The sequence below is a fragment of the Salmo salar genome, chromosome 01, assembly GCF_965601325.2.
Source record: "Salmo salar chromosome 01, fSalSal1, whole genome shotgun sequence".
Lineage (NCBI taxonomy): Eukaryota > Metazoa > Chordata > Actinopteri > Salmoniformes > Salmonidae > Salmo > Salmo salar.
In genome coordinates this window covers 50,558,538-50,630,626 of record NC_138291.1, presented here as the reverse complement: position 1 = coordinate 50,630,626, position 72,089 = coordinate 50,558,538, and the positions used below count along the sequence as shown (strand labels likewise).

At 43.5% G+C, this 72,089-nt stretch overlaps 1 protein-coding gene across 1 annotated transcript; it reads right to left on the bottom strand.

The window, feature by feature from the left end:
* Positions 1–46,353: 46,353 nt before the first annotated feature.
* Positions 46,354–56,491, bottom strand: LOC106605245 (dorsal root ganglia homeobox protein). Its single transcript, XM_082957196.1, has 6 exons — positions 56,371–56,491; positions 55,541–55,644; positions 55,013–55,114; positions 52,150–52,325; positions 51,522–51,634; positions 46,354–48,013 (listed from the first exon to the last, which is right to left on the bottom strand). Exons 1-6 carry the CDS (start codon positions 56,426–56,428, stop codon positions 47,607–47,609), a joined length of 960 nt encoding a protein of 319 aa, XP_082813322.1. The 5' UTR covers positions 56,429–56,491; the 3' UTR covers positions 46,354–47,606.
* Positions 56,492–72,089: the final 15,598 nt, after the last annotated feature.

The window sequence follows — 72,089 nt, the reverse complement described above, 5'->3', positions numbered from 1 at the left end:
TGCACGGTGGAGACTTGGTCTGGACTCTCCACCGTAGTCGCACCGATGGAAACTCCTATGCACCTGCCCGAGCACTCATTTGACCACCCCTTAAGAGCCCTCTGTCCCCACGAAATCTTAGGGTTGTGAGTGGCTAGCCAGGGAATCCCTAGAACCACTGGAAACGCTGGGGAATCAATGAGGAAAAGACTAATCCGCTCCTCATGACCCCCCCGCATTACCATGACCAGTGGAACAGTGACCTCCCTGACCAGCCCTGACCCTAGTGGTCGACTGTCTAGGGCGTGCACGGGGAAGGGTTGGTCCAACTGAACCATGGGAGTCCCTAACTTAGCCGCAACCCCACGGTCCATAAAACTCCCCGCCGCGCCTGAATCGACTAGCGCCTTAAGCCGGGAGTGAGGGGAGAAACAAGGAAAAGACACTGACACATACATGTGACGGACAGGGGGCTCTGAGTGAGGCTGGTGCTGACTCACCTGAGGTGTCAAAGGAGCGCTCTGCCTGCCTTCTGGACTCCCGGGTGAGTCTCTCCAGCACCGGTCCACAGTGTGCCCTCTGCGACCACATGAGGTGCAGGAGCACACTCCCCCTCCAGTCTTCCTGGCTGCTGCCCCCCCTATCTCCATAGGCGTGGGAGCAGGAGTGCTGGAGGGTGGAATGAGCAGGGCCCGGGTCGGACGTCCGCGGGCGGCCAGCAGATTGTCCAGTCGGATGGACAGGTCAACCAGTTGGTCCAGGGTGATGGTCGTGTCCCGACAGGCTAATTCCCGGCGGACGTCCTCCCTCAAACTACATCGGTAGTGATCTATAAGGGCCCTCTCATTCCACCCTGCTCCCGCGGCCAGGGTCCGGAACTCGAGAGCAAAGTCCTGCGCGCTCCTCGTCTCCTGTCTCAGGTGAAATAGCCGCTCACCCGCCGCTCTCCCCTCCGGGGGATGATCAAACACTGCCCGAAAACGGCGGCTGAACTCTGGGTAGTTGTCCCTGGCTGAGTCCGGACTGTCCCACACGGCGTTTGCCCATTCCAGGGCCCTACCCGTGAGACAGGAGACGAGGATGCTGACGCTCTCCCCCCCCCGAGGGAGAGGGACGAACGGTCGCCAGGTATAACTCCAACTGGAGTAAGAAGCCCTTACACCCAGCGGCCGTCCCATCGTACTCCCTGGGGGGAGCGAGTTTCACTCCACTGGTACTGGGTGTTGTGGGTGCTGGTTGGGGTGCAGGCCGTTGACCTGCCGCGTTCGTGGGGCCGAGAGCGCTTCGGTCCCAGCTCTCCATGCGCGCCAACACCTGATCCATGGCGGTACCCAGACGGTGGAGCAGGGTGGAGTGTTGGGCAACTCTTTCCTCAATGGACGGGGTTGGCGCTGAAGCTCCTGCTGACTCCATCAGTTGGTGTGTGATTCTGTCTTAATGCTCAAGGAAGCAGGAGGGTTGAAGTCAGGCGCAGGAGACACAAGTCCGTGAACACTCGTTTCTTTTTAATAAATAATCCACGCTTGCCAAAAACAGGTAGGGCAGGGCAAGGTAAAACAAATACCCATAAACAGCCCGAACACAGCGTAGGGACGCAGCCTAAAACACACTGCCACAAAACCTACAGGCAGAAGGGAAAAAACACCTGTTCCCCAGACGTACAACCTGACGAAAATAATCATGCACAAACACAGACATACCTTGCTAGATTAAATAACCCCCCCTACTAATAACTAAACCAAAACAGGTGCGTGCCTACCTAGACCTAACCAACTGAAAGTGAAACAAAAAGGATCGATGGCAGCTAGTAGGCCGGCGACGATGACCGCCGAGCGCCGCCCGTCGGTGTCGTGACAGTGGGCAAACGTACAAATCAACAGGAGATCAAATACTTTTTTCCCTCACTGTAGCTAATAACATAACATGGTGTCAGAAGTGAGATCCAAACCCACTTCTCCATGACAGAATGTTTATGTCCAAACAATTCTAAATTGTGATTCACTTACCGGGGTTCATATGAAGGACTAAATAATGTTATAATGTTTTTTGATTTTATTTATTTCACCTTTATTTAACCAGGTAGGCTAGTTGAGAACAAGTTCTCATTTACAACTGCGACCTGGCCAAGATAAAGCAAAGCCGTTCGACACATACCACAACACAGGGTTATACATGGAATAAACAAACATACAGTCAATAATACAGTGGTAAAAGGGAGGTAAGGCAATAAATAGGCCACAGTGGTGAAGTAATTACAATATAGCAATTAAACACTGGAATGGTAGATGTGCAGAAGATGAATGTGCAAGTAGAGATACTGGGGTGCAAAGGAGCAAGATAAATAAATAAATAAATACAGTATGGTGATGAGGTAGTTGGATGGGCTTTTTACAGATGGGCTATGTACAGGTGCAGTGATCTGTGAGCTTCTCTGCCAGCTGGTGCTTAAAGCTAGTGAGGGAGATATGAGTCTCCAGCTTCAGTGATTTTTGCAGTTCGTTCCAGTCATTGGCAGCAGAGAACTGGAAGGAAAGGCAGTCGAAGGAAGAATTGGCGTGACCAGTGAGATATACCTGCTGGAGCGTGTGCTACGGGTGGGTGCTGCTATGTTGACCAGTGAGCTGAGATAAGGCGGGGCTTTACCTAGCAGAGACTTGTAGATGACCTAGAGCCAGTGGGTTTGGCAACAAGTATGAAGCGAGGGCCAGCCAACGAGATCATACAGGTCGTAGTGGTGGCTAGTATATGGGGCTTTGGTGACAAAACGGATGGCACTGTGATAGAGTGCATCCAATTTGTTGAGTAGAGTGTTGGAGGCTATTTTGTAAATTACATCGCCGAAGTCGAGGATCGGTAGGATGGTCAGTTTTACGAGGGTATTGTAGCGGGGTGCGTAATTGGCGGCAGAGAAGTCAGGCGCAGGAGAGCAGAACTGGGTAATAACCAGAGATTTATTAAGCAAAACCAACGGCATCCAGAACAACAAGATAAATGGGCACAAAAATAACCCATTGTGTGCTCTCGGGGAACGTGCACAAGCACTACAATAAACAATCCCACACAAAGACATGGGGGGAATAGAGGGTAAAATACACAACAAGTAATTGAGAGAATTGAAACCAGGTGTGAGGAAAAACAAGACAAAACACATGGAAAATGAAAAATGGATAGATGATGGCTAGAAGACCGGCAACGCCGACCGCCGAAGCCGCCCGAACAAGGAGAGGACTCGACTTCGGCGGAAGTCGTGACAGGCAGGGGCGAAAATCTGATATCCACTTTGGAGGGGACAATTACATGAAATTTTCTCAAGAGCAATTCCTGAGGGGGACACCAAAAGTAGTGCTGTAACACATAGCCTACATTGTAATATGGTAAATGTATATTGAGGAACCAAAGAAATAAGGTGTTTGCCGTACTCCTAACTACCGGTACCCAAAACGACACAACTAATCACAACAGCAATACCATTGCCTTTAACAAATCTTAGTTCAGTCACCAGTTTAAGTTGAGAGTGGGGGTATCCATGGCATTTTCCAATTATGTTCCTATTTTACAAGTCAAAAAAATTGAGAACCTTTCATAATGTTGCCAAACAAAGATTCAACAAACTTACCTGAGACTCCCTGTCTCTGCCAGTCTATCCCTGCATATCTGTCCCCAACTCTGCTGTCTGTGTGCCATCTGCTGCCTGCTCTGCCTAATGACATCATTGTGAAACATTTCCATTATAATTTCATTTCTTTCTTATGAACATTTTATCAACTAGTCTTTGAGATATTAGGCTACTAGGGTTCTTACTATGCGTTTTGGTGTATTGAAAAATACTCTGATGTCCGTCTTATTTTTCTGCCATTTTTCTACCTGGCTGGCTGGCTGGCTACACACACAGTGTGTAGGTTATTTACAGTAGGAGATGGGCTTCTATCATCTTCAATCATTCTATATGGGCTTCGATCTAAAAGGTAGCTAGCAAATGTGAAACGGATTAAAATGACAAGAGTTGACAGCTGTATGAGTTCACCATTTACACAACATATGCTGCAACCTTTTGTAATTTTAATCGTTTGTTTCATATTGGCTGGCTTCCAACAATAGCTGAATTTGCAAAGCTAGCGAGCACCAATTCAGTTTCAGTGGTGTTTGCTATAATCTTTGCTACCCGGGTTAAATAAAGGTGAAATAAAATAAATAAATAAAAGTTCCCTTGCGACAATTTAGCTTTTGCAACGAGACCATTAAATATATTTAAGACAATGGTAGAAGAGAGTGTAGTTCTGTTCAGTTTGGACTTCAGTTTATCGCTAACCTTATCACAGGGACTTTGAAGCACTAACTTACATCATCTGCATGCTGATTCCATCTTTGACGACGCCACATAAATGGAATAGGTACTAGCTAGCTTAATAGTTAATATTTGCGTGCTAGCTCTGCATATTCAGCTAGTGTGTGTGTGCGCGATTGACTGGATGAACCTCACGGCAGTTACGTAACAAGCTAAGGAACTGGCAGTGGATCAAACCATTGTGAGGCAAAGGGCGGGGGGGTCGCAATCTTTTGAAACTTAAAAACGCGCTATTAAGTGTCTATAATCAGCACAATTGCTTTCATTGCGTATTATTAATATTATTTAAATTACATAGTTATGTTTCTGTGATATATTGGGGGGACAAATCATATTTTTCCCAGGATGGGGGGGTCGTGTCCCCCCCGTCCCCCCCGGGATTTCCGCCCCTGGTGACAGGTATGTTTGGCAGCATGAGTGAAAGAAGCTTTGTTGTGAAATAGGAAGCCAATTCTAGATTTAATTTTGGATTGGAGATTCTTTTTTTTTATATAACATGTTTATTATTTAAAAAAAAAAAAAATTCAAAAGACAGCAATACAAACATTGACATTCATTGTACTGTTGAATGGGATGGCCAATTTAGATGACAAAACAAAACTTAACTCACACATACACAAAATAAAACAAAATCCTATTAGGTGGTCATTGTATAAGAACACAGCATATAGTTATTACAAGCAAGTTAAGCCAAAAATAAATATTGAATGGAGTACAGCACAGAGTAGCAGCAGATCGTCAACCCAGTTATGATGCGGGACTAGACCATTTATCCAGTATCGGCTGCCGTATTTTGTAAAACAATGGACTTCTATTGGAGGTATTGTATCGTATCTTTTCCATGTATTACATTCCCTAAATCTCGTAACTACATTTCAAAGGTAGGTACAGTCTCCATATGAGCCTTTTGGCTAATAGAGTACAAAGAGCGACAGCCTTCCCCTCCTGGTTATTCCCATCAACTGTGCCAAACAGAGCTCTATCAAAGGCTTTAGATAAGTAATCAAAAATGAGAGCCCAGTAAGCATGTAACTTAGGACATGTTCAAAATAAGTAGGTCAACGTCCCCTCATCCTGCTTGCACCTCTCACACAGTGGTGAGGTGTCCGGGAATATTTTATGCAGTTTCACTTTTGAGTAATGTAACCTGTGTATCACCTTAAACTGTACAAGGTTGTGTCTGGCATTCACTGAACAGTGGTTTATATTCCTGAGAGCTTCTACCCAGTCCTCGTCTGAGATTTCTGAACTAAATTCTTGTTCCCAAGCCCTTTTAATAGTGTCTGTGGATACCTCTATGTGGGCCTGTAGCACATCATACAGTCTAGAGACTGACCCTTTTGAATGGGGTTTGACAAGGATCAGGCTATTTAATGTAGGATTATTTGGCTTAATGCCATATTGTGGGATATGTGTCCTTTAAGAAATTCCTGATTTGGAGGTATCTGAAAAAATGTGTTGTTGGCATGTTGAACTTTCCCTGTAATTGTTGTAATGAAGCTAACTGGCCATCCATGTATAAATGACAAATTGATGTGAGCCCCTTCTCCCTCCACTGTGAAAACACCATATCCTCCAATGCAGGGTGGAAAGCATGATTCAGGCAAATCAGGCTGTCAATGTATGCAGTGGGTGTGTTAAGAAAACACCTAATCTGTTTCCAGATCCTGAGTATGACAAATGACTTGATTAGAGTCATAAGTGGCTTTTTTCCACATATGATGGACTATTAACACGTGCAGGGAGTGAGGAATGTTGACAGGAGGCCTGCTCAATCAAAAGCCATGAAGGCATATCATTCTGTCGCATCCCAGGTAAACTTTCCCTCCAGAAAGACACAATGTTCAGATTAGCAGCCCAATAATACAGTTTAAAGTGAGGAAGGCCAAAGCCCCCCTCTATCTTGTACTTGCATAAATGCTTCTTTGAAATTCTGGCTGCCTTGTTATCCCATAAAAATGGAATTACTATTGAATCCAGTTTCTTAAAATAGCTTTGTGGTATGAAATTGGGTAGACATTGGAAGAGGTGAAGAAACCTGGGTAGGACAACCATTTTAATAGCGTTTATATGACCAACCAAGGAGATAGGCAGAGTTTTCCAAAAATCTATTTTTTGTTTAAGCTGATAAATTTTAATGTCCCAATTCGCTTTCAATAGCTGATCAAGGTCTCTTGTCACTACAATGCCAAGGCTTGTGAACTTGTCCATCACTGTTCTAAATGGGGTAGATTGCAGAAATTGCATATCCACAGGCCGTGATATCAGCATCAATTCGCTTTTTGCCAGTTGATCTTGTAGCCAGAGAATGAGCTAAATGTATTTATCAAGTTAAGTAAGGGGGAATAGAAGTTTTAGGCTTGTATAAAAAGAAAAGAACATCGTCTGCATATAGGGAAATTTTGTGTTGCGTGTCTTATTTTATCAGAAGCTATATCGGCACATGCCCGAACGCAAGTAGCAAGGGGTTCCATGGCTATAGCGAAGAGAACAGGTGAAATAGGGCACCCCTGTCGGCAGCCCTTGAACAGGCGGAATGACTGCGACATTTCCTGATTGGTTACCACGGACGCCATAAATAATTCTTATCCAATTAATAAATTCCTTTCCAAACCCGAAATGCTCCAGAACCGACATCATATACTTCCACTCAATCTGATCAAATGCCTTCTCTGCGTCAAGAGCTATTACCACTGCCTCAACTTTATGATCATGATACATTATGTTGAAAATGCGTCTCAAATTGTAGTATATAAGTCAGCCCGGGATAAAACCTGTCTGGTCCGGGTGTATGATGTCATAAATATATTTTTTCAATCGGTTTGCCAATATCTTTGTCAACACCTTATTTTCTATGGGGAGTAACGAAATGGGGCGATAAGATGACATATTCATGGGATCTCTATCTTTTTTCAAGATCAGTGCTATTGTAGCTTCATACAGTGTTTGCGGGAGTTTGGCATTTTCTTTGGATTGTTTAAACATTCGCAACATAAGTGGAGCTAAACTGGTGTAGTATTTCTTATAGAATTCTATTACATATCCATTTGGCCCAGGGGCCTTGCTGTTTGGAAATTGTGCTATTGCTGTGTTCATTTCCTCTAAAGTTATCCCAGCATCGAGTGCAGCAGCTGACCCTCTGTCTAGTTTAGGAAGTTCACAATCAGCGAGAAAGCATTCCATAGTTTGTGTAGCATCGCATTTTGATTGATATAGCTCCGAGTAAAACTGTGCAAAGCATTTATTAATATCCTGCGGATCTGTTACTATTTTACCCTTCTTGTCTTTTATTTTGTGAATAGCTCTAGATGCCTGTACATGCCTTAGCTGTCTTGCTAATAATTTATGCGGTTTGTCACCCAGTTCAAAATAACTTTGTTGCGTTCTTGCAAGTAAAGAGCCCATCCGTTTCGCCCTGAAAAGTTGCATATCACGGGGGCTATTCATTGCTAATGAAGAACGCCACAGGATGTTTTTGTGCTGGTCAAGGGCAGTCAGGTCTGGAGAGAACCAAGGGCTATATCTGTTCCTGGTTCTACATTTTCTGAATGGGGCATGCTTATTTAAGATGGTGAGGAAGGCACTTTTAAAGAATAACCAGGCATCCTCTACTGACGGGATGAGGTCAATATCCTTCCAGGATACCCGGGCCAGGTCAATTAGAAAGGCCTGCTCGCTGAAGTGTTTTAGGGAGCGTTTGACAGTGATGAGGGGTGGTCGTTTGACCGCAGACCCATTACGGATGCAGGCAATGAGGCAGTGATCGCTGAGATCTTGGTTGAAAACAGCAGAGGTGTATTTGGAGGGCAAGTTAGTTGGGATGATATCTATGAGGGTGCCCGTGTTTACGGATTTGGGGTTGTACCTGATGGGTTCATTGATAATTTGTGTGAGATTGAGGGTATCAAGTTTAGATTGTAGGATGGCCGGGGTGTTAAGCATGTCCCAGTTTAGGTCACCTAGCAGCACGAGCTCTGAAGATAGATGGGGGGCAATCAATTCACATATGGTGTCCAGGGCACAGCTGGGGGCAGAGGATGGTCTATAGCAAGCGGCAGCGGTGAGAGAATTGTTTCTGGAAAGGTGGATTATAAAAGTAGAAGCTCAAATTTTTTGGGTACTTACCTGGATAGTAAGACAGAACTCTGCAGGCTATCTCTGCAGTAGATTGCAACACCGCCCCCTTTGGCAGTTCTATCTTGTCGGAAAATGTTATCGTTTGGGGTGGAAATTTCAGGATTTTTGGTGGTCTTCCTAAGCCAGGATTCAGACACAGCTAGGACATCCGGGTTGGCAGAGTGTGCTAATGTTAACATGCATGAAACCAAGGCTTTTACGGTTACAGAAGTCAACAAATGAGAGCACCTGGGGAATAGGAGTGGAGCTAGGCACTGCAGGGCCTGGATTAACCTCTACATCACCAGAGGAACAGAGGAGGACTAGGATAAGGGTACGGCTAAAGGCTATAAGAACTGGTCGTCTAGTACGTTCGGAACAGAGAGTAAAAGGAGCAGGTTTCTGGGCGCAATAGAATAGATTCAAGGCATAATATACAGACAAAGGTATGGTAGGATGTGAGTCTGGTAGGATGTGAGTACATTGGAGGTAAACCTAGGCATTGAGTAATGATGAGAGTGATATTGTCTCTAGAGACTTTTAAACCAGGTGATGTCACCGCATATGTGGGAGGTAGAACTAAATGGTTGGTTAAGGCATATTGAGCAGGGCTAGAGGCTCTACAGAGAAGTAAGACAATAATCACTAACCAGGACAGTAATGAACAAGGCATATTGATATTAGGGAGAGGCATGCGTAGCCGAGTGATCATAGGGGTCCAGTGAGTGGTTGGGCTGGCTGGAGACACGTCGATTCAGACAGCTAGCAAGCCGGGTCTAGCAAGCTAGCAGAAGTGCCTTAGAGGGGCGTCGCGTTGACTAACTGTTGACTAACTGATGGACACTGCTACTTCAAAATCCTTCTGAACTATGGCTCACTTTCAGGTCAGCTAGTATACACACCCATTGACTTTTTCCAAAGTTTGTTGTGTTACAAAATCTAAATGTAATCAATGTTACATTCAGGCTCTAAAACAGCAAAATCTGGAAACAGTCAAGAGGTGTGAATAGTTTCAGAAGGCATTGTAAGTGTTGGGTAAAATTGCATAATAATTTCTAATGATTAACTGGAGATGGTTAGTGGGAGGTCCTAGTGGTAGTCATTTTAGATTTGGTATTGAACCACATTCTATTGGGGGGCCTGTGAGGGGGGAGGGGGGTTGGCTAGATGATCGTCATGGTTTGGAAGGGAAATTTCCTCCTTTCCTAAAATTACTCACGCGAGTCGATCTCTCACTGTCTTTAGTGTCTCTAGCAACTGCCTGTGTCAGGTCTTTATTGTGCCTAGCAACAGTTGGCTGTCTCAGTTCACCACTAGGACCTGAAGGTCACATAAACTCACTGGAAAATGTACAGGCTGTTTTCAGTCACACATGCAAAACATTGCTACTTAATTCACAGAAAATCGATTTAATTTAATATAGCTCTTGTTCAAATACTAAATGAGCACCAGAGGCGTCCTAATGCACTTTATAGTAGGTTGATATAAAGCTATATGGGACAACTTACTTGCATGTTCCCTTTCAGGACAACAAAGAAAAAGACTGATGGTCTTGAAGACACAGACTTTCATTCTATATATTTAGGCAAAAGTACAAAATAATTTTAGGCCTGCCACATTCCAGTGCTCCTTAATGGATGTGTCTCAGGAGGAGAAGACTATGAGGGAGGAGAGACTGTCCTTCCTGAGTAACGGGTCAGACACCAGCTGGCAGTAGTGCCGCAGTCACTCCCCGAGTCTCCTCTCTCATCAAATATTTTAGCTCAGATGGCTTTGGAAGTGGGGATGGGGGGATGGATGGAAAACTCAGGGACTGGAAAAATGAGTCTTCCTGAGACAAGTCAGCTCTGATTAGCATGCAGAAAGAGCTGTCTGAGTTCTCTACGGCATACCAAGATAACTTTAAACCTCTTGGGGCTAGGGGGCAGTATTGAGAATTTTGAAAAAAATATGTGCCCATTTGTAACTGCCTCCTACACCAACTCAGAAGCTAGAATATGCATATTATTGTGCAGGTTTGGATAGAAAACACTCCGAATTTTCTAAAACTGTTTGAATGGTGTCTGTAAGTATAACAGAACTCATATGGCAGTCAAAACCCTGAGACAAATTCTGACAGGAAGTGGATACCTGATGTGTTGAATTACCTTTAAGCCTATGCCATTGAAACACACAGGGGCTTATTAATTGTTGAGCACTTCCTATGGCTTCCACTAGATGTCACCAGTCTTTACAAAGTGTTTTGAGTCTTATAGTGTGAGATCTGACCGAACAAGAGCCTTGGAACGGTGGTGGCCGGATTAGACTCTGGCGCGCGAGTTCATGTTGGGTACTCTCGTTCCAATACGTTTTAAAAGAGAATGCAATCGTCCGCTTTGAATATTATTCATGTTCTGGTTAAAAAATGCACTAATGATTTATGCTATACAACGTTTGACATGTTTGAACGAACGTAAATATTTTTTTCCCCCTCGTTCATGAAGAGAAGTCCGGCGGGCATAGATCATGTGCTAACAACACGGAGCTTTTTGGACATAAATTATGAGCTTTTTCGAACAATACTACATTTGTTATGGACCTGGGCTTCCTGGAAGTGACATCTGATGAAGAGAATCAAAGGTAATGGATTATTTACATAGTATTTTCGATTTTAGATCTCTCCAACATGGCGGTTAGTCTGTATCGCAAAGCGTATTTTTCTGGGCGCAGTGCTCAGATTATTGCAAAGTGTGATTTCCCAGTAAGGTTATTTTTAAATCTGGCAATCCGGTTGCGTTCAAGAGATGTAAATCTATAATTCTTTGAATGACAATATAATATTTTACCAATGTTTTCAAATAGTAATTATTTAATTTGTTGTGCTGCTTGATTGGCGGTTATTGGAGGGAAACGATTTCCTCAACATCAACGCCATAGTAAAACGCTGTTTTTGGATATAAATATGAACTTGATAGAACAAGAAATGCATGTATTGTCTAACATAATGTCCTAGGAGTGTCATCAGATGGAGATTGTCAAAGGTTAGTGCATAATTTTAGCTGGTTTTCTGCTTTTGGTGATGCCTGTCTTTGAATTGACAAAACATTACACACAGCTATTGTCAATGTACTCTCCTAACATAATCTAACTTTATGCTTTCGCCGTAAAGCCTTTTTGAAATCGGACAACGTGGTTAGATTAAGGAGATGTTTATCTTTCAAAGGGTGTAAGATAGTTGTATGTTTGAGAAATTTGAATTATGACATTTAATTGTTTTCAAATTTGGCGCTCTTGATATTTCACCTGTTGTTGATAGGGTGTACCAGGGGTGGGACGCTTGCGTCCCACATAGCCCATAGAGGTTAACACTGTCCCTTTCCCTATGGCCAGCTCCTTCCCTCAGCAGACAGGCCCCTTCCCCCCCAGTAAAAAGAACCTCTACCCCTTTTAGGTATCTTCTGCTGTGTCTCAGATGGACACAACATCCTCCTTTATGACATCCACCCTCAGTAAACACAGTAATAAACACAGCATGTTTACGCAGCTCAATTCCGTCTCTAACTTCTTTCTCCATAGTGAGTTCAGCCCCATCCAGCCCCTGTGGAGAGACCATATCAGGTTCCCCTTCCAGCAGGGGGGTGTCTCCAGGGTATTGTCCATTGCAGACTTCCCTAAATGGTACGACTTGCCCAGCAGTTCCATGGCCCCCCTGGGTTCAAGAGGACAGTGTATGGACCCCAACGTAAGCCCCTGGAGGCAGTTGCCCCTACCACTCCACCCCAGTCCATCTCCACGATGCTGCAGAAGGCTTTGGCCCTGGAGAAACACTTGGAAACTGAGCTGGCCGGTCATTACCCACCGTGGAAACGCACCAAGAGCGTAGGGTCCAACAAATATCCCTCACTACGGCTAGCAACACCAGCACAACTCCCTTCAACATTACCCAGCTGCTGACGCCTGTTATCCACAACCCGCAAGACACTGACACCACCTCAGAGGTGCTACTGTACGCCCTTTCACCCCCCCTCGCCCTTGTATCAGACTCAGGAGGAGATGGTTTACTATCAGGAATACAGTGGAGTGCAGTGGTACAGTAGCAGAGATCAGCTCACTACCAGTCAGAACGTTCAAGGTGGTTATCACCATTTATTTAACCAGATTAAATAAACACCCTTGCCACAGTGAGATCACCCCTCCCTAACACTAACTCCAAACCTTACACTATCCCTAGTCATACTCCTAACCCACCCCCCACAGTAATAAACACTTACATGACAGATGGCATCACCACAAACAAAACCAACACTGTAAACAGAAACACTCCATGGAAAGGGGAGATCACAGCTCTAATAGAGAGGTACAGTCTCTACCCTTACACAGAGCAGTTACAATGAAACATGACCCAGAAATATGAGGGGAATATATGTGGACAACAAGAAAATAGAGAACAGGGGGAGCAGTATGTACAGTTGAAGTTGGAAGTTTACATACACCTTAGCCAAATACATTAAACCTCACTAGGGTAATGGGGCACTATTTTCACCTCCAGATGAAAAGCGTGCCCAAAGTCAACTGCCTGCTACTCAGGCCCAGAAGCTAGGATATGCATATAATTGAAAGATTTGGATAGAAAACGCTCTAAAGTTTCCCAAACTGTTAAAATAATGTCTGTGAGTATACCAGAACTGATATGGCAGGCAAGAACCTGAGAAAAATCCATCCAGGAAGTGGGATTTTTTTTATTTTTGTAGTTTTCTATTGAATGCCATTACAGTATCCATTGACTAAGGACTCAAATTGCACTTCCTATGGCTTCCACTAGATGCCAACAGTCTTTAGAAATGGTTTCAGGCTTGTATTCTGAAAAATGAGGGAGTAAGACCACTTTGAATGAGTGGACCATTCAGTGTCCCAGAGGTTTTTCATGCGCACGACCGAGTGCACCCCTTTCTTGTTTTCCTTTTATATTGACGAAGCTATTGTCCGGTTGAAATGTTATTGATTGTTATGACTAAAAACAACCTGAGGATTGATTATAAACATCGTTTGACATGTTTCTACAAACTTTACTGATACTTTTCGGATTTTTCGTCTGTCTGTTGTGACTGCCTTTGAGCCTGTGGATTACTGAACAAAACGTGCGAACAAAACTGAGGTTTTTGGATATAAAGAGGGAACAAACAAAAAATCGAACAAAACAAACATTTATTGAGTAAATGGGAGTCTTGTGAGTGCAACCATATGAAGATCATCAAAGGTAAGTGATTAATTTTATCACTATTTCTGACTTGTGTAACTCCTCTACGTGGCCTCTACTTGGTTTGTAATGATTTGTCTCTGTCATTTACATTTTTACATTTGTCTGCTGGGCGCTGTTCTCAGATAATCGCATGGTATGCTTTTGCCGTAAAGCCTTTTTGAAATCTGACACCGTGGTTGGATTAACAAGAAGTTAATCTTTAAACCGAAGTATAACACTTGTATGTTTTATGAATTTTTATAATGAGTATTTCTGTTTTTGAATTTGGTGCTCTGCAATTTCACTGGATGTTGGCCAGGTGGGACGGTAGCGTCTCACACCCCCTAGAGAGGTTAAACTCAGTTTTGCACAATTCCTGACATTTAATCCTAGTAAAATTCCATGTTTTAGGTCAGTTAGGATCACCACTTAATTTTAAGAATGTGAAATGTCAGAATAATAGTAGGAGACTGTTAAAAATGTATTTCTTTCATCACATTCCCAGTGCGTCAGATGTTTACATACACTCAATTAGTATTTGGTAACATTGCCCTTAAATTGTTTAACAAGCTTCCCACAATAAGTTGGGTGAATTTTGGCCCATTCCTCCTGAAAGAGCTGGTGGAACTGAGTCAGGTTTGTAGGCCTCCTTGCTCGCACATGCTTTTTCAGTTCTGCCCACACATTTTCTATGGGATTGAGGTCAAGGCTTTGTGATGGCCACTCCAATACCTTGACTTTGTTGTCCTTAAGCTTTTTTGCCACAACTTTGGATGTATCCTTGGGGTCATTGTCCATTTGGAAGACCCATTTGTGACCAAGCTTTAACTTCCTGACTGATGTCTTGACATGTTGCTTCAATATATCCACATAATTTTCCCTACCTCATGATGTGATCTATTTTGTGAAGTGCACCAGTCCCTCCTGCAGCAAATCACCCCGACAACATGATGCTGCCACCCCCGTGGTTCACGGTTGGGATGGTGTTCTTCGGCTTGCAAGCATCACCCCTTTTTCCTCCAAACATAACGATCGTCATTATGGCCAAACAGCTCTATTTTTGTTTCATCAGACCAGAGGACATTTCTCCAAAAAGTACAATCGTTGTCCCCATGTGCAGTTGCAAACCGTAGTCTGGCTTTTTTTATGGCGGTTTTGGAGCAGTGGCTTCTTCCTTGCTGAGCGGCCTTTCATGTTATGTCTATGATACTCGTTTTACTGTGGATATAGATACTTTTGTACCTGTTTCCTCCAGCATATTCACAAGGTTCTTTGCTGTTGTTCTCGGATTGATTTGCACTTTTCACACCAAAGTACGTTCATCTCTAGGAGACAGAACGCGTCTCCTTCTTGAGCGGTATGACGGCTGCGTGGTCCCATGGTGTTTATGCGTACTATTGCTTGTACAGATGAAAATGTTCCCAAGGAAATAGCTCCCAAGGATGAACCAGACTTGCGGAGGTCTACAATTCTTTGGGGGGGGGGGGGGGGGCTGATTTCTTTGGATTTTCCCATGATGTCAAGCAAAGAGGCCCTGAGTTTGAAGGTAGACCTTGAAATACATCCACAGGTACACCTCCAGTTGACTCAAATGATGTCAATTAGCCTAACAGAAGTTTCTAAAGCCATAATTTTCTGGAATTTTCCAAGCTGTTTAAAGGCACACTCAACTTAGTATATGTAAACTTCTGACACACTGGAATTGTGATACAGTGAATTATAAGTGAAATAATCTGTCTGTAAGAATTGTTTGAAAAATGACTTGTGTCATGCACAAAGTAGATGTCCCAACCGACTTTCCAAAACTATAGTTTGCTAACAAGAAATTGGTGGAGAGTTTGAAAAGCAAGTTTTAATGACTCCAACCTAAATGTATGTAAACTTCCGACTTCAACTGTATCTGATGGAAGGGAACATCCAGCAGGTGAAGTCTTAATAGATAAAAATAGCCTTCCATATAAGGAAGTGCTTCCGGTTCCTGAACACACACTAGCCAATCAGGAGGAACAGTCAAACAGATTTGCTTCAGTTTTTTAATTTTACTAGGCAAGCCAGTTAAGGACAAATTATTGTTTACAATGATGGCCTAGGAACAGTGTGTTAACTGCCTTGTTCAGGATTACTGGCCCAACGCTCTAGACACTAGGCTACCTACCGCCCCAAATACACACTACCTGCAGATCATCAGAGACCGTACAAAAGAGAAACACTATTCTGGGACTTTTATGGACGAGTATGGAACTGGAGATCAGTATTGAGTCAATGAGGAATCTCTCACCACCAAAGACAAGTATCTGAACTAGAATGATCATTTGTACAGGGGTACAAGACAATACCACAGAAAACAGAGTCTGAATTCGGAGTGTGATAAAACATATACAGTCCATAACTCCCTGACAGAAAGAGAGTCACCTGTTCAGAGTTAACCACATACACCATGGGTGGAAGAGAACACATTTTCCAGACACGAAGGATATGTAGATAAACAACAATATGGCCAGGATGTACAGTGGAATTCATCATACAAGAATGAGAACAGACAGTACATAGACAAGCAGCTACAACACCACAATCGACAAAAGACCACAACCAGTATACAGACAGTACTGCTACAATACTGCAACAGACCAAAGATGAATTTAGTGCCACGAAGAGCCACCAATATCCCAGAAGTGAGGTGTTTACTACAAATGACCCCAATAAGATGCATACAACAGTGCTAGCTAAAGCAGAGCTAGCTAAAGCAGAGCAAGCTAAAGCAGAACAAGCTAAAGCAGAGTTAGCTAAAGCAGAACCAGTGAAAGCAGAGCTAGGAAAAGCTGAATTAGCTAAAGCTAATGTAGCGGAAGCTAAAGCAGAACAAGCTAAAGCAGAACTAGCTAATGCAGAGTTAGTTAAAGCTCAAGCAGAACAAGCTAAAGCACAGTTAGCTCAATCTCAAGCAGAACAAGCTACAGCAGAGAAAGTGAAAGCAGAGCTAGCAAAGGCAGAGTTGGCTAAAGCAGAGAAAGCTAAAGCAGAGTTAGCTAAAGTGGAACAAGCTAAAGCAGAATTAGCTAAAGTAATGTTGACTAAAGCAGAACAAGTAAAGCAGAATCAGCTAAAGCAGAGCAAGCTAAGGCAAAGCTTTAAAAAGCAACAAAAAAATGAAACTGCTAAGTACAGTTCATGGTCAGCCAGTGAGGACAGATACGGTATACATTACAACCTCACTACCAGAGACTATGAACAGGTGAAGTGAGAGCGACTGAGAGAAAAAGTACAGTGTCAACTAAACAGTTCCAGCAACAGATGACAAACTCACCAATCAGACCACATCTGCAAAGGCAGAGAACAAAACACTCCAACCGAAAAATGTATCTCCCATCAGCAGGTATGAAAGAGCAGACAGGGGGAGATGACTACAACAGGGAGAGAGAGAAATACGGTTTCAGTCATACAGTTTCAGCCAAGGAAAACGAACAGCCCTCTAAGGATGTAGCTACAACAAATGAGAGTAAAAAGACTCAGAATGATGCACTTGCCACTAATAAACATGAAATGGCAATAAGAACTACCAGATATACAAAGGATGAAAGCATCTACAACATCAGACACGACAGAACTAGAGCAGAACAAGAGCAGGGAGATAAGAGAGAGAAACATGAGTGTGAGGGTCAATGAGTCATCCAAACAATTCAAACTAGCCAGTCAGATTGAGAGCAAGACTAATCCAGCTGAGCAGACTGTAACAATGAGTAAAGACGTCCATCCGTCCTCATTCAGAGCTCTGTCACTAAAAGAGAAAGGCCAGACCAAGAAAGAGATATTGACTTTAAAACTAAAGGCCCACGCTGAAAAGGAGATCTCAGCCATCAAAGAGAAAGGCTTTGGTAAACGAGACGGACTCTTATAGAGAAACCCCACCAAGACCCTGCCACACACAGACAGAGAGGTCAGAGTGGAAGAGCATTAAAAATGATCCATCCAAGGCTGAAAAAGAAAGAAACAAAGGCTAACTCAGCATCAGCAAGGAAACACCTCATTCAAACATAAAGAACCAGCTAAAACTGAAGCATTGGCTGTCAATGATGGTCAGCAGTCAACAGCATCACTGGAACAGACCAAAAACAGGTCAAAGGTCAGTGATTTCACTTAAAAGGAAGTGTTTCAGTCAAAGAAGGAGGAAAGTACAAATGAGACAATTTCAGACTATCAAAATGATCTTAACCTGTTTAGGATAGGGGGCAGTATTTTCACGGCCGGATAAAAAAGGTACCCGATTTAATCTGGTTACTACTCCTGCCCAGAAACTAAAATATGCATATAATTGTTTGATTGGGATAGAAAACACCCTAAAGTTTCTAAAACTGTTTGAATGGTGTCTGTGAGTATAACAGAACTCATTTGGCAGGCAAAACCCTGAGACATTTTCTGACAGGAAGTGGATACCTGATGTGTTGTATTGACTTTAAACCTATCCCATTGAAAAACACAGGGGTTTAGGAATATTTTGGCACTTCCTATTGCTTCCACTAGATGTCACCAGCCTTTACAAAGTGTTTTGAGTCTTCTGGAGGGAGATCTGACCGAACAAGAGCCATGGAACGGTGATGTCCCATTAGACACCTGGCGCGCTAGTTCATGTTGGGTACCCTCGTTCCAATACGTTATAAAAGAGTATGCATTCGTCCACCTTGAATATTATTCATGTTCTGGTTAAAAAAGGCCCTAATGATTTATGCTATACAACGTTTGACATGTTTGAACGAACGTAAATATATTTTTTCCCCTCGTTCATGAAGTGAAGTCCGGCGGGCTTAGATCATGTGCTAACAAGACGGAGATTTTTGGACATAAATGATGAGCTTTTTTGAACAAAACTACATTCGTTATGGACCTGTGATACCTGGAAGTGACATCTGATGAAGAGAATCAAAGGTAATGGATTATTTACATAGTATTTTCGATTTTAGATCTCCCCAACATGGCGGCTAGTCTGTATTGCAACGCGTATTTTTCTGGGCGCAGTGCTCAGATTATTGCAAAGTGTGATTTCCCAGTAAGGTTATTTTTAAATCTGGCAAGTTGATTGCGTTCAAGAGATGTAAATCTATAATTCTTTAAATGACAATATAATATTTTACCAATGTTTTCTAATTTTAATTATTTAATTTGTGGTGCTGACTTGACTGCCGGTTATTGGAGGGAAACGATTTCCTCAACATCAATGCCATAGTAAAACGCTGTTTTTGGATATAAATATGAACTTGATAGAACTAAAAATGCATGCATTGTCTAACATAATGTCCTAGGAGTGTCATCTGATGGAGATTGTAAAAGGTTAGTGCATCATTTTAGCTGGTTTTATGGTTTTGGTGACCCTGTCTTTGAATTGACAAAACATTACACACAGCTATTGTCAATGTACTCTCCTAACATAATCTAACTTTATGCTTTCGCCGTAAAACCTTTTTGAAATCGGACAACGTGGTTAGATTAAGGAGATGTTTATCTTTCAAAGGGTGTAAGATAGTTGTATGTTTGAAAAATTTGAATTTTGACATTTATTTGGTTTCAAATTTGCCGCTCTTGAAATGCACCTGCTGTTGATGGAGTGCACCACGGGGGGACGCTAGCGTCCCACCTAGCCCATAGAGGTTAACTGTAACAAGCAATAAGGAAAATATTACATTTGCTGACCCTGGTATTCTAGAAAACGCCAGAGTTAACCTGTTAGGGCTAGGGGGCAGTATTGACACGGCCGGATAAAAAATGTACCCGATTTAATCTGGTTACTACTCCTGCCCAGTAACTAGAATATGCATATAATTATTGGCTTTGGATAGAAAACACCCTAAAGTTTCTAAAACTGTTTGAATTGTGTCTGTGAGTATAACAGAACTCAAATGGCAGGCCAAAACCTGAGAAGATTCCATGCAGGAAGTGGCCTGTCTGACAAGTTGTGTTTCATCTTGGCTCTTTTTATTGAAGACTGAGGATCTTTGCTCTAACGTGACACTTCCTATGGCTCCCATAAGCTCTCAGAGCCTGGGAAAAAGCTGAACGATATCGAGGCAGCCTCTGGCTGAAACACTTTATCGCTTTGGGCAAGTGGCCGATCAGAGTACTATGGGCTTAGGCGTGTGCCCGAGTCGACCGAATGCTTTATTTTCTTTCGTCTGTTTACTTAAACGCAGATTCCCGGTCTGAATATTATCGCTTTTTTATGAGAAAAATGGCATAAAAATTGATTTTAAACAGCGGTTGACATGCTTCGAAGTACGGTAATGGAATATTTGTCATGAATTGCGCCATGCTCGTCACCCTTATTTACCCTTTCGGATAGTGTCTTGAACGCACGAACAAAACGCCGTTGTTTGGATATAACTATGGATAATTTTGGACCAAACCAACATTTGTTATTGAAGTAGAAGTCCTGGGAGTGCATTCTGACGAAGACAGCAAAGGTAATAAAATTTTTCTTATAGTAAATCTGACTTTGGTGAGTGCTAAACATGCTGGGTGTCTAAATAGCTAGCCCTGTGATGCCGGGCTATCTACTGAGAATATTGCAAAATGTGCTTTCACCGAAAAGCTATTTTAAAATCGGACATATCGAGTGCATAGAGGAGTTCTGTATCTATAATTCTTAAAATAATTGTTATGCTTTTTGTGATTGTTTATCGTGAGTAATTTAGTAAATTCACCGGCAGTGTTCGGTGGGAATGCTAGTCACATGCTAGTCACATGCTAATGTAAAAAGCTGGTTTTTGATATAAATATGAACTTCATTGAACAAAACATGCATGTATTGTATAACATAATGTCCTAGGGTTGTCATCTGATGAAGATCATTAAAGGTTAGTGCTGCATTTAGCTGTGGTTTGGGTTTATGTGACATTATATGCTAGCTTGAAAAATGGGTGTCTGATTATTTCTGGCTGGGTACTCTGCTGACATAATCTAATGTTTTGCTTTCGTTGTAAAGCCTTTTTGAAATCGGACAGTGTGGTTAGATTAACGAGAGTCTTGTCTTTAAAATTATGTAAAATAGCCATATGTTTGAAAAATTGAAGTTTTTGCATTTTTGAGGTTTTTGAATAACGCGCCACGGGATTACACTAGCTGTTACGTAGGTGGGACGATTTGGTGCCACCTACCCTAGAGAGGTTAAAAAATCTGTTAGGGATAGGGTCTAGTTTCCTGAATTTCCGCCTGACTGACGTGCCCAAAGTAAACTGCCTGTTACTCAGGACCAGAAGCCAGGATATGCATATAATTGGTAGCATTGGATAGAAAGTGTCTAAAAGTGGTAAAATAATGTTTCTAAAACTGGTAAAATAATGTCTGAGACTATAACAGAATTGATATGGCAGGCAAAAATCCTAAGGAAAACCAACAGGAATTTGTTTTTCTTTTAGGTCCCAGGCTATTACAATGGAAAGCTATGGGTCCTATGTAATTCCGTCTCCCAGATTGCAATTCCTATGGCTTCCATTAGATTTCAACAGTCTTTATGCAAGTTTTCAGGCTTGTTTTTTGAAAAACGAGCATGAATTTTGAGTTTTGGTAAAGAGAGCAGCGGAACAATATTAGTCTTTTGGCACGCGAGGGAGAGGGTGCGCCTTTAATAATTTTGCTTTCCTATTGAAAATACTACTTTCCGTATGAAATATTATAGTTTATTTACATTTTAGAGTACCTGAGGATGAAATACAAACGTCGTTTGACTTGTTTGGACGAAGTTTAGCGGTAGCTTTTTGGACTCCTTTGTCTGCATGTTGAACGAGTGGATTACTGAAATCGATGGCGCCAACTAAACAGACTTTTTAGGATATAAAGAAGGATTTTATCTAACAAAATTAGTTGTAGATGGGACCCTTGGGTTTGCAAACAGAGGAAGATCTTCAAAAGTAAGTGATGTATTTAATCGCTATTTGTGATTTTATGAAGCCTGTGCTGGTTGAAAAATATTTTGCTGTGGGGTGCCATCCTCAGACAATCGCATGGTATGCTGTCGTCGTAAAGCCTTTTGTAAATCGGACAGCACAGTTAGATTAACAAGAATGTAAGCTTTTAAATGATATACGATACTTGTATGTTCATGAATGTTTAATATTACGATTATTTATTTGAATTGCGCACCCTCCAATTTCACCGGATGTTGTCAGCTGGGGTCCCGCTAGCGCCTATCCCTAAGAAGTTCTGCAGAGGTGTCATGGAGTAGATTTCCCCTCCGAGACTGATCTCTCCCATACAATGGAGGAACCTTCTGTGAATAATTATTGATCCTCACAGGCTTTTCATAGTTTTCAGGATCTTTCTTCGTGTTTTCAGGTGCACCTCTAGCTTGCTTGCTCTCAACGTTTCCCTCTGGCAGCTGTGCTTGCTGTCTAAATGGACGCTCAGCAGAGGTCAAACTAGCTAAAATAAATAGTTAGCTGAAACTCAACATCTCCCTCTCCTCTTTAAACATGGTTTGACTGCAAGAAATCCCAACAACTACTCAAATAACAACCCTCCTACTAATGAAACCATCTGCAAAGCTGACCTTGCATCAGTGGACATGACAAAGAGCCGTGTCATTCAAGGTGGCAATGAAGTAAGTGTTCAAGATGGCCAAGTGGAGAATTTACACATAGACAGTATTGCAATCCATGTTGTATCAGGAACAAGTGAGATTGACAGCCGCAAACTACTGAAAGTCATTCCGTTACCAAACATGTTTCTTCAGGAGCAGAGAAACCCACTGGTGACAATAATGTTGACATCGATAGTACAGCTATCCACGTTGTGTCAGGGGTGAGTGAGAAAAACAATGTGGAAACAACAGAAAAAGAGAGAGACAATAACCCAGCAATTCCAACAAGAGAAAAAGTGTCTTCTAAACCAGAGGTGAAACCAAAAGAGAACATGCTGCCTTCTGTCCCTAATGCCATCACAGACTATGCAAGACTAAGGGTGATCTCTACAGAAGAAGATTCCCCTCCTAACAGGGACAGTCCAAGCAGAAAGGATGGATATTTTCACATAATACAGACTTACCACAATAGATGTCCAGTATTTACGACTGAATAGCAAGACCACCCAGTGACAGTGATGTCCGAGAAAGATGCAGTAGCTGTGAAAGAACCAGAGGTTCCCGGCAAACTAAACATGGAGGATAAGATAGTAGTGTTCTCTTCCATGGAGCAGGAACAGAGAAAGACAGGGATGTTCAGACTAAGTGAAAAAGACAAACAGGCAATCTCATTCAACAAGGCCAAAACTACTGAGGGATTCACAGAGACAACAGATACGCCACTGTGCCACAACCAGAAAATGCAACCATTTCAGAAACCAGACTAGAAACCCCTTGTTTTCTCACCAACGACCCAACCCATCCATGTTGACATGCCTGGAAAAGACCGGTTCTCCCTTTTTAGTAGAGGCAACTCAATATACAGTGAGGGAAAAAAGTATTTGATCCCCTGCTGATTTTGTATGTTTGCCCACTGACAAAGAAATGATCAGTCTATAATTTTAATGGTAGGTTTATTTGAACAGTGAGAGACAGAATAACAACAAAAAAATCGAGAAAAATGCATGTCAAAAATGTTATAAAATGATTTGCATTTTAATGAGGGAAATAAGTATTTGACCCCTCTGCAAAACATGACTTAGTACTTGGTGGCAAAACCCTTGTTGGCAATCACAGAGGTCAGACGTTTCTTGTAGTTGGCCACCAGGTTTGCACACATCTCAGGAGGGATTTTGTCCCACTCCTCTTTGCAGATCTTCTCCAAGTCATTAAGGTTTCGAGGCTGACGTTTGGCAACTCGAACCTTCAGCTCCCTCCACAGATTTTCTATGGGATTAAGGTCTGGAGACTGGCTAGGCCACTCCTGGACCTTGATGTGCTTTTTCTAGGCTGTGTGTTTTGGGTCATTGTCATGCTGGAATACCCATCCACGACCCATTTTCAATGCCCTGGCTGAGGGAAGGAGGTTCTCACCCAAGATTTGATAGCACATGGCCCCGTCCATTGTCCCTTTGATGCGGTGAAGTTGTCCTGTCCCCTTAGCAGAAAAACACCACCTAAGCATAATGTTTCCACCTCCATGTTTGACAGTGGGGATGGTATTCTTGGGGTCATAGTCAGCATTCCTCCTCCTCCAAACACGGTGAGTTGAGTTGATGCCAAAGTGCTCCATTTTGGTCTCATCTGACCACAACACTTTCACCCAGTTGTCCTCTGAATCATTCAGATGTTCATTGGCAAACTTCAGACGGACATGTATATGTGATTTCTTGAGCAGGGGGACCTTGCGGGCGCTGCAAGATTTCAGTCCTTCACGGCGTAGTGTGTTACCAATTGTTTTCTTGCTGACTATGGTCCCAGCTGCCTTGAGATCATTGACAAGATCCTCCCGTGTAGTTCTGGGCTGATTCCTCACCGTTATCATGATAATTGCAACTCCACAAGGTGAGATCTTGCATGGAGCCCCAGGCCGAGGGAGATTGACAGTTCTTTTGTGTTTCTTCCATTTGCGAATAATCGCACCAACTGTTGTCACCTTCTCACCAAGCTGCTTGGCGATGGTCTTGTAGCCCATTCCAGCCTTGTGTAGGTCTACAATCTTGTCCCTGACATCCTTGGAGAGCTCTTTGGTCTTGGCCATGGTGGAGAGTTTGGAATCTGATTGATTGATTGCTTCTGTGGACAGGTGTCTTTTATACAGGTAACAAGCTGAGATTAGGAGCACTCCCTTTAAGACTGTGCTCCTAATCTCAGCTCGTTACCTGTATAAAAGACACCTGGGAGCCAGAAATCTTTCTGATTGAGAGGGGGTCAAATACGTATTTCCCTCATTAACCTGTTATGGCTAGGGGGCAGTATTTTCACGGCTGGATAAAAAACGTACCCGATTTAATCTGATTATTACTCCTGCCCAGAAACTAGAATATCCTGTTAGGGCTAGGGGGCAGTATTTACACCGCCGGATAAAAAACGTACCCGATTTAATCTGGTTACCACTCCTACCCAGTAGCTAGAATATGCATATACTTATTACATATGGATAGAAAACACCCTAAAGTTTCTAAAACTGTTTGAATGGTGTCTGTGAGTATAACAGAACTCATTTGGCTGGAAAAATTTGTGAGAAGGTTTCATTCATTAAGTGGCCTGTCTGACAAGGTGTCGTTCTTCTTATCTCTGTTTATTGAAGAGTGAGGATCTTAGCTGTCCCGTGACACTTCCTACGGCTGCCATAGGGTCTCAGAACGCGGTAAAAAGCTGAATCGTGGCATGGCAGGCTCTGGCTGAAAAAAAGTAGCGCGTTTGGGTAGTGGCTGGTTACAGTACTGTGAGACTCAGGCTCGTGCCCGCGTCGACCGAAAGCTTTGTTTACTTTCCTCTGTTTAGCTAAATGGACATTCCCGGTCGGAATATTATCGCTTTTTTACGAGAAAAATCGCATAAAAATGGATTTTAAACAGCGGTTGACATGCTTCGAAGTACGGTAATGGAATATTTAGATTTTTTTTGCGCGCGACCCTGATTTACCATTTCAGATAGTGTCTGGGACGCACGAACAAAACGCCGCTATTCGGATATAACGATGGATTATTTTGGACCAAACCAACATTTGTTATTGAAGTAGCAGTCCTGGGAGTGCATTCTGACGAAGACAACAAAAGGTAATCAAACTTTTATAATAGTAAAGCTGATATTGGTGAGTGCTAAACTTGCCGGGTGTCTAAATAGCTAGCCCGTGATGCCTGGGCTATGTACTTAGAATATTGCAAAATGTGCTTTCACCAAAAAGCTATTTTAAAATCGGACATATCGAGTGCATAGAGGAGTTCTGTATCTATAATTCTTAAAATAATTGTTATGCTTTTTGTGAACATTTATCGTGAGTAATTTAGTAAAATGTTAGCGAATTCCCCGGAAGTTTGCGGGGGGTATGCTAGTTCTGAACGTCACATGCTAATGTAAAAAAGCTGGTTTTTGATATAAATATGAAGTTGATTGAACAAAACATGCATGCATTGTATAACATAATGTCCTAGGGTTGTCATCTGATGAAGATCATCAAAGGTTAGTGCTGCATTTAGCTGTGGTTTTGTTTTTTGTGACATTATATGCTAGCTTGAAAAATGGGTGTCTGATTATTTCTGGCTGGGTACTCTGCTGACATAATCTAATGTTTTGCTTTCGCTGTAAAGCCTTTTTGAAATCGGACAGTGTGGTTAGATTAACGAGAGTCTTTAAAATGCTGTAAAATAGTCATATGTTTAAAAAATTGACGTTTTCGGATTTTAGAGGAATTTGTATTTCGCGCCACGCCCATCATTGGATATTGGAGCAGGTGTTCCGCTAGCGGAACGTCTAGATGTAAGAGGTTAAAATGCAAATCAATTTATAACATTTTTGACATGCGTTTTTCTGGATATTTTTGTTGTTATTGTCTCTCACTGTTCAAATAAACCTACCATTAAAATTATAGACTGATCATTTCTTTGTCAGTGGGCAAACGTACAAAATCAGCAGGGGATAAAATACTTTTTTCCCTCACTGTATAGAGAAAACACATGCAACACAGACCTCTCTGGGAGAGATATAGATCATGGAGAAGAGAGAGGATGATAGGAGAGAGAGAGACAGGGAAAGGAAGAAAGGAAAAAAGAGGAGAGGAATATGAGACAGGAGGAGCAGAGGAAAGAGGAGCAGAGGAAGACCAGACAGAGGGAGGAGCAGAGGAAAGAGGAGGAGAGGAAGACGAGACAGAGGAAGGAGCAGAGGAAAAAGAGGAGAGGAAGGCTAAACAGAGAGAGGAGGAGAGGAGAGTGAGAAAGAAAGAGGAGGAGAGGAGAGAGCAACAGCAACAGAGAGAAGAGGAGAAGAAAGACGAGAAGAGGAAGGTGAGACAGATAAATGAGGAGGGTATGGTGATGGTGAGACAGAAAGAAGAGGAGAAGAAGGCAAGACAGAAAGAGGAGGAGAGGAGAAAAGATGAGAGGAGAGAGCAACAGCGACAGAAAGAGGAAAAGAAAGAGGTGGAGAGTAAGGTAAGACAGAAAGAGGAGAAGAAGGAGGAGCAGAGAAGAGCGAGACAATGTGAAGAGGAGAAGATGGTGAGACAGGAAGAGGAAGAGAGAAAAGAGGAGGAGAGGAAAGAGCTACACCACCAGAGAGAGGTGGAGAAGATAGAGGAGAAGAAGAGAGAGTGACAGAGAGAGGAGGAGAAAAAATAGGAGGAGATAAGGGAAGAAGAGAAAGAAGAGGAGAGTTTTGTGAGACCGAAAGAGGAAGAGAGAAAAAAGGAAGAGAGGAAAGAGAATGAGAGAATAGATAGACAACGACAGAAAGAAGAAAAGAAAGTGGAGGGGAGTAAGGTAAGACAGAAAGAGGAGGAGAGGAAAGAGAAGGAGAGGAGGGTGAGACAGAGAGAAGAGGAAAGGATTGTGAGATAAAAAGAGGAAGATCAAAAAGAGGAGAGGAGAGAGCAACATCTACAGAGAATGGAGAAGAAAGAGGAGGAGAGGAGGATGAGACAGAGAGAGGAGGAGAGGAGAGAGGGACAGCCGCAAGAAGAGAAGAAGAAGAAGAAAGAGGAGGAGAGGAGGGTGTGACAGAGCAAAGAGAAGAGGATGGTAAGACAGAAAGAAAAGGAGAAGAAAGAGGAGAAGAGAGAGCAGCAGCGACAAAGACAAGAGCAGAAGAAAGAGGAGAAGAAAGAGGAGGGGAGAAGGGTGAGACAAAGAGATGAGGTGTCACGTCCTGACCATAGTAAGCTGTTATTTTCTATGGTAGAGTAGGTCAGGGTGTGACAGGGGGGTTTTCTAGTTTAGTTTTTCTATGTTGTTATGTTCTAGTTTTGTATTTCTACGTTGGGTTGTTCTAGTTTTGTATTTCTATGTTGGGCTTTGTTTGGGATGATCTCCAATTAGAGGCAGCTGGTCATTGTTGTCTCTAATTGGAGGTCATATTTAAGTTGGTGTTTGTTCCACCTGGGTTTGTGGGAGATTATCTTTGAGTCAGTGTATGTTTCACCTCTGCGTCACGGTTTGTTGTTTTTGTCATTCAGTTTATTTATGTATTGCATAGTTTCACAGTGTAAATAAAATGTGGAATGACACACACACTGCACTTTGGTCCGCTTCTCCTTACGACACCCGTGACAGAATCTCCCACCACCAAAGGACCAAGCAGCGTGATATGGACCAGTGGACTATTGAGGAGATAAGGAGGAGTATATCCAGGGCTTTGGAGGATTTAGGGGCAGGAGAAAAGCACCTCCCATGGGAACAGGTGGAGGCAGCGTGAACGCGGCAACAAGGGAAGCACGAGCGGCAGCCCCCCAAAACATTTGCTCCCAACGTTTCCCTCTGGCAGCTGTGTTTGCTGTCTAAGTCCGGTGTGTCCTGTTCCTGCTCCTCGCACTTGCCCTGAGGTGCGTGTTACCAGTCTGGCGCCACCTCTGCCAGCTCCATGCATCAGGCCTTCAGTGTGTCTTCCCAGTCCAGAGCTTCCGGCGACAGTTCCCAGTCCGGAGCCTCCAGCGACGATCCCCAGTCCAGTGAGACCTTTTCCGGCTCCATGTAAGAAGCCTCCAGTGATGATCCATGGTCCGAAGCCTCCAGAGCCTCCGGCGATGATCTACAGTCCGGTTCCGACGACGACGATCTACGGTAGGGTGGTACGGAAGCAGAGGGATCAGCGGGCGGAGCAGGGGTTACACCCCGAACCAGAGCCGCCTCCTCTGCTGGAGGATCCGCTGGATGATAGGGTTCTGTGTACTGCACTGCACTGCATTACTGTACTGTGTACTGCATAGACACTTGTCACTAACCCTACCCCCTTTTTTTTTTTTTTTTAGATGCATTCGGAGTCTGCACCTTGTAAATAAGATGTGGAACGACACACACGCTGCACTTTGGTCCGCTTCTCCTTACGACACCCGTGACATGAGGAGAAGATGACGAGTCAGGAAGAGGAAGAGAGAAAAGAGGAGGAGATGAAAGAGCTACATCGCTGGAGAAAGGTGGAGAAGAAAGAGGAAAAGAAGAGAGAGTGACAGAGAGAGGAGAAAAAAGAGGAGGAGAGAAAGAAGAGGAGAGTTTGGTAAGACAGAGAGAGGAAGAGAGAAAAGAGGAAGAGAGGAAAGAGAATGAGAGAATAAATAGACAGAGAGAGGAAGAGAGAAAAGAGGAGGAGAGAGCTACAGCAACGGAGAGAGGAGGAGAAGAAAGAGGAGAAGCGGAGGGCAAGACAGAGAGAGGAGGACAAGACGGACGCTCTCCAGAATTACTCCATCAGCAGCCATGAGGGTCAGACCAGACCCAGAGACAGAACCCTCTTCTCCCCCCAGCCCTCCCCATGCAGGGGGGACCCTGAGGACTGGGAGTCCTACGGTAGACCCCACCTCCCTACCTCCTCTGCCCTCCCTTCCACCCACTTCAACACCTCCTCCCCTGGCCTGGGGGCAATCCCACCATATTTAGAGTCAAAGGCAATATCTTCAGAGACTCCTCTTTCACCTAGTCAGTCAAACCATGGTTTCACAAGAGCTTCGGAGAACAATTCTGGGTGGGCTCACCGCTCTGGAGCAGGTCAGACAGGGGAGATGAGGAGAGTCATACATGAATGGCAGAGAGAGAGCCCTGACTCCCACCCATCCGAGAGACTCAGCCTTACTCCAGGAGGAGTGTGGCTCTGGACGACGATGACTCTCGTTCAATGATCAGCAACATGTCTGGGGATGTTAAAAGTTATGCCACCAGTGTAGCCAACCTGTCTGACTTTATGTTTGACAGGTACTCAGGTTTGTACAACTCTGAGTTTGCCAGCGGGGGGCGGGGGGTGGGTTATGACAGGCCAGATTCAGCTTGTAGTTTTCCCCATGACGTAGGACGTCCACTGTTCCTCCTAAGAGTGAGAAGGCCCTACTGAGAGCTAAGAGGCTCACACCCTGCAGGATAAAGAAAGAGTCTACGACTGAGACCAACAGCGCAGCTGACCCAGTGGAGAAACCGGTCTGTGTGGTCACTAGTGTCCCCTCCTCACCGTCGGAACTACGATCCTCCAACCGTCACACGCGTTCCTCCCCCCTTTTCTCTGCCCCTATCTCCCTGCCCCTCTTCTCCAACTGATTTACCATCTTTCCATCGCCCATCTTTCCACGCCTTCCTCCATGCCAAAGCCCTCGTCTCTTTTCCCCTCACCTCACCACATGCCTCACCCCCTGTCTCCTGCCCCCGAGTCCCAACGGAAGTAGCCAGTGTGCCCTCCTCCCCCACCCACCACCACCTTGCTCACCCCCAGACACCTGGTCTCACCCCTGGCTTCCCCACTCACCTCCCCCCTGAATGTCCCTCAGTGCCATGTAGACCCCAACTACCCTTCCCCCTCCTCCCTCAGCCTCCCCCAGCCCTTCACCCAGAGTTTAACCCAGAAGAAGATCCTACAGGACCCGGGGTCTGAACAGTACTTTGTGGTGGACATGCCTGTCCAGGTGAAGCCCAAGAACTTCTTTGACATGGAGACGGGGATGTACATCCAGCTGAATGTCCATCAGCCAGGCAAGTTAGGCTCCCTGTCTCAGGCCCAGCCACAGAGTTATCCCCAGTCCCTTCCCGAAGCCTCATAGACCCAGCCCCAACCCCAAATGTATCCCTCATACACTCAGGCCCTAGATCCTCCGGCCTGCCGGCTCTATGTGCTCTACCAAGGGTACCCCCTGAGCTACAGAACCATCTCATGCATGTCTCCTCCCTGCCAACTCACAGGTCTCTCTCTGGGATGTCTGCCTCGGGGGCTCCTTCCCAGGATAAACAGCCCACAGGGAAAAGTCAGGGTTGGGCAGGGGAGGGAGAGAGGCAGGGAGAGAGCTGTAGCAGCCAGGGCTATGGAGGATAGGAGGACAGAATGGAGAGAGAGACAAGGACAGAGCATATGGACAGAGCTACACCCAAGCACAGACACCTTACATGGACATGGCTCATAACACACACACTGCCCATGATACACACACAGCGTACGACACACACACTGCGTACGACACATACAGCCAGCTAGACGAGGGTGCCGTGTACGGTGATGATACTAACTCCGCCCCCCACCGAGACATCATCACCATGAGCAAGCTGGAGGACTTTGCATGGATTTTGGTGGAGGGTGACGACACTGATTGACAGCTTTTAAAATAAATTAAGCTGTCTTGTCAGTGTCATGTTCATTAGGCACCAAACAAAAGAAAATTGACTAAAATTGACTTTTTCCATTACATGCCCTAATAATGAACACAACCCTAATCTCTCTAGAGCAGAGTTCAAGTATCAAAGACATTGATAAAAGTTGAATAACATTTTTTATAATTAATTTTTTTACTGTGAATAAATGCAGGCCGCAATATTTTTGTGGAGAAATATGTCATGGTCACCTACAACTTTTACAAATATTAGTGAATAGTGAATAAGTATACAATACAAGGGATTTTTATAGTATTTAACAGTTTTAGTGCTGCTAGTAATTTTAGGGATGAAGTTCAACAGATTGTAGAAACTCAAGTTCTCATTAGCTACATCTGTTGGATTACATTATTTTTTATTCCACAATTCAGTGACTATTCTGCAACATGGTGTCATTAGAATATGTTATAATATGGTGATTTTAATCAACTGTAGTTACGTCACACAAGCTGAAATGTCTATCAAAGTGAACACAAAACTATTTATGCACATATGCAACCACATTGTGTGGATGTGAAAAAAGCTGATTTGAATCTTGCCGTTTGGTAGATTTGATTTCACTAAATAGATCCACATTTCTGCAGTGAGAAAGGTGTACAGGGTTTCTCTCTTACTGTGAGTTATATAGTGTGAGACGGACTTTTGCAGACAAAATAAAACTTACTTCACTTCACTTTCTTTGTCAGTATTTTGGATGTCTTTCAGAAGCACTTTGTAAAGAAGCAAATATTAAAGACAAAATCTAAACAAAATATGTGTTGTTGGTTGGTATTGCTCTTGTTGACATAATTGGTTGTCTATTCTCTGTTGATGGACTCAGCAGCTGACTAAGATACCACCTAGTGGACGTGATCAGTTTATAACCATGATCCTCCTCTCTACTCCCCTCCTTCAGGAAGGAACGGAGCCTTTTTTTCAATTTTCGCCTAAAATTACATACCCAAATCTAACTGCCTGTAGCTCAGGACCTGAAGCAAGGATATGTATATTCTTGATACCATTTCAAAGGAAACACTTTGAAGCTTGTGGAAATGTGAAATTAATGTAGGAGAATATAACACATTAGATCTGGTAAAAGATCATACAAAGAAAAAAACATCAATTTTTAAAAATGTTTTTTGTTCCATCATCTTTGAAATGCAAGAGAATGGCCACAATGTATTATTCTAGTTTAGGCGCAATTTAGATTTTGGCCACTAGATGGCAACAGTGCATGTGCAATGTTTTAGACTGTTCCAACGAGCCATTGCATTTATGTTCAAAATGTTGTATAAAGTCTGCCCAAATTGTGCCTATTTGGTTTAATAATACATTTTCAAGTTCATAACTGTGCACTCTCCTCAAACAATAGCATGGTGTACTTTCACTGTAATAGCTACTCTAAATTGGACAGTGGAGTTAGATTAACAAGAATTTAAGCTGCCTGCCCATATCAGATATGTCTATGTCCTGGGAAATGTTCTTGTTACTTACAACCTCATCCTAATCACATTAGCGCACATGAGCTCAACCGTCCCGCGGGGGGACACCGATCCTATAGAGCAGGTATTCCCAAACTGGGGTACCATCGGGGGTACGCCAAATAAAAATAAATCTTCACATTTTCAAACAGTTTCCCAACGGGGCTATACATTTGGGTGAGGTTTTTTTCTCGCCTGAGTAGCCTCATTTCACTGCCAAAAATAAAAACAAACCATCCAGTGTTCAGTGAAATAACAACACAATGTCAAATACAGGTAGCCTAGTCAAATAATTAACATCCAATCACATTAACCATGGGAAACCTTCACTCTTGCACAGACATTTAGAAACGAAACATGACAATTTGAAAAATAAGCCACAGGAGTTTTTTGAGCGAGAATAAAGACGACTTTCGAGTGGTAAGACATTTATAAAAGCAACAGATACCATTAATAAGAAGGGGCGAGAAGCATCTTATATGGTGAGCTACCGAGTGGCTAGGACAGGCAAGCCCCATAATATTGTGGAGGACTTAATTCTTCCTGCTGCCGCAGATATGGCTAGAACAATGTTGGGGGAATAGGCCAAAAAAACTATACAGACAATTACTTCATCAAACAACACGACTTTTCAGGACGCATCACTGACATGGCAGGAGATGTTTTGAGACAATTACTGCTTCACATACAAGCCAGTGAATTCTATGCGTTACAGCTGGATGAGTCAACAGACGTGACCGGCCTGGCACAGCTCCTGGTATATGTCCGTTACGTTTATGGGGGGTCAATTAAGGAAGACATCCTCTTCTGCAAACCATTGAAAACCAGGACAACATGAGAGGATATTTTTTAAGTACTGGACAACTTTGTGACATCAAATAGACTTTGTTGGTCAAGATGTAATGGTATCTGTACTGATGTCACAAAAGCCATGACAGGGAGACATAGTGGAGTGGTAATGCGCGTGCAAGCAGTTGTTCCCGACGCCACTTGGGTACACTGCAGCATCCACCGAGAGGCTCTTGCTTCCAAGGGAATGCCTGACAGCTTGAAAGATGTTTTGGACACTACAGTGAAAATGGTTAACTTTGTTAATTACATCTAGACGTTCCGCTAGCGGAACACCTGCTCCAATATCCAATGATAGGCGTGGCGCGAATTACAAATTCCTCAAAAATACAAAAACTTAAATTTTTCAAACATATGACTATTTCACAGCATTTTATAGACAAGACTCTCCTTTATCTAACCACACTGTCCGATTTCAAAAAGGCTTTACAGCGAAAGCAAAACATTAGATGATGTCAGCAGAGTACCAAGCCAGAAATAATCAGACACCCATTTTTCAAGCTAGCATATAATGTCACAAAAACCCAGAAGACAGCTAAATGCAGCACTAACCTTTGATGATCTTCATCAGATGACACACCTAGGACATTATGTTATACAATACATGCATGTTTTGTTCAATCAAGTTCATATTTATATAAAAAAACAGCTTTTTACATTAGCATGTGACGTTCAGAACTAGCATACCCCCCGCAAACTTCCGGGGAATTTGCTAACAATTTACTAAATTACTCACGATAAACGTTCACAAAAAGCATAACAATTATTTTAAGAATTATAGATACAGAACTCCTCTATGCACTCGATATGTCCGATTTTAAAATAGCTTTTTGGTGAAAGCACATTTTGCAATATTCTAAGTACATAGCCCAGCCATCACGGGCTAGCTATTTTGACACCCGGCAAGTTTAGCACTCACCAATATCAGATTTACTATTATAAAAGTTTGATTACCTTTTGTTGTCTTCGTCAGAATGCACTCCCAGGACTGCTACTTCAATAACAAATGTTGGTTTGGTCCAAAATAATCCATCGTTATATCCGAATAGCGGCGTTTTGTTCGTGCGTCCCAGACACTATCCGAATGGTAAATCAGGGTCGTGCGCATGGCGCAATTCGTGACAAATAAAATCTAAATATTCCATTACCGTACTTCGAAGCATGTCAACCGCTGTTTAAAATCCATTTTTATGCCATTTTTCTCGTAAAAAAGCGATAATATTCCGACCGGGAATGTCCATTTAGCTAAACAGAGGAAAGAAAACAAAGCTTTCGGTCGACGCGGGCACGAGCCTGAGTCTCACAGTACTGTAACCAGCCACTACCCAAACGCGCTACTTTTTTTCAGCCAGAGCCTGCAAAGCCACGATTCAGCATTTTGCCGCCTTCTGAGAGCCTATGGCAGCCGTAGGAAGTGTCACGGGACAGCTAAGATCTTCACTCTTCAATAAACAGAGACAAGAAGAACGACACCTTGTCAGACAGGCCACTTCCTGCATGAAATCTTCTCAGGTGTTTGCCTGCCATATGAGTTCTGTTATACTCACAGACACCATTCAAACAGTTTTAGAAACTTTAGGGTGTTTTCTATCCAAAGCCAATAATTATATGCATATTCTAGTTACTGGGCAGGAGTAGTAACCAGATTAAATCGGGTATGTTTTTTTATCCAGCCGTGAAAATACTGCCCCCTAGCCATAACAGGTTAAAGCAAGGCCCCTGAACTCTCGTGTATTTTCCGCATTATGCAATGATATGGGCAGCGGCCATGTAACACTTTTACAACATACAGATGTGTTCTGGTTATCAAGGGGCAAAGTATTGACACTTTTTTTTAAATTGAGAGACGAGCTTGAAGTTTTCTTTACTGACCATCATTTTCACTTCTTTAACTGCTTGCATGATGACGAGTTTCTCACATGACTGGCCTATCTGGGTGATGTTTTTTCTTGCCTGAATGAACTGAATCTAGGATTATAGGGACTCTCTGCAACTATATTTAATGTGCGGGACAAAATTGTGGCTATGATTAAGAAGTTGGAGCACTTTTCTGTCTGTATTAACAAGAACAACACACAGGTCTTTCCATCATTGTATGATTTTTTTGTGTGCAAATGAACTCAAGCTTAAGGACAATGTCAAATGTGATATAGCGAAGCTCCTGAGTGAGCTGGGTGCGCAATTACACAGGTACTTTCCTGAAACGGATGACACAAACATCTTGATTCGTTATTGTCACGTCCTGACCAATATAAGTTGTTATTTTCTATGGTAGAGTGGTCAGGGCGTGACAGGGGTGTTTTTGTGTTTGTTCTATGTTTTCTCTTTCTATGTTGTAGTTCTAGTTTGTCTATTTCTAGGTTGGGGTTTATTGGGTTGACCTTCAATTGGAGGCAGCTGGTCCTCGTTGCCTCTAATTGGAGGTCATATTTAGTAGGGGTGTTTCTGCATGTTGTTTGTGGGTGATTATCCTTTGAGTAGTGTGTTTTTTCCCTCTCTGCGTCATGGTTTGTTGTTTTGGTATTTCAAGTTTTCTGTATTTGCGTTACGTTTCACGAATATAATAAATATGTGGAATACAAACGCTGCATCTTGGTCCGCTCCTTATCACAACCGTGACAGTTATCCCTTTCATGCCCTGCCTCCAGTCCACTTACCGATATTTGAACAAGAGAGCCTCATCGAAATTGCAACAAGCGGTTCTGTGAAAATGTAATTTAATCAGAAGCCACTGCCAGATTTCAAGAGAGGGCTGCGCTCAGAGTTTCTTGCCTTGGCATATCGCGCTGTTAAGACACTGATGCCCTTAGCAACCACGTACCTATGTGAGAGTGGAAAGTAATACAGGCACAGACTGTGTGTGGAAAATGATTTAAGACTGAGACTCTGTCCAATACAACCCACCATTGCAGAGTTATGTGCATCCTTTCAAGCACACCATTCTCATTAACCTGTGGTGAGTTATTCACAATTTTTGATAAACAAATAAGGTTTAATTTATGGCTAAATAGAGCGCAAAGTTATTGATTATATTATTATTTGTGCCCTGGTCCTATAAGAGCTCTTTGTCATTTCCCACGAGCCGGGTTGTGACAAAAACTCACACTCATTCTTATGTTTAATAAATGTATCGTAGAGTGTGTGTGTGGCAGGCTTACAATGATGGCAAAAACCAACATTTCAGAGTGCGCTGACCCTGGTGCTAGAAGGTGTACGCAGCTGGAGGTGAATGTGTGAAGGGGTACGGGACTATAAAAGGTTTGGGAACCACTGCTGTAGAGGATTCGGTGTCCAGACCCTTCATAATCACACTTTGTGGTCTGTTTTAATACACTGTCCTCCTATACGGCCTGCAAAACGCTTCAGTCATTTCTTATAGTGCATTTATGTATGCATCCCTAAATCTGTGAGGAAGCTGGAATTCACTCCATTAGTTGTCACTGATTAAATTAACCCTACTGAGATGCACCCTAAAAGGCTTTAAGTTCTCAGACTTTGGTCAATTCTATAGTGGGTGAAAACAAATCTGAAGCCTAAACTAGAAATTACAAGTCCTTGCAATAAATGTGAAATATTTATTTTTATTTAGTATTGAACCTTTATTTAGGTTAAATAAAGTCCCATTGAGGTCAGGAGACCTATTTTACAAGCCAACAACATGACCCTCTTTGCCAGGTCTCCCTTGTAAGAGGTCTCCTGACATCAATGGGACTTTATTTAACCTAAATAAAGGTTAAATGCAAAATAAAAAACATTCCTTCACATTTTTCTCCCTTGCAAAATATATGTATTTTTCAATGGGATACACCAGATTAAATAAAGGATAAATAAATCAAGTATTATTTGGGTCTGATATATGAGGCAGGAGTCTGGTCCAGAGCAGAGAGCAGGTCCTGGTCCTCTCCATGCTGAGTCAGATGCCTTCCTGTGGTTGTGTTGCTGTCAGGAGCCTATTGTTACAGCTGACAGACATCTGACTGACAAATGCAGTATTCTCTGCTGAGTTAAAATATGCTGCTGGAATACCTTCATCAGAGAGAAGTATAACTGATTGTAATTGATTGGCTTATCTATCATCTTTGATGCAGGAATTAAAAGCAGTAATAATGACGGTGGAATTTCAGTCTCTTCTCTGACCTGAACGGGTTGCATCAAATCAAATCAAATCAAATTTATTTATATAGCCCTTCGTACATCAGCTGATATCTCAAAGTGCTGTACAGAAAGCCAGCCTAAAACCCCAAACAGCAAGCAATGCATGTGAAAGAAGCACAGTGGCTAGGAAAAACTCCCTAGGAAAAACTCCCTAGAAAGGCCAAAAACCTAGGAAGAAACCTAAAGAGGAACCAGGCTATGAGGGTGGCCAGTCCTCTTCTGGCTGTGCCGGGTGGATATTATAACAGAACATGGTCAAGATGTTAAAATGTTCATAAATGACCAGCATGGTCAAATAATAATAATCATAGTAGTTTTCGAGGGTGCAAAAAGCACGTCCGGTGAACAGGTCAGGGTTCCATTGCCGCAGGCAAAACAGTTGAAACTGGAGCAGCAGCATGGCCAGGTGGACGGGGGACAGCAAGGAGTCATCATGCCAGGTAGTCCTGAGGCATGGTCCTAGGGCTCAGGTCCTCCGAGAGAAAGAAAGAGAGATAGAGAGAATTAGAGAGAGCATATTTAAATTCACACAGGACACTGGATAAGACAAGAGAAATACTCCAGATGTAACAGACTGAGCCTAGCCCCCCGACACATAAACTACTGCAGCATAAATACTGGAGGCTGAGACAGGAGGGATCAGAAGACATTGTGGCCCCATCCGATGATACCCCCGGACAGGGCCAAACAGGCAGGATATAACCCCACCCACTTTGCCAAAGCACAGCCCCCACACCACTAGAGGGATATCTCCAACCACCAACTTACCGTCCTAAGACAAGGCCGAGTATAGCCCACAAAGATCTCCGCCACGGCATAACACAAGGGGGGGGGGCAACCCAGACAGGAAGACCACGTCAGTGACTCAACCCACTCAAGTGACGCAACCCTCCCATGGACGGCATGGAAGAACACCAGTAAGCCAGTGACTCAGCCCTGTAATAGGGTTAACCTCTTACATCTAGACGTTCCGCTAGCGGAACACCTGCTCCAATATCCAATGATAGGCGTGGCGCGAATTACAAATTCCTCAAAAATACAAAAACTTAAATTTTTCAAACATATGACTATTTCACAGCATTTTAAAGACAAGACTCTCCTTTATCTAACCACACTGTCCAATTTCAAAAAGGCTTTACAGCGAAAGCAAAACATTAGATTATGTCAGCAGAGTACCCAGCCACAAATAATCAGACACCCATTTTTCAAGCTAGGATATAATGTCACAAAAACCAAGAAGACAGCTAAATGCAGCACTAACCTTTGATGATCTTCATCAGATGACACACCTAGAACATTATGTTATACAATACATGCATGTTTTGTTCAATCAAGTTCATATTTATATAAAAAAAAAAGCTTTCTACATTAGCATGTGACGTTCAGAACTAGCATACCCCCCGCAAACTTCCGGGGAATTTACTAACAATTTACTAAATTACTCACGATAAACGTTCACAAAAAGCATAACAATTATTTTAAGAATTATAGATACAGAACTCCTCTATGCACTCGATATGTCCGATTTTAAAATAGCTTTTTGGTGAAAGCACATTTTGAAATATTCTAAGTACATAGCCCAGCCATCACGGGCTAGCTATTTAGACACCCGGCAAGTTTAGCCTTCACCAAAATCAGATTTACTATTACAAAAGTTTGATTACCTTTTGTTGTCTTCGTCAGAATGCACTCCCAGGACTGCTACTTCAATAACAAATGTTGGTTTGGTCCAAAATAATCCATCGTTATATCCGAATAGCGGTGTTTTGTTAGTGCGTTCCAGAAACTATCCGAAATGGTAAATCAGGGTCGCGCGCATGGCGCAATTCGTGACAAAAAAATTCTAAATATTCCATTACCGTACTTCGAAGCATGTCAACCGCTGTTTAAAATAAATTTTTACGCCATTTATCTCGTAAAAAAGCGATAATATTCCGACCGGCAATCTCCTTTTCGGTAAACAGAGGAAAAATCACAAAGACGGGGGCGACCAGTGCACGCGCCTAAGCCCACAGTCCCTTGATCGGCCACTTGAGAAAGGCGATAATGTGTTTCAGCCTGGGGCTGGAATGACGACATTCAGGTTTTTCCCGGGCTCTGAGAGCCTATGGAAGACGTGGGAAGTGTCACGTTAGAGCAGAGATCCTTTGTAATGAATAGAGATGGCAAAGAAGTTCAAGAAATGGTCAGACAGGGTACTTCCTGTACAGAATCTTCTCACGTTTTGGCCTGCCAAATGAGTTCTGTTATACTCACAGACACCATTTTTTATCCAGCCGTGAAAATACTGCCCCCTAGCCATAACAGGTTAAAGGCAGAGAATCCCAGTGGAGAGAGGGGACCTGGCAAAACAGAGACAGCAAGGGCGGTTCGTTGCTCCAGCCTTTCCGTTCACCTTCACACTCCTGGGCCAGACTATACTTAATCATAGGACCTACTGAAGAGATAAGTCTTCAGTAAAGACTTAAAGGTTGAGACTGAGTCTGCGTCTCTCACATGGGTAGGCAGACCATTCCATAAAAATGGAGCTCTATAGGAGAATGCCCTACCTCCAGCCGTTTGCTTAGAAATTCTAGGGACAATTAGGAGGCCTGCGTCTTGTGACCGTAGCGTACGTGTAGGTATGTACGGCAGGACCAAATCGGAAAGATAGGTAGGAGCAAGCCCATGTAATGCTTTATAGGTTAGCAGTAAAACCTTGAAATCAGCCCTTGCCTTAACCTGTTAGGGCTAGGGGGCAGTATTGACACAGCCGGATAAAAAACGTACCCGATTTAATCTGGTTACTACTCCTGCCCAGTAACTAGAATATGCCAATAATTATTGGCTTTGGATAGAAAATACCCTAAAGTTTCTAAAACTGTTTGAATAATGTCTGTGAGTATAACAGAACTCAAATGGCAGGCCAAAACCTGAGAAGATTCCATGCAGGAAGTGGCCTGTCTGACAAGTTGTGTTTTATCTTGGCTCTTTTTATTGAAGACTGAGGATCTTTGCAATAACGTGACACTTCCTACGGCTCCCATAGGCTCTCAGAGCCCGGGAAAAAGCTGAAGGATATCGAGGCAGGCTCTGGCTGAAACACTTTATCGCTTTTGGCAAGTGGCCGCTCAGAGTACTATGGGCTTAGGCGCGTGCCCGAGTCGACCGAATGCTTTCTTTTCTTTTGTCTGTTTACCTAAACACAGATTCCCGGTCGGAATATTATCGCTTTTTTATGAGAAAAATGGCATAACATTTGATTTTAAACAGCGGTTGACATGCTTCGAAGTACGGTAATGGAATATTTAGAAATCTTTTGTCACGAATTGCGCCATGCTCGTAACCCTTATTTACCCTTTCGGATAGTGTCTTGAACGCACGAACAAAACGCCGCTGTTTGGATATAACGATGGATTATTTTGGACCAAACCAACATTTGTTATTGAAGTAGAAGTCCTGTGAGTGCATTCTGACGAAGACAGTAAAGGTATTAACATTTTTCTTATAGTAAATCTGACTTCGATGAGTGCTAAACTTGCTGGGTGTCTAAATAGCTAGCCCTGTGATGCCGGGCTATCTACTGAGAATATTGCAAAATGTGCTTTCACCGAAAAGCTATTTTAAAATCGGACATATCGAGTGCATAGAGGAGTTCTGTATCTATAATTCTTAAAATACTTGTTATGCTTTTTGTGAACGTTTATCGTGAGTAATTTAGTAAATTCACCGGCAGTGTTCTGTCGGAATGCTAGTCACATGCTAGTCACATGCTAATGTAAAAAGCTGTTTTTTGATATAAATATGAACTTGATTGAACAAAACATGCATGTATTGTATAACATAATGTCCTAGGGTTGTCATCTGATGAAGATCATCAAAGGTTAGTGCTACATTTAGCTGTGGTTTGGGTTTATGTGACATTATATGCCAGCTTGAAAAATGGGTGTCTAATTATTTCTGGCTGGGTACTCTGCTGACATAATCTAATGTTTTGCTTCCGTTGTAAAGCCTTTTTGAAATCGGACAGTGTGGTTAGATTAACGAGAGTCTTATCTTTAAAATGGTGTAAAATAGTCATATGTTTGAAAAATTGAAGGTTTTGCATTTCTAAGGTATTTGAATAACGCGCCACGGGATTACACTGGCTGTTGAGTAGGTGGGACGCAAGTGTCCCTCTGATAGAGCACTTGCCAAACGCGCTAATGTGTTTCAGCCTGGGGATGGAATTACATCGTTCAGCTTTTTCCCGCCTTCTGAGAGCCCATGGGAGCCGTAGGAAGTGTCACGTCATGCCAGAGATCCCCTGTATTTGTTAGAGTTGATCAAGGAGGGCAAGAAATGGTCAGACAGGCCACTTCCTGTAAGGAATCTTCTCAGGTTTTGGCCTGCCAAATGAGTTCTGTTATTCTCACAGACACCATTCAAACAGTTTTAGAAACTTTAGGGTGTTTTCTATCCAAAGCCAATAATTACATGCATATTCTAGTTACTGGGCAGGAGTAGTAACCAGATTAAATCAGGTACGTTTTTTATCCGGCCGTGCAAATACTGCCCCCTAGCCCCAACAGGTTAAAAGGTCATTTACCACCTTCACAAGTGCAGTCTCAGTGCTATGATAGGGTCTAAAACCAGACTGAAGCGTTTCGTATATATTGTTTGTCTCCAGGAAGGCAGTGAGTTGCTGCGCAACAGCTTTTCCTAAAATTTTTGAGAGGAATGGAAGATTCGATATAGGCCGATAGTTTTTTATTATTTCTGGGTCAAGATTCAGCTTTTTCAAGAGAGGCTTTATTACTGCCACTTTTAGTGAGCTTGGTACACATCCGGTGGATAGAGAGCCGTTTATTATGTTCAACATAGGAGGGCCGAGCACAGGAAGCAGCTCTTTCAGTAGTTTAGTTGGAATAGGGTCCAGTATGCAGCTTGAGGGTTTAGGGGCCATGATTATTTTCATCATTGAATCAAGAGATATAGTACTAAAACACTTTAGTATCTCCCTTGATCCTAGGTCCTGGCAGAGTTGTGCAGACTCAGGACAATGGAGCTTTGGAGGAATACGCAGATTTAAAGAGGAGTCCGTAATTTGCTTTCTAATGATCATGATCTTTTCCTCAAAGAAGTTCATACATTTATTACTGCTGAAGTGAAAGCCATCCTCCATTTGCGAATGCTGCTTTTTAGTTAGCTTTGCGACAGTATCAAAAAGATATTTCGGATTGTTCTTATTTTCCTCAATTAAGTTGGAAAAATAGGATGATCGAGCAGCAGTGAGGGCTCTTCGATACTGCACGGTACTGTCTTTCCAAGCTAGTCGGAAGACTTCCAGTTTGGTGTGGCGCCATTTCCGTTCCAATTTTCTGGAAGCTTGCTTCAGAGCTCGTGTATTTTCTGTATACCAGGGAGCTAGTTTCTTATGACAGATGTTTTTAGTTTTTAGTGCAACTGCATCTAGGGTATTGCGCAAGGTTAAATTGAGTTCCTCGGTTAGGTGGTTAACTGATTTTTGTCCTCTGACGTCCTTGGGTAGGCAGAGGGAGTCTGGAAGGGCATCAAGGAATCTTTGGGTTGTCTGAGAATTTATAGCACGACTTTTAATGCTTCTTGGTTGGGGAGATTATTTGTTGCGATTGAGAACGTAATAAAATGGTGGTCCGATAGTCCAGGATTATGAGGAAAAACATTAAGATCCACAACATTTATTCCATGGGACAAAACTAGGTCCAGAGTATGACTGTGGCAGTGAGTAGGTCCAGAGACATGTTGGACAAAACCCACTGAGTTGATGATGGCTCCGAAAGCCTTTTGGAGTGGGTCTGTGGACTTTTCCATGTGAATATTAAAGTCACCAAAAATGTGAATATTATCTGCGATGACTACAAGGTCCGATAGGAATTCAGGGAACTCAGTGAGGAACGCTGCATATGGCCAAGGAGGCCTGTAAACAGTAGCTATAAAAAGTGATTGAGTAGGCTGCATAGATTTCATGACTAGAAGCTCAAAAGACGAAAAGGTCATTGGTTTTTTTTTTGTAAATTGAAATTTGCTATCATAAATGTTAGCAACACCTCCGCCTTTGCCGGATGCACGGGGGGTATGGTCACTAGTGTAACCAGGGGGTGAGGCCTCATTTAACACAGTAAATTCATCAGGCTTAAGCCATGTTTCAGTCAGGCCAATCACATCAAGATTATGATCAGTGATTAGTTCATTGACTATAACTGCCTTGGAAGTGAGGGATCTAACATTAAGTAACCCAATTTTGAGATGTGAGGTATCACAATCTCTTTTAATAATGGCAGGAATGGAGGAGGTCTTTATACTAGTGAGATTGCTAAAGCGAACACCGCCATCTTTAATTTTGCCCAACCTAGATCGAGGCACAGACACGGTCTCAATGGGGAAAGCTGAGCTGACTACACTGACTGTGCTAGTGGCAGACTCCACTAAGCTGGCAGGCTGGCTAACAGCCTGCTGCCTGGCATGCACCCTATTTCATTGTGGAGCTAGAGGAGTTCGAGCCCTGTCTATGTTCGTAGATAAGATGAGAGCATCCCTCCAGCTAGGATGGAGTCCGTCACTCCTCAACAGGCCAGGCTTGGTCCTGTTTGTGGGTGAGTCCCAGAAAGAGGGCCAATTATCTACAAATTCTATCTTTTGGGAGGGGCAGAACACAGTTTTCAACCAGCGATTGAGTTGTGAGACTCTGCTGTAGAGCTCATCACTACCCCTAACTACCACTACCCCTAACATCACTGCCTGGTATGGCAACTGTTCGGCCTCCGACCGCAAGGCACTACAGATGGTAGTGCGTACGGCCCAATACATCACCGGGGCCAAGCTTCCAGCCACCCAGGACCTCTATACCAGGTGGTGTCAGAGGAAGGCCCTAACAATTGTCAAAGACTCCAGCCATCCTAGTCATAGACTGTCCTCTCTGCTACCGCACGGCAACCGGTACACCCCCCCCCCCCCCCCCACGCTGCTGCTACTCTCTATTATTATATATGCATAATCAGTTTCACTTTACCTACATGTACATACTACCTCAATTACCTCGACACAGGTGCCCCTGCACATTGACTCTGTACCGGTACCCCCTGTATATAGCCCCGCTATTGTTATTTACTGCTGCTCTTTAATAATTTGTTATTCTTATCTCTTACCTCTTTTTCGTATTTTTGTTAAAACTACATTCTTGTTTAAGGGCATGTAAGTATGCATTTCACTGTAAGGTCTACACCTGTTGTATTCGGAGCATGTGACAAATAACATTTGATTTGATTTGTTTTGAACACTGTCTCCACTGTTTCTCTCTGCCGCTGGGTAGAAGTTAGCTCTTAGGCACAGACCTAGGACCATCTTTAATATCCTTCCCCAAATCCCTAAACATTAGGGATGGAAAACATAAAACTGACCTCTGATGAGTGTCCAGGTTTGACTTCATCCTGCTGGTTGTCTCTTAGTGTGAAGTGCCCCTGGTCCAGGACATCTCTCTCTCTTTCTGTATCTCAGCATAATGTTTTCATTACTGCAACAATAGAAGCCCATTAACATGGCTGTGTAGAACAGAGTAGAATGCCTGGCCTCTGTATTCATTCTGTCAGTTTGTGTTTCCGGCTGCGCTCCAGTTAATTTAATATAACAATGCTCCACAAACTGCTGCAGGACTTATTTTAGGTGGCAGAATTATCACAGATGCCATATGCACAGCGGGGATGTCAACAGCAACTTGACTTGTTTATGGCATATTAAAGCAGTGAATTATGAGTGCTATACAGAACTTATGATGATCCGAACCGTTATAAGACCGGAATCCTTTTTTTTTATGATTCAATTCCAAAACCACTGTATTCAATTTGGAGAGATTTAAATGGTTTGTCTGAATCTTTTGTGAGTTTTAGACCGTATGTCAATGTCAGCCACATGATATAATAAATGTTCCATTTTCGGAAGCAGTGTACATTTGTTATAATAAGTATTGTTATAATAAGTACACACAATATAACCATTGTTATAATAAGTTTACACAACATTATAATTTGCTGCCATGTCATTGCATTTTTCAAACGCATACATTTACGTATTACCATTGTATGATTTGATTAATCAAGTCATTCTTGATTGGGCTTGATTGCATAATAGATATTCTGAACAATATGTGCTACAATGACTGGAGTAATGCAAAAACACAAATAAACTTGCCTTTCCTTACTGTATAAATCTGGCCAGCATTTCAGTGTTACATGAGTTACATTGCTACTTATATTAGATTGGAAAACACAATCACTGGTCAAAAGTTTTGAATAGAAGCATCACAATTGTATCCACATTTTAGAGTATAATCATGTACACTCAACAAAATACATGCATGGCTCTTTGTTTCGTATGAGGTTTCACTTGTTTTGTTTACAAAGTGTAAAACAAAATAAGCTAGAGATAATTCTTGCTCATACAAATACATTAACAATATAACTCAATTACTGAAAGATTCAATTAAATCGTCACTTTATTAATATATATGAACTATGCACAGCATGCAGTCAATTTCAGTGTGAAAGGCAAGAGAGAAAGAGATCGAGGGAGAGATGAAAGAAAGATACAGGGGGAAATAGAGAGAGGGATAGAAAGGGAGATACAGAATGAGAGGAGAGAGAGGAATAGAGAGAGAGAATAAAAGTGTGAGTGCTCCATCCTGGCCTTCTGACATTATCTCCCTCCTCCATGTTACCAGGGTGTCTCCCTCATTATTAATTATTAACCCAGTACTTTGTGGTAATACACAACTCACCATCAATTATTAATGCTATTTTGTGTGTAGTTTGCTTAATTGTGTTATTGACTAACAAAAGTGATTTCCTGAAAAGGACGCAAATTGAATCAGACTAAGTTCTGGTCTCTGTGTGCTCTCTCTCGCTACGGTTAATATTCTCAATCTGATCTGGGGAAAAAAATAAAATAAATAAATAAAATGATTAGTAAATTAATTAATCAACAATTGCTGATGAACCATGAAGGAGGCTCTGGGTGTTTAAAAAAGTGTTTTGTAAATATACATTTAGGCATTAATAATTAGCATGTATCATGTTCAATGGGTTATTGAAACCTGGCGATGCATCTCATGAGAGAGAGAGAGAGAGAGAGCGAGAGAGAGGGGGAGGCATGTGAGAGAGAGGGAGAGGTGGAGAAGGCTAGAGAGAGGCAGTAAGAGACAGAGAGTGAGAGAGGGAGAGAGAGAGAGAGAGAAAAGAAAAGCAGTGAGTGGCGTTGGCGTTCCTAAAAGTAAATAAATAATAAGAACAATGATCGCTCTCGTCTCTCTAGCTTTAAGGGAAGCTGATGAATAATGGATAGGAGCAGATGGCTGTGGCGGGAGGCAACAGAAGACAATACATCTTTAATTGTTTTAGACAACAGGACTAAAGTGATCTGGGTTCGGCTAACGCTAGTAACACCACAGAAGTGCTAACAGACTGAATAAATATTAGCAACAGCCCTGATATCAACACAACTGTTGTATCATATCTATTAGCCAAGGGACAGCGAAGCAACATCAGCTTCAACTGATGTGAAATGTATATGTTGATTCATGTGCACTGTCCCTGTCAGTTAAACAAGATAAATAAATAATTAGTTGGAGTTCTCTCTGGTCACTAGCCTGAAAACCTGAACAATAATGACAATAGCTCCAGTGAAAACAATGGAATCGTCAATATTTCACATTGTGTTTTACATGTGGTCATAAGAATACAAACACAACATGTTACATTGTCTGGTGACGTTCTGTAACACAATACTCTAATAATACACAAGGAAGAGTGTGTAGCCAAGATGAGAGAGAAAGAGAAATGCCTCAGATTCACATCAGCCAGGTTCTCTGTTCACACACGCATACACACAAGCACACACACACAAACACACGCAAACACACACACAATGTATTCAAGTTATCCCTTACAAAGAGCCCATATAGAGTCCATTATAATGGTTCAGCAACAGCCCCACGGCATTCAGCAATATTCACCCACCAGAAATAAATCACAATCAAATAAATATCTTGATAGTTAAATCCATATAGTATGATATCTGGGTACCCACTCCTCACCCTGTTCCAGTAGAAATAGGTCCATAGTTGTGCTTTAGGAGGAGTAGGGAGAGGGAAAGTGGTCATAACAACAGGCACAGTCACACTACAGGAGTTATAGTCCCAGTCCGTCAGTCTGTCTGTACATCCTCACTGTCCGTACGTCTGTTTCCTCTGGGCAGCGAACACAGACACACACACTCACTTTTTCTCCAGTGGTTCCTTGGGGCAGAGGGGGTGCATGTCAGACCCGCTACCCTGAGTTGGTGCCTTGGAGCCTGGGCTGAGAGTAAGTCCGCCCCCTGCTCCTCTCCGCACGGCTCCAGAAACACACGACACTGATCCAGATATGACTCCCAGGGCAGGTTCCATCCTGGGCCTTTTCAACCCATCCCCGGACACACCGACCCTGGACAGGCCTCCTACTCCAGCGCCATGCCCATGGCCATTCCCCAGCAGGTTTGCTGACTGCAGGACGGCCTCAGAGTGCTCACGGGCCTTCATCCGCAGGGCTGCCACGCTGGCTGTACGGTTGCCCTGACAACCGTAGGGGGGCAAGAAGGACAGGCCCATGGGGTCAGGAACACAGCAAGAGCAAAGACCACCTCCTGGTTACACACACACACACACACACACACACACACACACACACACACACACACACACACACACACACACACACACTAAATAAATAAATAAACACAAAGGTCAGGGTCAGGAAATTGTTTTAGGGTTTCTTACAAATACAGTAGGGTATGTCTATCATTGCCACCACCATCATCATCATCACCATCACTTGCCTACTCCTCTCCTCTTACCATTAGTTGTGTTAACTGTTAAGGTTACTACAAGCTTCTCTCCGTCAATCTGGGGGAAAAAAGTATTTGATCCCCTGCTGATTTTGTACGTTTGCCCACTGACAAAGAAATGATCAGTCTATAATTTTAATGGTAGGTTTATTTGAACAGTGAGAGACAGAATAACAACAAAAAAATCCAGAAAAACACATGTCAAAAATGTTATTAAATGATTTACATTTTAATGGGGGAAATAAGTATTTGACCCCTCTGCAAAACATGACTTAGTACTTGGTGGCAAAACCCTTGTTGGCAATCACAGAGGTCAGACGTTTCTTGTAGTTGGCCACCAGGTTTGCACACATCTCAGGAGGGATTTTGTCCCACTCCTCTTTGCAGTTCTTCTCCAAGTCATTAAGGTTTCGAGGCTGACGTTTGGCAACTCGAACCTTCAGCTCCCTCCACAGATTTTCGATGGGATAAAGGTCTGGAGACTGGCTAGGCCACTCCAGGACCTTAATGTGCTTCTTCTTGAGCCACTCCTTTGTTGCCTTGGCCGTGTGTTTTGGTTCATTGTCATGCTGGAATACCCATCCACGACCCATTTTCAATGCCCTGGCTGAGGGAAGGATGTTCTCACCCAAGATTTGACGGTACATGACGGTACACGGGGGTCCATCGTCCCTTTGATGCGGTGAAGTTGTCCTGTCCCCTTAGCAGAAAAACACCCCCAAACCATAATGTTTCCAACTCCATGTTTGACGGTGGATATGGTGTTCTTGGGGTCATAGGCAGCATTCCTCCTCCTCCAAACACGGCGAGTTGAGTTGATGCCAAAGAGCTCCATTTTGGTCTCATCTGACCACAACACTTTCACCAGTTGTCCTCTGAATCATTCAGATGTTCATTGGCAAACTTCAGACAGGCATGTATATATATTCTTGAGCAGGGGGACCTTGCGGGTGCTGCAGGATTTCAGTCCTTCACGGCGTAGTGTGTTACCTATTGTTTGCTTGGTGACTATGGTCCCAGCTGCCTTGAAATTATTGACAAGATCCTCCCATGTAGTTCTGGGCTGATTCCTCACCGTTATCATGATCATTGCAACCCCATGAGGTGAGATCTTGCATGGAGCCCCAGGCCGAGGGATATTGACAGTTCTTTTGTGTTTCTTCCATTTGCGAATAATCGCACCAAATGTTGTCACCTTCTCACCAAGCTTCTTGGCGATGGTCTTGTAGCCCATTCCAGCCTTGTGTAGGTCTACAATCTTGTCCCTGACATCCTTGGAGAGCTCTTTGGTCTTGGCCATGGTGGAGAGTTTGTAATCTGATTGATTGATTGCTTCTGTGGACAGGTGTCTTTTTTACAGGTAACAAGCTGTGGTTAGGAGCACTCCCTTTAAGAGTGTGCTCCTAATGTATAAAAGACACCTGGGAGCCAGAAATCTTTCTGATTGAGAGGGGGTCAAATACTTATTTCCCTCATTAAAATGCAAATCAATTTATAAAATTTTTGACATGCGTTTTTCTGGATATTTTTGTTGCTATTCTGTCTCTTACTGTTCAAATAAACCTACCATTAAAATTATAGACTGATCCTATCTTTATCAGTGGGAAACGTACAAAATCAGCAGGGGATCAAATACTTTTTCCCCCCACTGTATACACTATACATACAAAAATGTGGACACCCCTTCAGATTGGTGGATTCAGCTATTTCAACCACACCCGTTGCTGACAGGTGTATAAAATCTAGCACACAGCCATGTAATCTCCATAGACAAACATTGGCAGGAGAATGGTCTTACTTAATAGCTCAGTGACTTTCAACGTGGCATTGTCATAGGATACCACCTTTCCAACAAGTCAGTGCGTCAAATTTCTGCCTAGCTAGAACTGCGCCGGTCAACTGTAAGTGCTGTTATTCTGAAGCAGAAACGTCTAGGAGCAACAATGGCTCAGGCGCGAAGTGGTAGGCCACACAAGCTCAGAGAACGGGACCGCCGAGTGCTGAAGCGCATAACGCGTAAAAATCGCCTGTCCTCAGTTGCAACACTCACTACCGTGTTCCAAACTGCCTCTGGAAGCAATGTCAGCACAATAACTGTTCGTCGGGAGCTTCATGAAATGGGTTTCTATGGCCGAGCAGCCTCACACAACCCCAAGATCACCATGCGCAATGACAAGCGTCAGCTTGATTGGTGTAAAGCTCGCCGCCATTGGACTCACGCTTCACCATCTGGCAGTCCGACGGATGAATCTGGGTTTGGTGGATGCCAGGATAACGCTACCTGCCAAATGCATAGTGCCAACTGTAAAGTTTGGTGGAGGAGGAATAATGGTCTGGAGCTGTTTTTCATGGTTCGGGCTAGGCCCCTTAGTTCTGGTAAAGGGAAATCTTAACGCTTCATCATACAATGACATTCTAGATGATTCTGTACTTCCAACTTCGTGGTCACAGTTTTGGGAAGGCCCTTTCCTGTTCCAGCATGACAATTCCCCCGTGCACAAAGCGAAGACCATACAGCAATGGTTTGTCAAGATTGATGTGGAAGAATTTGACTGGGCTGCACAGAGCCCTGACCTCAACACCATCAAACACCTTTGGGATGAATTGGAACTCTGACTGTGAGCCAGGCCTGATCGCCCAACATCAGTGCCCGACCTCACTAATGCTCTTGTGGCTGAATGGAAGCAAGTCCCTACAGCAATGTTCCAGCATCTAGTGAAAGCCTTCCCAGAAGAATGGAGGCTGTTATAGCAGCAAAGGGGGGACCAACTCCATATTAATGCCCATGATATTGGAATGAGATGTTCAACGAGCAGGTGTCCACATACCTTTGGTCATATATTGTATATTATATTGACGGTTTAGCGTAAAACATTATCCCAGTTTGATATGCTGCTTGTGTATTCATTCCAGTATCGGCTCAAAATAGAGCGTCATCATGTTTAGTTCACAGAGAAAAAAACACGTCTAGCTAGTTTCACAATAGCCTGGAATGACCAGTTATTACTTCTAAACAAAATAGCTGTGGATTCTTGTTGTTTGGTTTACTGTTTGAACAGTTGCTGAGATTACATTTGGTTATCAATGCAAAATACACTACTTTGATGAATAGCCTATATAGCCTATAGATCAGATCAAGGAATCAAGTGACAACACTGCACCCACAGCTGCGGAAGGAATGATATGGCACATCTCAAATTTCAGGTAGTACAAAAGTATGTTGAATGCCGCAGCATATATAAAAGCCACCCCTTTTGTGATGAAAAACAACATTGCAACACTGCGCCACGTTGTGAATCTTGCGTACCCTTCATTGTGGCAACATGCGACAGAGCCTGGGCATAGGTGGCTGAGTTCAGGAGGGTCCCTGGTAGACAGGATGGAAAGAACGGCCCACCAGGACCTACGGCTCGGTTTATACTGGGGGGAGAGAGAGGATTGAGGTTAGTTTAAAATGACTCAGAGCAGAGATAAGAGATTATGGTTATCCTGCAACTGAAGGAAAGTGAAGAGGAGTGAGGAGGAGAGAGGAGGGGAAGATGAGTGGGTTACTATTTGTGGTGAATTAATCACGTGTGGAAGGTCCGATGTAAACAACAAGCAAATAAATGTGATCTGCAATTTCAGCACCACGGACAGCTGCACACTCAGACACCTGTGATCTGTTGTTCAGCATCAAGTAACAGTGGACAGCTGCCATGAGGTACAGCTGCAACATTACTGGCCACAGGGAGAGCGAGATTTCAGCACCATGGACAGTGGCAAGATCAGAATCCCCAAATTCAGGCATTCAATACCCCATGACAGTGTACAGTGTCAAGGTCACCGACCACTGGTAAAAACTTGTAATGGGAGAAGAGGCCTAACTCTGAAGGGGAACACTCCCCAGAAACTCATCTCTGTCCCCATCTGTGTCCCCATCCCTGTTCTCTCACCTCTGCTGCATCTCCAGAGGTTCCTTCTGTTTCCTGCTCTGGTCCACAGGAGACTGGGAGTTCAGACTCCTGGACGGAGGAGTGCCTCCCTCGTTAATCTGCTCCTTACCTCCGTCGGGGTCTGAATTTCCTCTCTGCGTCTTCCTCCACTTGGCCCTACGATTCTGGAACCACACCTAGACAGGAGGAGAGGAGTAAAAAATGAAATGTTGCTCTCTCCTTTGTGCAATTTAAAGTAGTCTAATGAATACCTGCTTTTGTATGTTGACGTGTTGTTTAGTCTCATCGAGATAAAATCTATTTTCAAAAGAGACACTGACCAACATCTTTATATTTATGCACCCAGGAGTGGAAGGTATGATACAGTCGGTCAGAAAATTGACAGATTTCATGAATCATGTCTCTGCACCGAAATATGGTGATTTAACTATCTTATTATCCAATGTATAAAAAAATGAATGTCATTTTTGGTTCATGATAATATAAAGGTATAGAAGTCCCTGTGTTTGTGTGCATGTGTGTGCATGTGTGTGTGTGTGTGTGTTGGACTAAAGCTCTCTGCCTGAATGACTTTGCACTGCAACTTCTCCCAAACTTCTCCCACCCATAGTCTCTAGCCCGCTACATACTGCCAACTACTATATCCTAATTGAATGAAGGTCATTTCCTATAACAACATTTAATTGAGCAATTTTTCATTATCATATTTTAATGACTTCCCAATAACAGTCGGGCGCCTGAGTGAGAGAACTGTGATTAAGTCATTTATTCCCCTATTTAGTGATTGTTTGACAACATCAGATTTGATTAAGACTGCGCTCGCGCACGCATTAATCATGATGTGTGTGAATGGAATGGGTTGGACGGGAGTGCGAATCAGAATGACTGCATGCAACCTGCACGCGGGACAGAACAGTCACTATTGTGTGACGAGCCGAGGTACAATGATGTCAGCATCCAAACAAAACGAATCGCATTCAGTCGATATAAAAGAAAAGGACAACAGTTTGGTTTAGTGACAGGACAACAATATGGCGGCTTGCTGTCATTGTGAGACTACTATCTCACCCCTGCACCTTACAGCACCTTACAGCTAAGAGTCGTGATCCCGTCCCTCTGAATGGCCGGTAATTGCTACATTAATCTCCATTTGGCTGCTGCTTTAAGGAGGGGGGAAATCCATTGACATGCACATAAAGACAAGCCATCCAACACTACAACAGAAAGGACATTTATTTTCTAATAATAATGTCCCTGTATGCTGCATCCGATTCATGTTCAGATTTAATAATAAGAATGCTGTAATCGGATTAGAACAGAATAATTTGTTTACAATCCCTAATTTACAGCTCGGGATTCTATTATGCAGCGCGCTGTCGGCTTTAAGCGATAGTAAGATGACCCAGGGGAAGCAAAGCCTAACTATTATATTTCCTACAATTAGATCTGCGCTCACAACAAACCCCAAAAGCAAATCAGGAATGCATGGAATTACATACAGGACACACTGAATTCAATTACAACTGAACAAGTTTATAACCACGCATATGTGGAGGGCAGGGGCAGAATATAAATGGACAAATTTTTAAATAATGTTAAGGTGTGTTTGTGTATGTGTGTGTGTGGGTGCGAGCGTGCACATCCTAAATGCTGTCTTAACATTTTTATCTACTGCTGTCTTTAAAAGCATCCCTGATGCTTCTTTTTTTCCGAGACATGGAAATGGACACGCATGGATGATGTCTTTTTTGTTAGCCTTTGAGATGTCGACAAATTAGTGAAGAACATTATCGCTGGTTAATTATGAATGACCGATTAATCAACTTAATCTAATATTCACCATTATGTTGATGTTATTAAAACGTCTTAAATGTAACTTAATGTAATCGAAAATGTAATCTACTTAATCACCAAAAGTAATAATTTCTCATGAGAGGGCCATAAACAATAACTGGTAATGATGCATACTCCAAGAAAGGTTAAAATCTCACCTTTCTGGTAAAAAATATTTATACATTGCCAGTGTGTAGTCACTTTTGAGGACACAAGCTCAAGTACACAGTACATATTTGATAAAAATATGAAAATATGAAATATTTTATATGATGTATTTCCTATTCAACAAAACTGTACGAATAAGACTTCAAATTACTTATTTCTGTTCTAAATATAATATAATACATTTCTAAAATGATTAACTATGAGATTTCACCTTCCATAAAACAGTAAAATACATATTTGTATATTTAGTGTTAGAGAAAATGTCCATATTTTCTAAAGGTCTCTCTTGATCAAAACATCTGCCCCCATAGCTGTGAACATCTCACAGAGCTCTAGCTTGGCTTCCTGAACTCGGTAGGAACTCACCTTTCAGCTCATATTAATCTTGTCCATCTATGACAAACAGAATGTGTATTTTGTTTAAAATCGATGTATTATTTTAGATTACTGGCTATAAATCGATCTCTGAATGAGCTACAGCAACGGAATCAGTCTCTTCCACTGCATTATGATGAAAGGTTTAGAGGCATATGTGTTGATAGGGCTGTGACATAGGGTTCAGCCTGGAGTTGATGGACAGTTGGAAAAGCGAATTAAATGGTAGAAGGAACATCTCAGCTTCAAGTGGTGTCAGATTTCACATCCTGCTATACACCATATATATGTGTCTGTGAGAATCAGGGCTACTGCTCTATGCAAGCCATTCCAATCTATGGTGTCCACAGATTGCTTTATAAGTGAAAATGCCGGTCGGAACTGGTACCAGAACCATGCAGGTCCCCAAAACAGGGGACTTTAGATCGAAGTGGATAAATTATTAAAGTGCATCAAGAGAATGACAGTGCCTTGTGTGTGTGCTCACCTGGACACGCGCCTCAGTCAGGTTGATCTTCATGGCCAGTTCCTCACGTGTGAAAACATCGGGGTAGTGAGTCTGCGTGAACACAGCCTCCAAAGCCTCCAACTGAGAAAGGGGAAAATATAATATGCTGTTTTAAAGTTATGCTAGTTTATTATTCATATTCATAATACAACACACAATTGTATATTTTGGTGTGATGGTTTTTGAACGAAATCTACAAAATCTACAAAATGTCTGTTTTGGTAAGTAGTCTAGGCTACTTTTAGAGGCGAAAGATGACTAGCCGAACTAGGCAACAAAATGATATTAACTAAAATAACTGCAAGCAATAAGGAAGTGATACATTTTATTTTTCTGGTGGAAATAATGTTAAGCATCATCATAATAATCATTAATCGTAAAATTAAATGTGTGTAGCCTAGCTAGCTTGACACATGTTTTTGTTCACACTGGATTCAGTTCATTATAACCATGTAGTCTACAGAGTTACATTTCTAAGCAGTCCAGAGTTTTATAATTGGTTGCTACCTGTTGCAGCGTAAATGTTGTTCTATTTCTACGCTGTTTTCTCCGCAGAAAGCCGTCATCAAAATCACCTGCTGACGAATGGTTGGGAAACCCGTTGGTGTTCACTGGAAACATAACAACATCATCTAAGAAATGTTCCAATAAAAATACTTGTCGGTATAAATAAATGTACTATACTTTCATTTGTTTGCACTTAAAACCCGACATGCAAACACTTTGCAACTTATTTTTACAACAAACCTAAATAAACAAAATACTAATTAAGCAGTTGTTTATTTTTAGGATGTGAGTTAATAGGATGGCCCATTGAAACGAACTATGATCTAGTGTATTCATGTTATTAGAGCCATGAAAACATTGATGCCCGGTCAAGACACCAAAACATATGTGGCTGCAGACGGGACAACACACCTGCCTCAGCCCCGGGGCTATACACACACACACAAACACACACACACACACACACACACACACACACACACACACACACACACACACACACACACACACACACACCCCCCCCCCCCCCCCCCCCCCCCCCCCCCCTTTATTTACCACAATGAAATTGTGAAACAAATTAAAAAGTGATACAAATATGTTATTCAGATGATTGCAGAGTCATACAACTTAAACCACTCTTCTTGCAGCCTATTCAGGGGTAGCATTCGGCTACAGATATTTGAACTTGATTGCAAAGATAGAGAAGTTATAGACTGAAGTATTTATAAGGCTGCTTTTCCCAGATAAAACCACTGTCAACACGTTCTAGCCTATCTATGGCGACTCAGCCAAAAGTTGCTGCATTTTAGGCTACAGTTTAGCCTACTTACGTGTATTAGTCCGACAACATTCTCCATCCAGCTGAGGGGGACAGTGGAAGTAAAACATTATGGTTTTCTAGGTGGCTTCGTTTATCTGTGGATCTGTGTGGACAAAAGCCCGATGTCACAGAGAAATCTGAAAATAAACCAAATCATTTCAGCTGCAGATCAGAGAATAGCGGGTCCAGATGTTTCCAAGTTGTCTGTATGGATATTTGACATCAGTCAAACTGCGTAATCAGTGAAATTATTATAGTGTTGATATTACAAATGACAAAGTAGATCAACTAAAGAAACTCCACAAAACTCCCCGCGCTTCACCCAAATAAACCAACTATAAAGGTAAGTAAACAAACCATGCCATTAGGCTATAAAACATTGGAATAAAACATGACATAACAAGAAAGCCATGTGCTCACTCCAAAGTTATTTGCTGAGAATAATCCTCATCAATATAGTCCATTAGGATAAGACAGGGCAGCACTCACCAAATGTTTTAAAGAGACAAATCAGAAATAATGCCCAGTTGCCTCGCAATAAAAGTAATATAAATTATTGTAAATGATATACAATAGATGTAGCCTATCTATAATAGAAAATGGTAGGTAGGCCTATCTGATAGATATTCCCGCTGTCTGAGATACCTGCTGAGTATTTGTCTTGTGCTGGTCCAGGGAGCGAGGAGGAGAGGATGCTGAGAGGGCGCGATAAGTTTCGTATTTGTCTCAGGAACCGGCAGTTCCAGTTCCAGTCACAGTCTCTCTCTCTTTTTCTCTCTTTCACTCTCTCTGTCCCACTGTCTCTACAACCTCTCTCACTCTCGCTATTACTCACTCCCCTCTTTCCTCCTCAACATCCCTCTCTGAGTTCATCTTCCTTTTCCTTTTACTCTACCTCTCTCTCTCACTCTCCCTCTCTCTCTCTGGGAGTGCCCAAATGTCTACAGTGTTTTGAGGCTTCAGCTCTTGCTGCCTTTAGAATCTCACGCCTAATTGGTTCTAATCGGATTACCGTGGCTTTGTCTTCTCACTGTGAGTGGGACCATCTCGGTGTGTGTGTGTTTGTTGTGTGTGCGTGCACGTGTCAGGGGCCGACCCGGGTGGGAAACAACTCTCCCAGGTAGCCTATCTGAAAATTAAAATATTTTCCCCCTGCAGATTACTCTGCTGTTATACCAGTGGTTATTCCCTGACTATAAACACACACATACACACAGCCGGCGCACTTCTTTATTTGGTTGCTTCTTTGTTGGGTTTGAGATTGACTGCTCGTTAGGTGGGTTACCGGGTCCACTTTACAAGGGGCTGGCATATCACAACATTTACAACGGCCAGAATTTTGATTTTCTTCACAGCAAGGGGTCCCACGATTTATATAGCTTCCGCAGATAAACATATACCACAGGACCCTTTCAATTAGTTTTAAAGCGCATCTGGGACATCGCGGCGCAGACGCCAGAGTCTCTATGGAGAGGCAAAATGAGGCTCCAAACTGCAGCTGAAATTTGGAAGAGGAGGGTAGGATTGGATCAACGCACATAAGATGCAGAGAAGCCTGTCTAATGGCGGGTAATTGGGTCTGTAATATCATTACAGTCGGGTAATGGCCAGTTACGGCCCGTGCGTTATTAAGAGCTTCCCTTGTGAACAGCATTTATGATATTAAAGGGGGATATAATGATATTTTGGTTATTAAATGCGTGTAATTAATTTATGCACTGCAGAAAACAAAGTTGTTATTACAACCGCGGTGAGATGCGAGGAGAAAATTGAAATCAAATAACTGTTGATACATTTATTCCAATAGTTGGTTTTTATGTTCTTACACTGACAGGAGTGTGTAACACTTTTAGAATAAATGGTTCTATATTTAAGTGATAATGCCCAAGAAGCCGGTGTTTGGAGGATATATATGGGGCATTATCCCTTTTATACAACTGGTTACCAATATGTTCATATAATGATATGATTGACATCTTTTCATTAAAAACATTATTTTGATGAATTTCTTCATACTATTTCATCCTTCCACAATTTATAGTCCCGAAACAAATCTAAGCTTGCTACCCAAGCCGGCTGGTCATTCGTTCTATTGGTTCGGTTGCCAGAGACGTGACCCAGTCGTTCATTCTTTATGTTTTGTATCTATGGACGTGACCCAGTCGTTCATTCTAAATGTTCCATTGCCATACTGGCTGGCAAGATTTTTATCCCTTGCTTGCTAGCTAGCCAACTACGGTTAATTTACAGTCACGTCAAACAGTGCAGAAAGAATAACAAAAGTAGATGCATTTGTTTAAGCTTTTTTCAGTGACATTTATTTGGATACATCCATAACAATGAGCTAATAAGGCATGATTTCTCCTGGCAGAGAAAATGTGCTCTCTTGTTAGGACACTGTTGTTCAGAGGAGCTAGCCAACAATGTTGCAAATGTTGGAGAGACAGACAGTAAGGAGAGACATACAGTTTATACAAATCTCTGCTGTTGAAAACTAAATGTTAGTTAAAAAAAATTGTGAGATAATGTCTAGATGGTTTTTATAGTGGAGATCAAGTTTATAACTGATGGGTTGATGAGACAGTGCAGTCAGATGGAACAGGGAAAATAAGCATTTTAACGTCATAGATTTACAGTGAGGGAAAAAAGTATTTGATCGCCTGCTGATTTTGTACGTTTGCCCACTGACAAAGAAATGATCAGTCTATAATTTTAATGGTAGGTTTATTTGAACAGTGAGAGACAGAATAACAAAAAACAAATCCTGAAAAACACATGTCAAAAAATGTATAAATTGATTTGCATTTTAATGAGGGAAATAAGTATTTGGCCCCCTCTCAATCAGAAAGATTTCTGGCTCCCAGGTGTCTTTTATACAGGTAGCGAGCTGAGATTAGGAGCACACTCTTAAAGGGAGTGCTCCTAATCTCAGTTTGTTACCAGTATAAAAGACACCTGTCCACAGAAGCAATCAATTAATCAGATTCCAAACTCTCCACCATGGCCAAGACCAAAGAGCTCTCCAAGGATGTCAGGGACAAGATTGTAGACCTACACAAGGCTGGAATGGGCTACAAGACCATCGCCAAGCAGCTTGGTGAGAAGGTGACAAAAGTTGGTGCGATTATTTGCAAATGGAAGAAACACAAAAGAACTGTCAAACTCCCTCGGCCTGGGGCTCCATGCAAGATCTCACCTCGTGGAGTTGCAATGATCATGAGAATGGTGAGGAATCAGCCCAGAACTACATGGGAAAATATTGTCATTGATCTCAAGGCAGCTGGGACCATAGTCACCAAGAAAACAATTGGTAACACACTACGCCGTGAAGGCCTGAAATCCTGCAGCGCCCGCAAGGTCCCCCTGCTCAAGAAAGCATATATACATGCCTGTCTGAAGTTTGCCAATGAACATCTGAATGATTCAGAGGACAACTGGCTGAAAGTGTCGTGGTCAGATGAGACCAAAATGGAGCTCTTTGGCATCAACTCAACTCGCCGTGTTTGGAGGAGGAGGAATGACCCCAAGAACACCGTCCCCACCGTCAAACATGGAGGTGGAAACATTATGCTTTGGTGGTGTTTTTCTGCTAAGGGGACAGGGCAACTTCACCGCATCAAAGGGACGATGGACAGATGTACCGTAAATCTTGGGTAAATCTTGGGTGAGAACTTCCTTCCCTAAGCCAGGGCATTGAAAATGGGTCGTGGATGGGTATTCCAGAATGACAATGACCCAAAACACACGGCCAAAGCAACAAAGGAGTGGCTGAAGAAGAAGCACATTAAGGTCCTGGAGTGGCCTAGCCAGTCTCCAGACCTTAATCCCATAGAAAATCTGTGGAGGGAGCTGAAGGTTCGAGTTGCCAAACGTCAGCCTCGAAACCTTAATGACTTGGAGAAGATCTGTAAAGAGGAGTGGGACAAAATCCCTCCTGAGATGTGTACAAACCTGGTGGCCAACTACAAGAAACGTCTGATCTCTGTGACTGCCAACAAGGGTTTTGCCACCAAGTACTACGTCATGTTTTACTGAGGGGTCAAATACTTATTTCCATCATTAAAATGTAAATCATTTTATAACATTTTTGACATGCGTTTTTTCTGGATTTTTTTGTTGTTATTCTGTCTCTCACTGTTCAAATAAACCTACCATTAAAATTATAGACTGATCATTTCTTTGTCAGTGGGCAAACGTACAAAATCAGCAGGGGATCAAATACTTTTTTCCCTCACTGTAGCTGGTGGTAACTTGTGGAATAGACACCGGCTGGAATGGCTTTGAACGAATTCAGGATTAGACCCAGCCGTTGTATAAAGAACGCCAAAGAACCCTTTTGTGTGTGTGCGTGTGTGCGTCAGTAAGGACACTCTTTATCAAATGAAGTCTGTCCGTGTAAAAGCTACAGCTCTCTGTCACTCCACTGTTACCCACTTAAAGTGAGGAATTGAGATTAAGGATGAGCCCCTGTGACCTGCTACTGCTCTGTGTGTAGTAGAAAGAGGCTGAACTGATATCAAAGAAAAGCTACTATAAATCAAAATGTTCTACAAAGTATAAGTATGTGGTTGGGACTTTAACATTAGAAAATTGGGTTCTCACTACAATTAGAAAAATTAAATACAGTACACATGATTACACTTGAGAGATTTATTCCATCATTATGACATGCACAGTCAACTTATTGAGTGTATAAAAGTTGCCATGTAGCTACACATTTCTATCTACACTAACTGACAGGTACAGAGGTAGATCAGGTTTGATTTAAGTCAGATATTACGAAGTAGGAATATTTCTTCACAATCTTACCCTTGGCTTTAGAAAATTAAGTTGTTCAACAACCTTAAAAAACAAACAGGAAAAATGTTGTAGATCGGAGAGCTGGTACATTAGTATACGAGAGCATTTCAATTTACCACCCTATTGATACTCCAAGAAAAAGATGATCCAACAAAATTAATTCACTAATTAACTTTTGTTTCAATATTATTGTTCCAATAGCAGCACAAATATTATTTTTAGAACATTGCCAAATCCAACCTCAACATGGCAATGGACAGTATGATACCTTAAATATCAATTGTAATACTAATACATATGCTATTTTTCCCCGCAGAGTCAATCTCTGTTACAACTTCAATTACATGTAAAACGGCTGCATTCAAGTACATCCTATAAACAACATAACAAACAAATAAACAAAACAAAACATAGAAAATGTCTGGAATTCCACCAGTGGACATTAATAGCACCCCACGCCCCCCCAACCCAACTGCTACTACCTTAAGTCAGGTCCCCCCTCTCCTCTCTTCCCTCTCTGTAATTTCTCTTGCTTCTTTCCTCCCAATCAGTCGAAGGTTTGTTTGAGCCTCAAGTTCCTCTCCTGCTCCATCAACCCACATGCCTCCTCCTCTGCCTCACCCTCTTTACAATCTTTTTTCGTCTCTTCCTCACAGGTATCAGTAATCAGATTTGAGTCTCCTCTCCCCTCCTCCACCTTCCCCTCCTCCACCTTCCCCCCCTCCCCTCTTCCCATTATTTGAGTCGCCACGTCCCCTCCTGTCCCTCTGTCCTGTGGAAGTGACAGATGTTCCTCAGTGGTTCTTTGAAGACAGGGGTCTTGGTCTGGGTCAGTCTGGGAGTGAAGTGGACCAGGACCTCCTTGGTGGTGGCCTGTCCATCCACAGCTCCCTGGAACACCACAAAGACAAAGTTCCTCAGCACCAGGAGCTCATCATGTTCCGGGGGGGCAGAATAATGGAGAACGTGGGGAACAGAGAATACTTGAGAATACTTGATTTTCAGTAGTGGACGACCCAGTCTACCTACGGAGGAGGAGGAGGAGCTGTGACTATCGAAAACGACGAGGAGCTGCGTGGCCTGTCTCTCAGATGACTCTACCTCCCTTCTTGGCTTTACCATCTATGCTCCCTTCTCTCAAGATACAGTACTACCTTTCTTAATTGCCTATCAACTAAAGCTGTGGAAGACCATCGCCCAAGAACGGCCAGTTCTCTACATTTTTTTTGTTAAATTGTTTTTTGTTTATTTCGTTTTTAAAGCGACTTTGAAAACTTACAAGAAGTTAAGATTTGAAACGATGAAAGACACTTGTATTTTCATGAATATTTAATATTACAAATTGTTTATGTTGAATTTTGAGCTCTGCAATTTCACCGGATGTTGGCGAGAAGTTAACCATGTAAGCCAGGTGAGAACAAATTCTCATTTACAACTGCGACCTGGCCAAGATAAAGCAAAGCAGTGCATCAAAAAACAACAACACAGAGTTACACGTGGGATAAACCAAAGTACAGTCAATAACATAACAGAAGAGACACGTGATGCCGCGGAGCTGAACAGACGTTGACAAACCGAGCTCTTCAAATGTATCCTATTATTACCTAAATAACAACGTTGAAACAATATTCTAACATCGGCTGATAAATTGTCAAATACTTACCTTCCCAAAGAGCCATGGACCTCCGACCGAGAGGCAAGAAGGACGACCAAAACGTCGTTGAATCCCAAGACAACGATAACGCCACAGCTAGCAAGTTTAGCATTAGCCCTCATATCTCAGACGACAGTTCCAGACTATTGCTCTCGGCAGCCTCGCAAGACATGCTGGCTACTCTCCTCCGGGAAATTCAGGATGGTAACAAAGGTCTTTCTATGAAAATTGACAAGAAATCGGCTGAACTCCATTCTTCCATCGACGACCTGAAATCCTCCATGAATGATCTCCTTCTGAGAACGACTGAGGCCGAGATGCGCATTAGCACAGTTGAGGACACCGTCGCTCGACATGACCAGGTTCTGATAGAACTGCAGAAGGATAATGCCTACCTCAAAAACAAAGTAGACCAGATGGAGAACCAGAGCAGACGCAGTAATATCCATGTGGTGGGATTGAAAGAGGACAGCGAGGGCCGTGACCCGGTCCGCTTCTTCACTCACTGGATCCCGGATGTCCTAGGCATAATCAACTTCACCAAGCCGCTGGAAATCGAACGCGCCCACAGAACATCAGCGCCGAAACCCCGGCCAGAGGAGCCCCCACGTGCCGTTCTGGTCAGGTTCCTCCGTTTCCAAGACAGAGAGAAGATACTGCAACTCGCAAGAGCCAAAGGGGACATCACCATCGATGGCAAGAGGGTCAGCCTTTTCCCGGATATGAGTGCCGATCTCGCAAGACGTCGCAAGCAGTTCAGACCTGCCGCCAAAGCACTGAAGAAGAAGAACATCACCGGCTACCTCATCCACCCTGCGCGGATGAAAGTTCAGTACAAAGGCCGATGCCATATCTTCAACACACTGGGAGAAGTGTTCACTTTTCTCAAAGAACCGAACCGCGACTGAAAAACGGTCTCTCTGGGGGATAAGATCCAATCTGTTTGTTTTGTCTTATCTGGACTGAACTGCTGATATCGGATCCGTTTACCCCGCTATCCGGTCGCTATAATTGATTTGTACATTTTCAACTAACCGTTTTTCCCCGGGGTGAGTTCTATTACATTTACAGGAGACTATATTTTGGTTTAGTCAATATCCACTTGGCGAAGCAATAAGTGGGTTTAGGCCCGCCGCTTCCCCCCCATTTATGTTTCTCCTCTCCCGAAAAGAGACTCAAGCAGCCCTTACCGTGGGCTGTAGTTATTCAGCCATAAATGTCTATTCACAACGTTTGTTTTCAATTTAGAGAGCTCGCAGGTTTTAGTTTACGCCAAGGTTTAGCTAGTAAGTGTCACAACATCCACAGAAGGGGGCGCCTCTCCTCGGTCGGGCGGCGCTCGGCGGTCGTCGTCGCCGGCCTACTAGCTGCCACCGATCTGTGTTTCAGTGTCTATTAGTTATGTCTGGTTTTTGTTTGCACCTGTTTTGTGTTTTGTCATTAGTGGGGGGGTTATTTAGTCTGTCTGTGTTTAGCTAGGATTTTGTGCGGGATTGTTCGTTGTTACGTGTGGTGTTACTTTTATTATCTAGGCATTAGGGTTGCCGGGCTGCGCCCCGTCTGCCTTTTGAACGGAGCTTCTTTTTGTCCAGTTTTCTGACTGTTATGCTCCCAGCTGTATGTGAAACTTACCCGTGGATTTATTAAATTAAGATTGTTCCAACGGACCTCAGTCTCCTGCGTTTGACTCACTCCTTAAACTGTTCATTCCGCTCGTGACAGAATCCCGCACCACTTATGGAGTCAGCAGGGACAGGAACATTGTCAATGGAGGAACAAGTCGGCCAACATGCCAGTCTCCTCCAGCGACTGGGCACGGCCATGGACCAGGTGCTGACCCGACTGGAGAGCTGGGAGCGAGTCGCTCCATCACCCCCACCAGGACCAATTCATCGCCCTGCGCCCCTACCGAATCCAACCGAACCCAGTACAAGCGGGATACGGATAATGGCTCCCAGGGAGTTCGATGGGACGGCCGCTGGGTGCAAGGGGTTTTTGCTCCAGTTGGACCTGTACCTGGTGACCATCCGGCCCTCTCCCTCTGATGAAGAGAGGGTGAGCGTCCTCGTCTCGTGCCTCACGGGTAGAGCCCTGGAATGGGCCAACGCCATCTGGGAGGGCCCAGACTCAGCAAAGGACAACTACCCAGAGTTCGCTCGCCGCTTCCGGGCGGTATTCGATCATCCCCCGGAGGGCAAGGCGGCGGGCGAGCGATTATTTCATCTGAGGCAGGAGACGAGGAGCGCTCAGGACTTTGCGCTGGAGTTTCGGACTCTAGCCGCCGGATCGGGGTGGAATGAGCGGGCCCTGATTGACCACTACAGGTGTAGTCTACGTGAGGACGTCCGCCGGGAACTGGCTTGCCGAGACCATACCATCACTCTGGACCAGTTGATTGATTTGTCCATCAGGCTGGACAACCTGCTAACTGCCCGGGGACGTTCCGATCGGGGCCTATTCATTCCACCTCCCATCCCTCCTGCTCCAACGCCCATGGAGCTTGGAGGGACCGCTGCTAGGAGGACCGGAGGGGGGGGCCTCTCCTGCACCCACTGTGGCCGTAGAGGACACACTGCGGACCGGTGCTGGAGAGGTTCTCCCGGGAACTCAGAGGGCAGGCAGAGCACTCCATCGACCCCCCAGGTGAGTCCGCACCAGTCTCACCCAGACCCCCCTGTCGACCACATGTGTCTCTGTTTTCTTCCCTGGTTTTTCCCCTCACTCCCAGTATAAGGCACTAGTCGATTCAGGCGCAGCTGGGAGTTTCATGGACCGAAGTGTTGCTGATAAGTTAGGGATCCCCCTGGTTAAACTGGACAAACCCTTCCCCGTGCACGCGTTAGATAGTCGACCACTAGGGTCTGGCCAAGTGAGGGAGGAAACAGTAACCACTGGTCATGGTAACGCAGGGGGGTCATGAGGAACGTATCAGCCTGTTCCTTATTGATTCCCCGGCGTTTCTGGTGGTGCTGGGACTTCCATGGCTAGCCTCTCACAATCCTCTGATTTCGTGGGGGCAGAGGGCTCTTAAGGGTTGGTCGAGGGAGTGCTCAGGTAGGTGTATAGGAGTTTCCATCGGTGCAACCACGGTGGAGAGTCCAGACCAAGTCTCCACTGTACACATTCCCTCTGAATATGCCGATTTGGCTATCGCCTTCAGTAAAATGAAGGCGACTCAATTACCACCCCATCGACAAGGGGATTGTGTGATAAACCTCCAGGCTGGCGCGGCCCTTCCTAAAAGTCACATGTATCCTCTGTCGCAGGAGGAGACAGTGGCAATGGAGATATACGTCACTGAATCCTTAAGACAGGGATACATTCGGCCATCTAAATCACCCGTCTCCTCGAGTTTCTTTTTTGTGAAGAAGAATTGGGGAGGCCTGCGCCCGTGCATTGACTATAGAGGTCTAAATTCTATCACAGTGGGGTTCAGTTACCACTACCTCTCATTGCTACGGCCGTGGAGTCATTTCACGGGGCGCGCTTTTTCACCAAATTAGATCTCAGGAGCGCTTATAACTTGGTGCGTATCCGAGATGGAGACGAGTGGAAGACCGCATTTAGTACCACGTCGGGCCATTATGAGTACCTCGTCATGCCATATGGGTTAAAGAATGCTCCCGCTGTCTTCCAATCCTTTGTGGACGAGGTTCTCAGGGACATGCTCGGGCAGGGGGTGGTGGTGTACATTGATGACATCTTGATCTACTCCGCCACTCGCGCCGCGCATGTGGCTCTGGTGCGTAAAGTGCTTGGGCGGCTGCTGGAGCATGACCTATACGTCAAGGCTGAGAAATGTGAGTTCTTCCAACAAGCCGTTTCTTTTCTGGGATATCGCATTTCCACCACAGGGGTGGTGATGGAAGATGACCGCGTTACGGCTGTGCGTAATTGGCCGACCCCTACCACTGTGAAGGAGGTGCAGCGGTTCTTGGGGTTCGCCAATTATTACCGGAGGTTTATCCGGGGTTTTGGCCAGGTGGCAGCTCCCATTACCTCACTGATGAAGGGGGGTCCGGTGCAATTGCGGTGGTCGGCAGAGGCGGACAGAGCCTTCCGTCGTCTGAAGGTTCTGTTTACCAACGCTCCGGTGCTGGCACATCCGGATCCCTCTTTGCCATTCATAGTGGAGGTGGATGCGTCCGAGGCTGGGGTGGGAGCTGTGCTTTCGCAGCGTTCGGGCGCTCCTCCGAAGCTCCGCCCCTGCGCTTTCTTTTCTAAGAAGCTGAGCCCGGCGGAGCGCAACTATGATGTGGGGGACAGGGAGTTGTTAGCCGTGGTCAAGGCTTTGACAGTGTGGAGACATTGGCTTGAGGGGGCACGTCATCCTTTTCTCATCTGGACCGACCACCGTAACCTGGAGTACATCCGGGCAGCGAGGAGACTTAATCCTCGTCAAGCCAGGTGGGCCATGTTCTTTATGAGGTTTCAGTTCACCCTTTCGTACATCCCGGGTTCTCGGAACCGGAAGGCCGACGCACTGTCACGTCTCTATGACACCGAGGAGCGGACCATCGATCCCACTCCCATACTCCCTGCGTCCTGTCTGGTGGCGCCGGTGGTGTGGGAGGTGGATGCGTACATCGAGCGGGTGGGTCGTCTCGAACCCACTCCACCTCAATGTCCCGCGGGTCGGAAGTTCGTTCCGCTGGGTGTTCGCGATCGTTTGATCCGATGGGCCCATACTCTACCCTCCTCGGGTCACCCTGGGGTGGAACGGACAGTGCGAGGCCTGAGGGGGAAGTACTGGTGGCCCACCTTGGTAGAGGATGTAACACACTATGTCTCTTCCTGTTCGGTGTGCGCCCAGTGTAAGACTCCTAGGCACCTGCCTCGAGGGAAATTACAGCCCCTCCCCGTTCCACAACAACCTTGGTCTCACCTCTCGGTGGATTTCCTTACGGATCTCCCGCCATCTCAGGGAAATACTACGATCCTGGTTGTTGTGGATCGGTTCTCGAAGTCCTGCCGTCTGATTCCGTTGCCCGGTCTTCCTACAGCCCTACAGACCGCGGAGGCCCTATTCACCCACGTCTTCCGGCACTACGGGGTGCCCGAGGATATCGTATCTGATCGGGGTCCCCAGTTCACGTCCAGGGTGTGGAGGTCGTTTATGGAGAGGCTGGGGGTCTCGGTCAGCCTGACCTCGGGTTTCCACCCCGAGAGTAATGGGCAGGTAGAGCGCATTAACCAGGATGTAGGCAGGCTCCTGCGGTCATATTGCCTGAACCGGCCAGGGGAGTGGGCGCGGTTCATACCCTGGGCCGAGATGGCCCAGAACTCTCAGCGCCACTCCTCTACTAACCTGTCACCCTTCCAGGTCGTGTTGGGGTATCAGCCGGTCCTGGTGCCATGGCAACAGAGCCAGACAGAGGCTCCTGCGGTGGAGGAATGGGTCCAGCGCTCTAGGGAGACCTGGCAGGCGGTCCAGGAGTGTATAAAGAAGGCTGGAGAACGACACAAAGAGAGCGCTGACCGCCACCGCAGTGAAGCCCCCGTGTTTAGCCCGGGGGATAGAGTCTGGCTCTCGACCCGGAACCTGCCCCACCGCCTGCCCTGCCGGAAGCTGGGTCCGCGATTTGTGGGGCCATTCAAAGTCCTAAGGAGAATAAACGAGGTGTGTTATAGGTTACAACTTCCTACATATTACCGTATTAACCCCTCGTTTCATGTGTCTCTCCTCAGGCCGGTGGTAGCTGGTCCGCTGCAGGACGCTGAGGTGCGGGAGGCCACCCCGCCCCCCCGCCCCCCCTGGACATCGGAGGGGCCCCGGCATACACAGTCCGGGCCATCTTGGACTCCCGACGTCGGGTGGGGGGCCTGCAGTACCTCGTGGACTGGGAGGGGTACGGTCCGGAGGAGAGGTGCTGGGTCCCGGCAAGGGACATTCTGGATCCAGCCATGTTGCGGAATTTCCACAACCTCCGCCTGGATCGCCCAGCGCCTCGCCCTCCGGGTCCTCGAGGCCGGCGTCGGCACGCTGCGGGACCCGCGCGTCAGGGGAGGGGTACTGTCACAACATGTACAGAAGGGGGCGCCTCTCCTCGGTCGAGCGGCGCTCGGCGGTCGTCATCGCCGGCCTACTAGCTGCCACCGATCTGTGTTTCAGTGTCTATTAGTTATGTCTGGTTTTTGTTTGCACCTGTTTTGTGTTTTGTCATTAGTGGGGGGGTTATTTAGTCTGTCTGTGTTTAGCTAGGATTTTGTGCGGGATTGTTCGTTGTTACGTGTGGTGTTACTTTTATTATCTAGGCATTAGGGTTGCCGGGCTGCGCCCCGTCTGCTTTTTGAACGGAGCTTCTTTTTGTCCATTTTTCTGACTGTTATGCTCCCAGCCGTATGTGAAACTTACCCGTGGATTTATTAAATTAAGATTGTTCCAACGGACCTCAGTCTCCTGCGTTTGACTCACTCCTTAAACTGTTCATTCCGCTCGTGACAGTTTGTCTCTACATTAACCTCTTACATCTAGATGTTCCGCTAGCGGAACACCTGCTCCAATATCCAATTATGGGCGTGGCGCGAAATACAAATTCCTCTAAAATCCAAAAACTTCAATTTTTGAAACATATGACTATTTTACAGCATTTTAAAGACAAGACTCTCGTTAATCTAACCACACTGTCCGATTTCAAAAAGGCTTTACAGCGAAAGCAAAACATTAGATTATGTCAGCAGAGTACCCATTTTTCAAGCTAGCATATAATGTCACAAAAAACAAAACCACAGCTAAATGCAGCACTAACCTTTGATGATCTTCATCAGATGACAACCCTAGGACATTATGTTATACAATGCATGCATGTTTTGTTCAATCAAGTTCCTCGTCGGATATGGCCGGATATGGACTCATTCAATGTCGTGAAAAATCCATATTTTTCTGTTATGTACAAATCATTTTTGGATTCCCTCCAGATTTCATACATGATTTGGCTGGATATTGACTCATTAGATATCCTGAGATAGGTGATGACAAATACTGACAGTAGGCCTACATAGTATATTTTCTCAGCACATACAATGCAAATGCTCTTGACTGAGGTCTATATAAGGATATGCTTTTTGATATGCTAAATAAGGACAATTTCTGATGCTTATTTGAATTTTGGAGGACATGCTCAATAATTTGACAAATATTTCATCCATATAATTCTTTCAGACACTAGCTATAATTGTATTCCCTCTGCATAAAGGCCCACGCAAACCACAAGCTAAAAGCACTAACTGGTAGCCTAGCAACAAGAACCGCCAAAATTCAACTGTTATGTTTGAATTTTTGGCGGCACAAATTCGTGTGTAAATGGTGTGTGGAGAAACAAAGAAGTGAGAAGCTGTTCAGAAAATATCTCAGTGAAAGAAGAAGTGAGTAGCTAGTTTGAGATGTTTTATTTAGTAACTAAAATCAAGAACGTTAGCTAATTTGGCCTACTGGGGTAAATGCTAACTGGTAGCCTAGCTAACTAACAAATAACGAAATTGTCTTCCCTTCAGGGATTTAGTTTTTTACTGCTTATCAAGCCTCAAGGTGACAGCTAACGTTTTAAAACGTTTGGGCATATTTCGTATTACTGGTTAATATAAGCTATCTTGCTAACTAACAACTTGGCTGGCTAGCTAGCTTGTTTCGGTTTGTTTTCTCATCATGAATGAAGCAGGTAGAGCAGCTTCCTTGATTTATGCATTGACAGTTTGGAGTGGATCACAGACCAACACTACCACCACATTGGGTCTGGACTGCGAGGGACTGCCGCTGACAACCATAACAAACAGGGCAGGCAAGGGTATTGAGGGTGTGCAACTTTTAATTTCTATAAATTTAAAAAAATACATTTGTAGCAAAGATTGGCCTACATTTACATCTTTATGGAAAATGTGTTGTGATTGGAGCTCTGGATTTGCTGTGCTGCATTTTTTAAACAGAAATAGCAGAGATGTGCTTTGGAAATAGCAACCTACTGTGTAGCCTACTACTGAATATGGTGAAATGTATGCTCAGATATGTCATCTTCATGTGAAGAAGCACAAGGTTTTTGGTGCCTGAACAGGTAAAATAATTTATCCACTTTTCAATCAGACGTATGAGGATGTGAGTATCATTAATCTGATGACTGTTATTTTATCAACCTAATTATGTTAAATTTTTACTCGATTAAAATAATCATGTAACAATTAACTCATTAGGAATATGGGACACCACGGGAAAAGTTTTTTAACAAGTTACTATCTCCCGACCTAATCTCTAAAGATATACAGATATCTCTTACATCAATAACAGTCAATTATTAATTATTACTTCATCAGTCTCATTCTGAACATCGCATAATCCGTGGATTCACAAGAACCCTAGCCATTTTGAATATTCAGTACTACACAAATTGATTTAATAATTTATTTATTAACTAACTAAATAATAACACAGAATACTATACACACTTAGTGGTTCTTCCTTTTAAAAGTGTTGAGCTTATGCCGTGACTGTTAGTGGTAGATAGTGGTATTCTGTCATTGCACCACATTATCACAAGGGGGAGTTAGAACACTTATCTATCGGTAGTCTAAACTGGCACAAATTGACTATCTGTTTGTAAAATTGACAGCTGTGCCATATAAATCGCAAAATAGTTGGGAAGAGATTTTAGACGTACTGATTCCATGGCGCATGGTTTATGAATTAGCACACACTTTTCCATTCCTCCTGAAAGCCCTAATATTAAAAACAGTCAAATGCATTCTCTCCGTCGCCCACACACACTTTAAACATTTGGATAATTAAGCATTTAAAGCATATTGAAGATAGAAGCCGCCTCTTAATGAGTTCCGAGAGCCGATCTGTTATCCAACGATTATTATTATTATTATTATTAAAATTATTAACCCTGCATTGCAATTATATAAAAGCCCTTTAGATATTCTCACAGACCAGAAATAAATCCTATTCATAATGAATAATCAGATGCGTGTTGCAAGCTTGATTTTTTTTTACTTACCATATAACGTATTGGATCACAAAAAAAATACAACTTTTACATTACCATGTAGTTTACCAATAAAATGGACTGATGGTGATGTGAACATACTCGGTATACATATACCTAAAGAAAGAAATGATCTCACTCCAATAAATTTTTATAGAAAGATAGCAAGATCTTAACTATTTTTGCTACCATGGAAAGGAAAATGCCTGTCTATTTGTGGAAAATAACCCTGATTAACTCTTTAGTCATATCACAGTTTACCTATTTGCTTATGGTTTTGCCTATACCTAGCAACCT

Excerpts from the sequence above, each read along its gene's own strand:
- LOC106605245 (XM_082957196.1), bottom strand. The coding sequence starts at position 56,428 with ATGTTTTACTTCCACTGTCCCCCTCAGCTGGATGGAGAATGTTGTCGG. Across the intron at positions 52,326-55,012 it reads TGACTGAGGCGCGTGTCCAG|GTGTGGTTCCAGAATCGTAG; the intron begins GTGAGCACACAC and ends CCTCCTGTCTAG. Across the intron at positions 51,635-52,149 it reads CCTCTGGAGATGCAGCAGAG|TATAAACCGAGCCGTAGGTC; the intron begins GTGAGAGAACAG and ends CTCTCCCCCCAG.